This window comes from Cupressus sempervirens, chromosome 8 (assembly GCF_028749045.1).
Source record: "Cupressus sempervirens isolate cs-2001-9-10 chromosome 8, ASM2874904v1, whole genome shotgun sequence".
Lineage (NCBI taxonomy): Eukaryota > Viridiplantae > Streptophyta > Pinopsida > Cupressales > Cupressaceae > Cupressus > Cupressus sempervirens.
In genome coordinates, this window is record NC_143125.1 from 73,949,207 (window position 1) to 74,021,295 (window position 72,089).

Here is a 72,089-nt window from a genome sequence, read left to right on the forward strand (position 1 = left end):
ATGAGTGAATCTAGACTAAATGAATGGAGAATACCTTCAAGAAATGGCTATAAGTGAGCCAATCCTCAAAGGATTCTAAGATGTGAGATGGAAATTCAAAGAACCAAACTAGCAATGATAAGCTAATATGAGATGCAAGCATAGATGCAATAAATATAACGTCTACCAAAAGGGGTTAGTAACATGAAAAATCTCTAAAATCACTAGAAAGCTCTAACTCTAAACTAGCATGATAATAATGCAAAATGAGGAGATGAAAAATGCTTGAGACAAGGGCTCTATTTATAGGTTTGAGAGAGGCCTTGGGGAGATGGCATCTATGTGGCATCCACATAAGTGCCACAAGCGAGACACATGGATTAAAGGACAAAGCCATGCAAAAGTCAAAACCAGCCTTTATGATTGAGAGGCTCAAGGTTTACTCACACATGTGAGCAACCTTGGGGGAAGGAGTGGGGGACAAAGGTGTAAGAGGTGTAAATGAAGTGGAAGCTTTATTGGATCATGAGCTTCTCACACATGTGTGAGCAAACACTTAGGAGCTAAAAGGTGTTTAAGATAAATAAGTGGGATTAAGTAGTGGGTAGGCTTAAAAGGATGAGAGTAATGGGTGTAGACTAGGTTTTAGGATGGGATTAGGATTAAATTAAATAGGATTTAACTTAATCATAGGATGAAAGAATTTTAAAAAGTGGAGGAAATTAAATAAATGAAAATTTATTTAAAAGGAGATTTATGGATCACTATACATTAAATTAATTTAATACATTAGACGGGAAGTATTTAAATACATTCAGGAAATTAACCTATTTAATTAAATAAGTTTAAATGAATAAGTATAAGAATATGATAAATATAATTAATTAATAAATAATCAATTATAATGTCAAGGGAAATATTGATAAATTAATATAGTGTTTAGGACAATTTTAAGTGTCTACAAGAATCTAGTTGCAAGTTTTGAGTAGTGAGCTCCTACAATCCTTTGTAATTAGAGTATATCCTTCAATGAATTACCTTTATTGGAAATTATTTTTCCTAGTTTTGGTTTCCCAAGTTTTAAATCTCTTTGTTAATCTATTGTTAGTTATATTTATTACATTCTCATTGTTTCATATGGTGATAAGTAAGTTGGTGTGATTTTGGTTTATGTTGTTTCCTCTTGTCCCCCTCTCAACATCTAGAGTGTTTTCAAAAAGATTATAGAGAGGATGAATCCTAGTACTATAAAGTTAAAACCTAAAATAAGGAAAAGGAAGAGGACATGATGATGAATTATATGTATAGATGAAGAATTGTGATGCTTAGACAAGGGAGGAATGTCATATCAAGTAGGGAGGACACATAATAATGACATAAAGGGATGAACCTAGGAATATAATATATGAATATTTGGAAAAATGGAAAATCTAAAGATATGAAATGGGAATTTTCAAAATACAACATAGATTATGGACAAATGGGAAATTTTGATACATCAAATTTTTTGTGCAATAACTGAGAACAAAGGGGAATTCCAAGAAAGGTACCATTTAGTGTGTAAACTCGTTGATGTTTTTGTCTTATTAGTGAATAGTAAATTTTCTAGGTATTTGAATTATTCAAGTGTACCATAGACACCTAAAATAACCTATTGGGTATGGTGATAAGATGTCATAGCAATAAACACTAACTTATTCACTATAGTTTTTAAATTAATGATGACTACCTATAGTGAGGATTTTCCTAATATCCTATAGGTACATGCATGTACGTATGTGTGTATAAAATTTGAAGCACCCATTATAGTATCAAGAAATTCATATGGAATTCAACTTATAAAAATATGTAGTTGTTCAAAGGATATTTTATAACCTATAGCACAAAATTTCTAACCTTGAAAATCTACTATAGAAGCTATTTTTTGGTAAAATAAGTGCAATACAAGGTTATTTTTACCAATTTCTAACTATTGAGATCATGTAAGTATAAGGTGAAAGCATACTAGAAAAAAATGTAGTAGCCCACTAATCATTGTTGATGGTATAGAACATAGCAATATAAATATTGTTACCACAACTAAGCAATGACCTAAAAAATAAAATAAAGATAATACATACATATATTCATTTAGTACAAGAGCATTTTTTGCATTTTATGCTCGAAGTATGACTTCAAGGGGAAGTTTAAAGCATAAAATACAATCAGATTTTTGAAAAAAATATTGCACTTGGAAATACTTACATATAGAGACATGAAAGTAAAAATACTATTTCTCTTTCCATATTTGAAATTTACTTTTATTCTAATTTTCCATATCAATGGATTACAAAAAATATGCACCAAAGTAATACTAACAAATACTCAATGCATTAGTTCTTAACAAAATAAAACAATCATATTACATCATATTTAAAGCTACCCAAGGTACTAAGTGATATTAAATGATATCTTATAATTGGTCAATTATAATATTATAAATTACTCATTACACAATATAGAATGTCATATTAGAAACCGCTAGCCATCTTTTTCATGTCATTTACAAAGGTGTTCATGTTTGTATAAGAAGATCCTCCTTTCATTACAGCCTTGTGAGAAAACTCTTTTAGCCTCTTAATATTTTCTCGTAATTCCTTTCCTATAGAACCTTTCATTAAACTTACAACTATGCTCTTTACCTCTTCTTTTGTCACCAATTTAAATTCATCTACATCAACACCTTCATAGTCTAGACCAATTTTCCAAATCTCTTTTGCAAGTCGACAATCGAGAAATTGGTCATTAAAATAAGGCCATCCAATCATAGGAACTCCCATACTAATTGCCTCCAAAGTAGAGTTCCATCCATTATGTGTAAGGAATCCTCCAAGAGAAGGATGTGAAAGCACCTAAAACAATAAACATAACTTGATTAAAACATTCTAGAGTTAGAATATTTGGATGTTTTTTATGTGAAGAAACAAAAATAACCAAAAATAAACTATTTTTAATTTCTAAGACAAAAAATATGTTTTAAATGAACCATGGTGGTATTATGTGCCTTTTTCCTTGAATAGATACATAGTTTGAGAAACTTGGCCTATTAATTTAATAATAGCAGTTTTGGGACATGGGAACCATATTTAAGAATTACAAGATTCTTATTCAAATTATCATACCATAATTTTTTCTATATTTTTATGAATAAATCACAAAACACACCAAGAACCACAAATTTGTCAATCACTTTTTCATGGTGTCACTAGTTATTGTATATGTATCAATCAATTTGAGCCATAAATCATATGTTGGATTCTACTGATTTGAAGATTATAATGAGTTATCAAGTATTTCTTGAATCTTAAAATGCAATTCATTTTTTTTATGTATGAAATTTTTCTATATGGCTTAGTTTTATACTTAATATTTGATATTTTTGTGCTTTAGCTAGTCTCTCACCTATTCTTCCTTCAAAAGTTGATGATGGTCAAAACTACTATATTGGAGTAGTAGAGATAATCACTAAAGAAGCTAGATAAATAGAGGTCATGGGATATTAATCTTTATCCTAGAAAACTCTTGAGAATAATACTAAAACAATCTAGAAGCCTTGAGAAAGTTTAAATTTATGCTACAAATCTATACAAAACTACTACTAAAGTTAGAGAGGTTGATTTTGACTACGTACACTAATCTCATTTCTATAGTTTAAAACATAAATATGTATTTTTTAAAGTGGAATGGTACAGTCTCAAATAAGACAACATTCAAAGAAAATATCAAGTCATGAAAGGAAGACAAAGGGTTCAACAAAAACCATTAAAATGCTACTATACAAGTACAAAAAAAACACAAATAGAGCTACAAAAGAAAACATAGAACATACACTAACATATATATATATATATATATATATATATATATATATATATATATATATTGATGTAGATATAAATTGAACAATAGGTGAGATAAAGAAATGCAAAGGAGTTAATTATATCATTTCCAAATTGCATACTCAGAAGGAATATGTGTCAATATGCTCGAGTAGGTCCTAAGTGTCAAATGGGACAATGGTCCTTTTCCAAAATAAAATTGCAAATTGAAATTGAAAGAGGAAAGATGCAAAGTAGAAGGAAAAATAGAAAAATAGAGATTAAATTAGAACTAATAGATTAATGACTAACTACTATAAACTAGCAATGAGATGAATTGGTGTCTAGATTATTGTAATAACCTAGGATTTCAGTTTGGCCTGAAATTACAAGGAATACACTATTTTAAATGATTTTTTAGAAGGAACAAAATGACTCAAATGTTTTACTCCAAGTACTTTTAGATGCAACTTTCCCAATTTACCTAAAAATGTTTGGATAGTTCTATCGCTTATTCCTACATACATAGAAATAAGGAAAAGGTTGCATTAAAGGGGTTTTCCTTAGTCAACCCCTTATTTAGGAATAAACCTTTAAAATAAATAAAATTGTATAAAGGAAAGCATGTAAAAAGGTAAATTTTTGAATCACCTCACATAAATCCTCATGAAAAGATATAGAAATTTCTCATACCCATGAACTATTTGAATGTGATTAAATTAAGAAAAGAGGTTACCATCATAGTCTAAAATAGAATCAAGGATGTTGTCACAAATGAATGAATTCATGAATACCAATCCTACATCTTCAATTTAGAAATAATTTATATTTTCTTGCAATGAAGGTGAGATGAATTTAGATAAAAATAATGATCTTATTACTTGATTAAAAAGTCCTCTACTTGGCCATCATGGGAGAGACTAATGATTCATTGGAGAAGATTTCCTTGGAATTGACTTGTATGATTGAGATTAAAACTAGATCTTGGATACTTTGCTTCAAATGTTAAATTGTTTTTCTTGAATGCTTGATTTCTTCATCTCTTAAGAAATAAGTGAGGGGAACCATGTCATCTAATTTCCCACCAGAACCCCAACATAGGGCTCTCCAAATTTGAGACAAAAAGTAGGAATATAATGTCTCAAATTTTGTTGAAAAGATATTAATACAAGTATGATAAATGTGTTTCAATCATTGTTTTATCACTAATGTCAAACTTTCTAATTGCTAGTAAGACAATTTCTTATATGATTTAAGTATTATTACTTGTTTGATTGATGAAGAGGATTTGATCAAAATGATGTAACAATAGCACCTAGAGAAAAGGTTGATTTATGATATGAAAAAGGAGTACAAGAATCAACTAATAAAGTGATATCATAGTGCATTGATAATCTACTTATGGTTGCAAAGGTTGGTTACACTAAGCAATTTTAGAAGAACAAGTTAAGCTAAATTAGTCTACCAAGCTTGATCGAGTGGACAGTAGGTGCTAAGCGAAGTTAGTCCAAGCCGAGTAGAAAATTAGTTGGAGCCAAGAAAAGTCAATTTTAGTGTAAGCTGAATGAAATAGTTGATGCCAAATAAGTTTAGTTGATGCCAAGCACTAGTAAACTTTAGTTTTATTTGAGTGATTTTATAGTGGATGCCAAGCAATGCAGTATGTGCCAAGCATTAGAAGAAAGTTAATGTCGAGCACTAGTATTATTAGAAAGATCATGAATTTGATGGATCTGAGTTTTCAAAGTTGATTTCTTGGATTTTGTGAACCATGTGGAAGATAAGATTAATGAACTAGTGGCTCAAAATTCATGGTAAATTGTTTTTAGGCGAATTCAAAGAAGATTAAAGGAGAAGGCCAATGAAGCATGATTGAGAAAATATCTTAATTCTCTATTTATAGAGATGGCTAGTTAGAAGCAAAGGTTGTCATGCTCAAGAACTTAAAGAAGGCAAAGAGTGTAGGGTATTGCTTCATTCAATGACCTAAGAGAAGAGTTTGCATTGGACAGCAAAGAAAGAAGGCTTAAGAGTATGGATTCTTGAAGGGTGAACAAGCTATTAGAGCTGAAGTGTGTGGAAGCCAAGTAGAATGGAGTACTAAAACAAAGATCTATAATATGCAAATGGAGTTGTAAGTTCTTATCATATCAAGCATTATTGTTACTCTCTAATAATTGCATTAGTCTAGGGTAAATCCTTTGGATTAAGGTTGACCTAATAGTCATTTGTAAATCCTTTAAGCGAGTGACATTTCAAGTGAATGGTCTAAAGTCCTCTAGCAAGGCTCACTCCTAACAAGGTGATTGAAGTCCTTTAATAGGTTCACATTTAACAGTGTGTACTATAACCTTTAATAGCATTGGCCTTTCATAGGGCATCACTTCAGAAGAGTGAGAAAGAGTAGTGTGTTACTGGTGATTTTTTCCAAATTGGGTTTCCACATAAATCATTGTGTCAATGTGTTATTGAATCTATCATGTTTTAATGTTTACATTTATGAAAATTGATTTGATAGTAATCTACAAGTTTCAAGTGATTGCATAATCTTATGAATGCATATAAGATAAAAATGTTTTATAGATTCACTAAGTTATGAAAAGTTTTAATAGTACATATAAACCTTGGATAACTAATTCACCCCCCCTCTCAATTATTTTAAAGAATTCCAAAAATTGGTATCAGAGTCATCTACTTAAGAGGACTAGTTTGAAGGTACTAGAAGCACAAAGATCAAGATGTCAAAAAGAGAAGTACCAAAGATTAATAGAGATAACTTTCCTACATGAAAAAACCTGATGAAGCTACACCTTGGATGACTTGGAGATCATACATAATCTACCATTTCTATTGAGCATGCTAATCTTGTTGGAGTCTTAACTACTGAAGATTTGAAAAAGAAGAAAGAACACAACTAGGAAATGTTGGAGATTGTCTCTACCCTAAGCTATGTTGAGTTTGATGATATCAAAGGATGTGACAATGCAAATAAAATGTGATGCTCTACACACCATCTATGGAGGTGACAAGAATGTCCTAAGGGTCAAAGTTGAAAATCTTAGAGGTAAGTTTGATGATATGAGAATGCAAGAAGGTGAAAATATTGCTCTAGGATAAAAGATGTTGTTAATGCAATAAGAGGAGCTATTGATAAAATAGATGATGATATTGTACTAAGAAAAGTTTTGAGAACAATGTTGCCTGTCTATGCTATTAGAGTTTATGCAATACAAGAATTAAGATGTGTGCCAAGGAATGATCTAACTCTTGAAGGTTTGGTAGGTAAGCTCATTGATTTTGAGCTATCTAATTTTGATAATTACAAACCTAAAAATATTGAATCTAGTTCCAAAGATAAGTTGTCATTGAAGGAACCTAATGAGAAGCAAAAGAAGAAGAAGAAGAAGAAGAAGAAGAAGAAGAAGAAGAAGAAAAAGACAAAATATGTATCTAGTGACAATGATATAGATGAGGAAGATGTAGATTAACTTGAAGAACTGTTGGCAAGGAGATTTCACAAAGGTAAAGGCAAGTTTAAAGATAAACTGCCTATCATTTGTTTCATTTCCAATAAGGTTGGTCATATTGCTACTAGATGTCTAGAGAAGAAGAGCTATAGAGGTGGTGACAAGTACAAAAGTAGAAGAGATGAAGATGACAAAGATTACAAAGACAAAGGCAAAAAGTCTTGCTACATTGTTGAAGAGGAAACAAGAGATGAATCTGATGATCATGATGATGAAGTGGTGTATGTTGCAATGAAGGATGAATTTGATGAAGATGGGACAATTGCACTTGTGTCTTATGTGAACAAGAATGATAGATGGATCATTAATAGTGGGTCTTCACATCACATGACTAGAGATAAATGTAAGTTGATTACCTTGAATTGTTATGATGGAGATAGTGTAAGATTTGGTAATGATGCACCATGTTTGATAAAAGGAAAAGGTTTAATCAAGCTCATAGAAAATATTTTATGTGGCAATGCTTACTATGTTGAAGGGCTTAACTATAACTTGTTGAGTGTGTCACAACTGAATAATTCAAGATGTAAGGTTGAGTTTGAAAACAAGATTGCTAAGATATATGACACTAATGGAAAAGTGATTGGAAAGGGTGATCAAACTAGAAGTAATCTATTCTACCTTGATATAGAGGATGCTACTTGTTTAGTTGTAGAGTTTGATGATGTGTGGCTATGGCACAAAAGGTTATGTCATGTTAATTTTGATAACTTGGTTAGTATTGGTAACATGAGAAAAGTTAGAGATTTGCCTAAGTTGAAGAAGCCTGACAATATAATGTGCAAACAATGTCAGTTAGGCAAGATGACAAAGTCAAGTTTTAAAAGTAAAACTCATACCTCTAAAGGAATACTTGAGATTGTTCATACTGACATGTGTGGGCTAATTGAGTGCAAAGATATAAAGGAGATAAGTACATTATATTTCTTGTTGATGATTATTCTAGAATGATGACAATTACATTTCTAAAACATAAATATGATGCTTTCCAAATGTTTAAGTGGTACTTAGCAAGAGTTGAAAAGGAAATGGGTAAAATTCTAAAATGTTTGAGATCTGACAGAGGAGGAGAATTTACATCAAATGAGTCTGAGATGTTCTGTAATGACAAAAGAATCAAAAGATAGACATCTACTCCTAGAACCCCTCCACAAAATGGAATTGCTAAAAGGAGGAACAAGTCTATAATGAATTGTGCTAGGACACACATGATGGAGAAAAATGTTGCTTTAAAATACTGGAGAGAAGTTGTAAGTAAAGTTGTCTATACCTTGAATCATGTGCAAGTCAAGAAAGGTACTCATTCAACACCTTTTGAACTATGGTATGGATACTCACCCAATCTAAAATATTTTAATATATTTGGAAGCAAATGCTATATTCTCAAAGATTTCAGTAATGGTAAACTAGATGCAAAAAGTGAAGAAGGTATATTTCTAGGTTATTCCATAAGAAGTAAAGATTATAAGTGTTTAAATATTAATACTAAAGAAGTTGTGAAAAGTGAAAATGTGAAATTTGACGAATATATAGAAGTATATGAGGCTGAACCTATGAAGGAACCAAAAGAATACAAATCATTTTGTGATGTCCCCTTCTAGCTAGAGACATCACTTTAGCTGGTGATTAGCCTATCAAAGATCCTCGTAGGCTAATAAGATTGGACAGAGGGTCACCTTGGTGTGGAGATCCTCCAAGGACCAGAGCAAAGTACTCTTCTGGGTTGCCAGAGTTTGTTTATGATGAGTTTTCCTTTGAGTTTGGCTTGGTCAGGCTATTTTTAGTAGTTTTGGAGTTATAAAGATAGACCCCTGCTATTTTTAGAAAAGGGGTATGGTCATATGCAGTTCTATCATGTTAGCTCCCAGTCCAAACGACATTAAAAAATGTTGAGTAATAATGGAGATATTAATGTTTATTTAGTTAAAATTAACATTATTGGTGTTGAGCCTATATTGTTAAGTTATAATATATAACTTAAGTGAGGGTCATGATATCATAAAAGGGGCCATCGTTTCAATTAATTGTGGGTCCAAGCTTATGGAAAAATTAAAAGGGGTTTTCTAAGTTTTAATGTAATAACATTTTTTATGTTATTATTATATCTTTTATCCCACATTGAGCGTGGAGACTCATTCTGGAGTTGAGGAGTCCTTATAAACAAACCTTGTCTTCCTTCAAGAGGAGGTTATGAGAATTGCTTAAAAACTTTGCCTTGTGAAATTTCTTGAAGTTGTGGCAACAAGGGTTTCTACAAGTTTAAGAAGAATTCAGACTGTGGAGAACGTAGTATCTTTAGAGTTGATGCAATTTGAGGGTGTGAAATATCACTTGAATTTTGCCTGTGAGTTGACTTCATTCTGGAGTCAATATTGTGTTTCAGTAGGGAAAAAGTGGATGAATCTGTTTACAGGTTGGAAGGGGTTATAACAGCAGCTACAGTGCTATGAACAGTACAGTGCTACAGTGAATTAAAAATCAAAGATTTAATATTGCGGTTTTTGATAGGCGCTGCCCAAGGAGGAAGCAACCAGCAGCGTGGTTGCGTATCAAAGACAAAAATCAGGTTTTTTCAACTATTAATGATGATGTTTTTAATGTATGCTTCTAGCAATAAGTATTGTACAAACATTAGGAGCCATCTGAATAAATGAATTTGATTAGCATTATAATCAGATTTGAGTTATAATTTGAGGTAGATTAGTTTTCAATATTTGTATTTTCTTTTCATCAACTCAAAAACCCAAAAACAGCTTAAAACATTCATAAAACAAACCAAAACAATTATTACACCCAGGAAAACAAGCAGTGATCAGCGTAGAGCCTATTTGGGGTTCTTACACATTTGTATACTTTTATGAAGGTATGCCTGCTAAAGAAGATGCTACAAATCAAGTTACAAACCAACAAAAAGTTTCAGTGAATTCTAAGTCACATACTATGAATGTTGAGTTGCATTCAGGAACCAAGTTACATTCAGGTGCCAAGTTATAGAATGAAGTTGAGGCACATTTTGATTCTAAGATTAGTTTACATGAAAGAGATGTTGAACTACCTAACAGAGATGTACATAGTGATTCAACCAAGATTGTCTAAATATGTCAAAGGACATCATCCTACTGCATAAATTATTGGATATAAAGATGCTAGACCAATGACAAGGAACAAGTTGAGAAATGATACATGTTTGTTGAGCATGAAAGAACCCAAAATAGTGAAAGATGCCTTAAAAGATGTGAACTGGATTAAAGACATGGAAGAAGAGTTTGAAAATTTTGAGAAAAAAAAAACATGGACTCTAGTTCCTAGACCAAAAGATGAAAATTTGATTGGTACCAAGTGGCTATACAAAAACAAATTAGATGAAAATGGTGAAGTCACAAGGAACAAAGCAAGATTATTTTGTAAAGGATATGCACAAGAAGAAAGGATTTACTATGGAAAAATATGTGCCCTTGTTGCTAGATTGGAAGGAGACCCCTCTTTTAATTTAATTAAATATGGAAGAATTTAATTAAAAGAGAGGCTTTCTTTTAATTAAATGGGGACTTATTTTATTTAATTAAAATGAAGATTTTATTTTAATTAAATAAGACTTAAGATAAAATGATCAACCTTAGAAATGAAATAATCGAATTTGATCAAGAAAATTTATTTGAATTGATTTAATAAAATATTGAAAATCATTGATTCAAGAAATTGATAAATTAAATTATGGGGTCCATAGTCTAGGCGACCATTTTAGGGCCCCCATTATTCGATTTATCAATTTAAATCAATTTCCTTGATCAAATTTGATTATTTATTTTTCTAAGGTTGGTCATTTTATCTTAAGTCTTGTTTAATTAAAAGAAAATCTCCCTTTTAATTAAATAAAATAAGTCTTGGTTTAATTAAAAGAAAACCTCTCTTTTAATGAAATTCATCCACATTTAATTAATTAAGAGAAAAACCCCTCTTTTAATTTAATTAAATATTTCCTATTTAATTAAAAGAACTTGCTCCCTTTTAATTAAATAAATCCCACATGACAAAAGAAAATGAAATAAATAAAAATTAAATAAATTCCTTTGTCCTTCCCTCGTTTGATTCTCCCCCTCTTTTCTCATTGGTGGAATTTTGTCTCACATGGATGAAACTCTATTATCCCATATTGGTTGTGAGAAGCTTCCCTCTTCCAAATATTTTTTATCTTCCAAGTCTTATCATAATTCTTCTAAATATCATTCAGATTCTTCATCTTGTAAGTCTTATCACGATTCTTCCAAATATCGTTCAGATTCTTCATCTTCTAAGTCTTATCATGAATCTTATAAATATCATTCATATTCTTCATCTTCTAAGTCTTATCATGATTCTTCTAAATATCATTCACATTCTCCATCTTCTGTCTTTTCATGATTCTTCTAAATATCATTCACATTCTTTATATTCCAAGTCTTAACATGATTCTTCTAAATACCATTTGTCTAGGTCTTCACCTACCTCTTCTTCATGATATCATTCTTCTTCTACTTCTACCAAGAGTCTTATTCCTCTTATTGAGATATACCATAATGAACAACATGAAAAGTCTTGTGATATGCCTATCTATAATGCCTATAGTGACAATGATTATGATGATGATGACTATTATATTCCTACAAATCTTAAAAGTCCTCCTAGTCCTATGCTTGTGCTTAAAGGGGATGAGTCACAGATAGATATTGATGGTAATCCATATGACTCAAATATTGAAAACAACATTGATAAATTTTGTAAACAATACCTAAATGATAAATCTGCATTTTTTGAGGAAGAGAAAGCATTTTTTTCTTCTGAAATAAAACATCAATGCCATAAGAGTTCCTCTTGTAAGAACCCTCATGCTGAAAATAAAGATTACACTCTTAACCAAGAACATGTTAATGATGAACCATTGTCTTATGATGCTCCCCTTCTATCTTCTACTTCCTCCACTATCCATACATCCCCTAAAGATTCTTAGTCTCTCAAATCTTCTACCAATCCTTCATCCATCAAAGATCCTAATGATTTTCATGTGGTTCCCTATATTTATCCTCAAAGCTTACCTCTTAAAGAAACTCAAGCTAACCTTAACTTAGTTGCAAATACTTTTGATAATACTAAACCTAAAGAGCCTAAGCCTTCATGCACTATAATGCCTACTTCAGCTAGTCCTTCATCATCTATTCCAAAGTCTTCCATAAAATTTCAACATTCTTCCTTCTCTTTAGGAGTGGCTTCATGTCAAGAGGACTCTAAAAATGCTAAAGAAAAGAATATAAAGAAAGATCAAGATCAAGAACCATCCATGTCATCCAACTATTTTCATGATATCTCGAATTCATTTCATGGTCCTTTTGATCCTTCGTTCCCTTCCTCATTCATTCCACCATGTCTTAAGTCTTCTCCTAAGAAAGATTAAGCTACTACTTACACTATTAAGCTTATTGATAATCAAAATGACCTTAATACAATTGCACCTTCCAAAGATGATACTTCCATTAAGGTTATTAAAAATGTTGTTATTACTTCTAATGTTGAAGCTATTGAAAATCAAGAGCAAAACTCTACACTTATGCTATCCAAAGATCATTATCAAGATAAAAGTCTTCCAACTTCTTGTTCTTTGACTCCATGTTCCATTCCACTTTCTACTCTTCCTAAGTCTTCTCAAGCTTCAAGTACTCCTATCCAAAAAGTTTCTCATATTCAAGATTTTTATGATCCTATTGAAAATCCTAATGCTCACTCTAAAGATGTTGATATCCTTGATTGTCATATAGATGTTGATGAACTTATTGATTACCCTTTTGCATCTTCCACATCCATCCTTGGACCTTCCCCACCAATACTAAATGCTTCACATCTTCCTTCCATCTTGGGTCCTTATGTCCCTTCACTTTCCCCTCCCAACTCTCCTAATTCATAATCCATCTTGGGTCCTTACATCCCTCCCTCTCCTATCTTTCCTCACGATCAATGTAGATGTATATCTTTGAATCCTTTTCATCCACCCATTCACCTAAACCATTCATATCATCCTTCTTCTTCCACAAGTCCCAAGTCTTTTGGAAGTAACCTAAATGTTCAATACAAGAAAAAGAAGCAATTCAAGAATCCATATAAAAAAGAAGAACACGATGTCTCCTCTAATCAACATGGGCGCATAAAGTCAAAAGAGATATCTAAGAAAAAAATTATAAGACAAGTATGGATTCCAAAAGTCATCATTGAAGATATTATCTCTAAATCATCAAAAAGAAATGAAAAGAAGACTATGGCTATATGGATTTCAAAGTCCCTCTTGAGAGAGTCTAGTGTTGAAGAACAATTGAAGTTGACATTCAAGCTTCCAAAGAATTCCACTTCATCTTCTTCCAAAAGCATTTTTCCATTCCATGGACCTAAACCGCAATCTCTTCTATCCACTCACCATATTCCTTCATTCATGTTTTCTCCATCCTCTCACCACCCTTCAAGGTGTGTGTTGGCATTGATCTTTCCTTCATTTCCATCTTCCAATCTCACTCATTTTGCATAAAGCCATATCCTCCATTTTTGTCTTCCATCTTCCTTTCCCTATTAGCATCTTTGAGCATATCATTTCAACTGCTTTGCATGTCGTGGTTTAAACTTTCAAGGAGAAATATCTAAAAAACTTGACTTCTAAAAAATTCAAAAAATTTAAAAAAATTTGAAAATGTGCCTTGGTGAAAACCTACTAATCAGGCACCTTGGTAGAAAAAGTAAAGAGAAATATATTCATCCTATGGTGAAAACCACTCCCTTGTGGCACCTTGGATAAGTACCATGATGAAAACCTAACAATCAGACATCGTGCATAGTTCTTCTACATCTCTCATCCATTCTATGTTCTCTCTTTGATCTTGACAATGTTGACCTATACACAAACATTTGGCTATCTTGTGAGTTATCTTATGATGATCTTGTTTTCATTCTTTTCATGTTTAACCTGCATATCTATTTTCCTCCATTCATTATAAGTCTTTTTATCCTTTTACCATTTACCCCTTTGGTCTTGATCTAATAAAAGAAGAGTAAAATATGATGCTATGAAGCCTCTTGAAAAGTCTACTCCTTTGGATTGCATCTTTCCCACTTTTACTAATGCAGGAGCATCCAGAGGTATAAGGGCAATCCTATGTCACCCAAAAAAATGTACTTAGACTTAGTTTCTATTTCATGTGTTTTCATTTCTAGACACCCATTTGGGTTAAATAAAGGTTCCAACTCTCATAGTTCCACTATTAGTGTTCTGGATTAGAGTTTTTAAGTACCTTGGGATACGTGTAAATGCCAAAAAAATAGGAATATGTAATTGAGCTATAATTATGGTGAGTTGGAAGGTGTAAATTTGAGGGATGATTAAAATTGAAATTTAGAATATTCCAAAAAAAGAATCAGGTCAAAAGGCTGCATGGTTTGAAAGTTATCACATTTTTTTCAATTTTTAGAGACCTCTTAAGAATGCTTCAAAGTCAAGCTCGTGGCATTAAATGACCTCGTACAAGGCTTAAAAATGGGGGATGAGCAAAGCTTGTCCATAGGGCTATAGAGCGCTTTGAGAGCTTTCCAAAAATGTAAACGGTTCGTCGATCGAAGTTATGGTTCAAAAGTTATGCCTCCCAAAAGTTCGATTACCATTTCTAGATTCTTCTAATTTTGCGCCGACTTCTAATGCGACTTCTGGAGTCTTTTATTTGGTTGGTGGATGCCAACTAGAACTTTCTATAATGTATTCCTAATCCTTAACCCTTTGGGATCTATTTAAGAACATTTCTGGCATTGTAAAAGGTAGTTCAGAGTGGAGTTTGAGAGAAGGTACTAGGAGAAGAAATTATCTCCAGTTTCATGCTATTGTAAGCCCATAGGGCATGTTTTGGAGTCTATTTTCTCTGTACTAAGTTTACTAGCATATTTTCATAGTTAATAAAATTTTCCCTTTCTTGTTGTGTCCATTCTGTTATTTAGCTTAACCCCATCATTTACATTATGCTTTTGTGAATTATCTTATGATGGCCTTTCATTTCTTATCCAAATGTGTTTTACTTGACAATTTTTCCCTAGCTTGGGTATTGTTAAGAAGTTTTCCCTTGAGGATTTCTTCCCTTTATCCTCCTTCATTCTCTTGTCTTTCATTTCTTCCACCAGCTTGCTAATCACTCTTGTCTCCACCTTGCTAGACATTAGGACTACAAGATGTGATCTTGCTTGAGAGTTTGATGCCCGTTCTATCTAGGGGAATCTTTATACATATTTATTGATCCTAAAAAAAAAAAAAAAATTAAATCATATATTTCAAAAATTCAAAAAAAAATCATAAATTGTAAAAATTCTAAAAATTGGAAAATGTCCTAAAAAAATGATCATCATAGTAAAAGTGCTTTGATGTATCTCTAAAAAAATTAAATATTCCAAAAATACATTAAAAAAAAAAATTCAAAAATTCAAAAAGAAAAAGAAAAAGTGCCTTGGTGAAAACCTAGAAATAGGTGCTTTGGTAGCAAAAATACTATATGTGTATGTATGTATGTATGTATGTATGTATATATGTATACATATATATATACATATATACATACATACATATATACATACATACATATATATATACATACATATATATATATATATATATATATATATATACATATATATATAGTCCTAAGAAAAATTCAAGTGGTGAAAACTTGGAAATGGGCACTACTTGAGGCCTTTGCACCCCTATTTCTTACTGTGTGTCCTTGACACTTAGCCTTTCTCCATCATGCCTTGTCCTAGTTGCCTTGGTTTAGAATTGATCTTTGTCTAGGGGGCATAACTGTGTTAGCTTTGGTCTCTTGGCTGCATTAGTTTTTAGGACACCTCACAACCAATGTTTTTCAACACCATCCCAATTGTATTTTTCAATACGACCCTTAACATTGAGTGTTTTTCAACACTTATTAGTTTGGTCTTACCCAATTTTGTCATGCGATCTTACCTACGTGCAAAAATTTGATCCTTATCCTCAGAACTCAGTATCAGTTAACACACAAATTATTTTTTTAATGCTTGACTTATGTCATGACTTTTTCTTTGTCTATTGACTGCTATTGATTTTTGTTGAGTGTCCTTGTCTGATAAGTCTCTCTAGGATGCATAGCTAGAGGACTTGGGGCATGAGGCATGTTTTTATTTATTTTATTCTTGTGGGTGTGGTCTTGAAACTCTAGAGTGTCTCTTCTTGTCCCCTTGAAACACTTAGGAGATTTGAGGTATCATCCTTGACTACTTTTGCAAAACCATTCTTGTGGTCATCCTGGCATTTATGCCTTGATGCGAGCATGGTTTTGCTACATTAAATTGGGTAAGCTAACATTGAAGTCATCTTGACCTTTATATATTTGATGCTTATGTTAGAATCTTTCCACATTCTAATCTAATATAAATCACATTCATATTTTCATAGTTGTGCTTGTGACTAGAGATGATTGTTTGATTTTTTGATGTCCATTAATAATGGTTCAATGACAAAAATAAGTTCTTTTACATTCTTTAATGAATGATGAACACAAATTCCTATGTTAGAGTTGCTCTATTGCAAGTACACCATAGCATTTTCATGTAGCTTGCATTATTAGACTTCATGTTAGTTTGCATTTTTAGGCTACATTATGAGTTTGAGAGGGTTATCTCTTCATCTTTCTTGTGGACTTTTAATCAACTATGGTCATGTTTTGATCTTCATTTCCTTATCTTCTTTCATGATCTCAATTGAAATTTCTATCTTAAACAGTTGTTGATTTTGGGGCATTCTATTTCTTCTGAAAAATATTCTTTTATTCTTTATATTTCTTTCCATCTCTTCCAAACTTCTATCTTCCATTTGCTTTTACCCCACTTCTTTTCTTCTAATTCACCTTTGGGGCATAGTATTTCATGCTTGATGATCTACCTTGGTTCTGTGATTCTTATATCTTTCATCTTACATCAAGAACTTTATCTTTTGTCCAACTTGATCAAATTTATCAATTTTTTGTTTCTCCTCTATCTCATTTTGATTTTGATCACAAGGGGGCAGTACTTATCAAACTTCAATCCTTGATTCAATTTTATCAATTTTAGCCTTGACTTTTTTAAGTCAAAATTTATTTGTATTCTTTGTCCTGATGCGTTCCCAAATCAACCACACATCTGGGTTGTTTTGTGATCCCAAATCGATCTCACATTTCAATTTATTTCTTTGACTACATGTGTTCCCAAATCAATCACACATTAGTCAAAGAGGGAAAAATGTATGCACTCTAAAATGGTCGCCTAGACTATGGGCCCCCATTATTTGATTTATCAATTTATCAAATTTCTTGAATTAAATCAATTTAAATCAATTTCCTTGATCAAATTTGATTATTTATTTTTCTAAGGTTGATCATTTTATCCTAAGTCTTGCATAATTGAAAGAAAATACCCCTTTAATTAAATAAAATAAATCCCCATTTAATTAAAAGAAAACCTCTCTTTTAATTAAATTCATCCACATTTAATTCATTAAGAGAAAAACCCCTCTTAATTTAATTAAATATTTCCTATTTAATTAAAAGAACTTGCTCCCTTTTAATTAAATAAATCCCACATGAAAAAGGAAATGAAATAAATAAAAATTAAATAAATTCATTTTTACTTCTCTTGTTTAATTCTTCTCCTCTTTTCTCATTGGTGGAATTTTGTCTCACATTGATCAAACTCTATTATCCCATATTGGTTGTGAGAAGCTTCCCACTTCCACATTTTTCTTCATAAGGCAAAGCCCTCTCCTCATTTTTCACATCAATTATCATGCTATTGTTATGCTGCAAGTTTGGAGAGTGATTTTTGAAGGAGGAGTTTGAATACAAAAGCTTTTTATGGAGAACTTTTATCTTCTTATCTTCTTCTCTCATTCATCCATGGCTTCCATCATGAAGTTTCATCTTTGCATTTTCATATTACCTTAGATCCATATTTATTTTCATAGATTAATATTGCATTGTTATTTCCTTTCATAGATTAGATTTCCTTTCATGCATTGCTTTGCATTATCATCATTTAGATTAGTTTGCATCTTCATTTTTATGCATATTGGATCTTTGAATCTCTCATTTTATGGTGTACTTGCATAGGTACAAATTAGGTCAAACTGAGGGCCTCCATTACAAACCCTTGCACTCCATGAATAGAGAGCTATGAGCCGCCATTTGAGACCTCATTTTTGAGTAATCCTAGATATAATGATTCATAGAAGTGTGCTCACATTTTAGGCATACATGAGTAAGAACTCTACTTTCTTACTTTGCATACAAAGGTTTCAAATTTTATCAAATGGATGTTAAGTTGGTATATTAGAAGAAGAAGTTTATATAGAATAGTCTGGAGGATTTGTTGATGCCAGCAGTTCAAAAATATGGTATGTAGATTACACAAAACTTTATATGGTTTGAAGCAATCGCCAAGAGCATGGTATGAGAGACTTCATAATGTTGGTGTAAATAAGTATTTACTTATTACACTTTACTTAAGTTTACTTAGGTCAATGCATTATTGCATTATTTTATTATTTATTTGGTGAGACACTTAGGAGTTTGCATACTCTTATGAGTTGTCATGTTGACAACACTAGAGTAAGCAACTTTAATTCAACACATGGTATCTACAACACTAGAGTTTGCATAATTAACTAAGTTTTCATGTAGACAACACAATTATTCGCACTCCTATTTTGCAAAAAGAGGGGTAAAAATTTATTAAGACAGAAAGGAATACAACAAGGAGCTCAATCCTGAGCAACAAGATCATCAAATTCATGCACCATCTCAAAGGACAGTTGCCTCCTATCCCTAATATTCCAACCCGGATCATGACTAGAAGCCCATTTGGCTAAACAATTAGCAGTTCTATTCCATTCACGAGGAATATACGTGAACCTAATGAACTGAAAAGAGGAAGAGAAGAAAAGAATATGCTTAACAACAGTGGTCAGCTGCCAACTAACATCCTCAAGCTCTTGTGAAGAAAGCATGTTCAGTACCACCTGGGAATCAGACTCACAGATAATCTTACTCCATCCCTGCAAGCAACACTGTTCCACAGCATATAAAATAGCCCGAGCTTCCATGAGATTGTTAGTATAATCACACTTATGAACTGAGAAGAAAAATTTAACTTCCCCAGAACTACAACGAGCCACTCCGCCTATACTAGCTGGACCAGGATTCCCACGAGAAGAACCATCAGTGTTAATTTTTAGAACTCCATAGGGAGGAGAAGTCCAGTGCCCATCCCAGTTAACCCGACCCTTCCTCTGATGGTGAAGCTGCCTGGACATAGAAGGAAACCTATGAGTTGCAGCCCCATCCTGTAGATGAAAATTGAGGCGATTATAGATAGCAAGATCAATCGGATCCATACCCCCATCAAGCTCACACTTCACAAGAATAGTTTCCTGAAGAGAATGTGATATTTTCCACCAAAGATGCAAACCACCAAGCCGAACATCATGGAATATGCGACGATTCCTCTCCAACCAGATATGCCAAAGCATGAAAGATGGGCCAGCAATCCAAGCAGCATGGAGAGAAGAAGACTTGGAGGGAGCAGTACCCAAGCGGGCCCAGAACTCAAGCAAAGAGGAAGCATGCTGGCAAGAGCAACCCCAAGCGCTCCACCAAAGGTGCCATATCTGAGTAGAATAGGAGCAATGGAAGAACAGATGGGAGACAGACTCCTCGCCATTACCGCACAAAACACAATAAGAGGGGCCCTGAAATCCACGTTTACAAAGATTATCCTAGGTAAGACAACGGTTGTGAGCCACTAGCCACATGAAAAAATTGCACTTGGACCAAGAAACTTTATTCCAAAATTGCTTCCACCAAGGGACCTCAACATCCCCAAATAATTGTCTAGTTATCTCCTGATACCCAACAGAGACATGATATTTACCAGACAAGGTACCGCCCCAAGCCAAAACATCTGGACCAAGCAAAGAAGAACACTCTCTAGAGGCCAAAATTTGAGAAAGCTCCTGACGATCCATGTCTGTACCTCCAGGAGGCCAATCAGAAGAATGCTTCCATCTATAACCAACAACAGGTCCCAATTGATAAGGAGTCTTGTAATGAGCCACTTTATCCCATCCAGCAGCAAGAAAAGAGTCACAAAGAGGCTGAAGATGAGGGTATATGGATAAAATGGAAGGGAATCCATCCCAAGAGTCAGACCAAAACAAAGCCTGAGAACCTCCTTTACATATCCAGAACAAACCCCTCTTCACCAACATCGCACCTTCAAGAGGAAGTGTAGAAACAGAGCAAGGATCAGCACCATGAAAATATTTATGAGTGATAATACAAGCCCAAAGTTGATGTTGTCCAAAGCACCATCGCCAATAAAGTTTAGCAGCCAAAGCTTGACTACTCAATAGAGCAGATCGAAGACCAAGACCACCCTCCTTTTTACACCTACAAACAGTTGCCCAATTAACCAAGCTCCATTTAGTACTACGCAAATTACCACTCCAAAGGAATTGTCGAGAAAGAGCATCAAACTCCTTGAGAAAGTAAATAGGTGCAGTTTGAACCATGCTTCGATAAGTAGGAAGAGCTTGGATAACAGCTTGAAGAAGAGTAACCCGAGCAGCAGTAGAAAGCCATCTATGAGTCTAATGATTTACCTTATCCTGAAGCTTGGTAATCAAATTTTTCCAGAAGAGACATGGCTGCCTAGAAACAGCAATAGGAATGCCAAGATAAGTCAAAGGAAGTGATCCTATATGAAACCGTAGGATACCAACAATTCTGTACTAAATAGAATTAGGAGTGTTAAAAAAGTAAATGGAATATTTGTGCTCATTAAATTTCTGGCCTGAAGCTTCCAAATAAATGTCCAAAGCATGTCGAAAGGCTTCAGCTTCCTTGATCCTAGCAAGACCAACAAGAGCAGAATCATCAACAAATTGAAGATGGGAAATAGAAGGTAAGCCATTACCCCGCTGCCAGCCTTGAATAGAATTATGGCACACCTGATGCTTAATGAATCTGCCCAAGCCTTCAGCCATGATGATGAATAGATATGGGGAGAGAGGGTCACCCTAGTGGAGGCCTCTAGAAGCACCAAATAGTTGAGAAGGTTGACCATTAATAAGAACAGAAAAAGAGGCAGAAGTAACACAACTCATAATCCAACTCACCCAGTCAGAGCTAAATCCAAAAGAAAGAAGAATACTCCTTAGGAAGCTCCATTTAACTCTATCGTAGGCCTTAGCCATATCCAGCTTAACAAACATGGCTCTCTCCCTTGAAGTAGCCATAGAGTGAATAGCCTTAGTAGCAATAACCACCCCATCCAAAATTTGTCTGCCAGCAACAAAACCACCTTGTTCTTTTGAGATAATAATGGGAAGCCACCTTTTCAGTCTCTCAGCAATCAACTTAGTAATAACTTTGTAAACCACATTACATAAGGCAATTGGTCTAAAAAAATCCAATTGATTAGCACCCTCTCTCTTAGGAATAAGAGTCAAGAATGTAGAGTTCAAAGCTCGAAGCATCTTCTTGCTAGCATAGGATTCTTTAACCACCTCCAACAAATCATGATTAATGATGTCCCAAAATTCCTGAAAGAATTCAACTGGAAAGCCATCAGGACCAGGAGCCTTCCCCTTAGGCATGCCAAAGACCACCTCCTCCAGCTCTTCCAAAGAGATAGGATGCATGAGATAATCATTCATTTCCTGAGTGATAAGGGAAGGAATACATGACAAAATAAGATTTTTTTCATTATCAGCAGGAGGAGAGTCCTCAGAGAAGAGGGTAGAGAAGTACCAAATAGCCTCCTGAAACAAAGCTGGCAAGGAATTCAGTTGGATACCTTGAGAATTAACCAAAGAAGAGATAGTGCTTTGATTCCGGCGAGATTGCATTGTTTTATGGAAAAAGGCAGTGTTTCGATCACCTTCCTAGAGCCAATCAACTCTAGCCTTTTGCTTCCAAAAAATTTCCTCTCAAAGTTCCCATTCTTCTAGAGCTCTAGAAGCAAGGGATTCAGCCTTGCCAAGATCCTCTGAGAAACCTCGATCTCTAATCTCCCTTGTGATGACATCAAGATCTTCTTGAGCAAGCCTCTTCATAAAGTGAAGGTTCCCAAAGCATTCCCTATTCCATATCTTGAGCTACCTTTTAACATATTGAAGCCTTTTAGAAAATGAGAACATTGCAGTACCATATGCAGGTGCACCATCTTTCCACCAAAAAAAAACAAAATCATGAAGAGAGGAGTCACGAAGCCACATCAACTGGAACTTAAAAGGAGGATGCTTCAGAACATAAGCCCCTATAGTGGAAAATTTGATTGGCCAATGATCTAAACCCCTCCAATCAAGGATTTCTGAAGAGATAGTAAGGGTGCCACTAACTCAGAAGCAAGAAACAAGAAATCTATCCAGACGTTCTGAGATAGCAGCAACACCAGTCCTGTGATTATTCCAGGTATAGAGACCATTAGAAGGCTTAACATCAGAGAGATGCAAAAGAGAAATGTGTTGCCGAAGAAGAGCAGAAGAAGGCCCCAATCTAGCCAAACCACCATACTTCTCCTCCAAACTTAAAACTGAATTGAAGTCCCCTGCTAACACCCAAGGATGATAAGGATGACAATTTCTAACATATTGAATATGTTCCCAAAGTTCCTCCTTTCCCACAAGATCAATAGGTGCATACACATTAGTAACCATGATTACCTCTCCTGAGTCTAGAGCAGAAGCTACCATAGAGAGAGCTGAGCGAGAAGACATCCAGCCAAGAGGAGAAATTTTTTAAGGATCCCAAAATATAGCTAAACCACCCACACTGCCTATTGCCCCAACACACTGGAATTAGCCACGAGACCAAATACTAGAGGCATGTTGGACCATAGACTCCACAGAGAGCTTAGTCTCTTGGATACAAAAACATCAGGACTATGATCAACCACCAAGTTATGAATAGCCTTTTGTCTAGGGATGCTATTCAACCCCCTTACATTCCATGATAGAATAATCATCATTGGGTAGAATTGGGAAAATGAGAATCCAAAGGTTTCACTGAACCAGACTCAATCAATATATCTCCTATGAGTTTAATCTTCTCTTGGTCTGTTTTGCGCCCACTCCTTAGAGGGGGAGTAGAAGAAGCCCGCTTAAAGGGTCGGGGCAACAACCCCAAGGGGAGAGGAAAACCCTTGCCCTTACCTGATGGTAGCACATCCTTAACTAGGTCAGCTAAAACAACATCATTATCCTCCAACACTGCAGGAGTCACCAGAGCCTCTGTCACAGGAGCTATAGGGACCTCATAGTTCTGATATACTACAACTTGAGATGCCCCACAAGCATCATTAGGAATAGATCTCTCATCTGGGCAAACTGGATCAGAAGAGATAGGAGGAGGAATACCCTCCTCTAGAACCATACTATCCAGCACCTCAAAGCAGTTAAAACCTGAATCAGATAATCTTTTTTTCAAAGGCCTCTTTTGACCACGTCCCTTAGCTCGAGGGCGAACAGGGGTAAATCCATCCTTATCCTGCATTTGAGCCTTACCCTTACCTGTAGCATCTTGTGAATTCATCCCCTTGGTAGTATTAGCCATTTGAGATTGTCCTTTCCCTGTAGTATCTACCAAACCACTAGCATTGCCAGCTATAGAACCATCCACTCCTTTGAAACTTGAGTTACAGGGGCATTGACACTATAAATGACCATACTCATGAGAAATCCGGCAATGGAAAGGGAGGGATTCATAATCTAACTACTGTACCCAAGAAGAATCCCCCATACAAATTTCCAAAGAATCTGGTAATGGGTTATTCAAATTAATTTCAACAAAAATTCTAGCATAAGAAATAACCTTTTTATCGAGGGATTGATGTGTGATCGCAGCCGGCTTCCCCAACAAAGTAGCAATTTGTCGAAGGATGTCTTCATGCCAAAATTCCAAGGGAAGACGAGGCAAGCGAACCCAAACTGGCACTGTTGAAGGGAGATCCTCAGCAAAATTAAAACTTGAATGCCAAGGTTTGACAAATAACCCCACATGGTTGTAGAAATAAGGGCCTCCTTCAAAAAAACGATCCCGATCAGACATGCAAGAGAATACAACAAAAAAATAACTATTCCCTGCCAACATAATCTTCATATCGCCTTCCACCTGCCATGAGCGGTGGATCCATGCCTCAAGAGTGGATAGGGAAATCTGAATTCCAAGAAATTTGCATATCAAAGCATGCTTGGTCAAATAATCAATGTCCTCCATTACAGCCATTGGAGGAATAACCAGAATAGGGCGATCATGGCTACGCGGAAAACAACCATTAACTTTTTTCAGCTTGGAGCTCTCCCCTGAATAAAATGATTCAAATCGCATTGCATGCATAGTTGGAGAAGAACCATCTGTTCTAACCAACGGAGAAGAAATCCTAGGCCCTGCCATGCAAACAATAAAACCCCAATCCAAAATTGAATGCAGAAGATTTCCAAAAACACCGATGCAAATTATATCCAGTAGCTATCGATCCAAACATAACAGAAAAATAGTAAATATCAAACACCAAGAACAAGCTAGGGGAAAAACCCTAGCCCAGCCGGCAGCCAATGCTTCTCCACATTCTCAAACCTCACACACTCCTATTTTAGCACATGGTGTCTACAACATTATTTTGTGTGCTACACCTTTGTAGGCTTAACCTCTCATCATCACACTTACTCCCATGCTTAATGGAGGATAACTCACACCTAGTGGACATGTCCCTAGTTATATGACTTATCGTGATGTTGATTCTTAGGCATTCTAGAAGCATTCTAGAGGCCTTTATATATAGGCACTCCTAGTGTACTTTCACATTGAATCGAATACATATTGATATTTTGATCATACTCTTTTTGGTCTATTTTTGTGCTTGTGCTTGAGTTCCTTGATCTTAGGTGAATTTTACCAAAGGAAAATTCTTACATGGTATCAGAGCTTGGAGAATTTCTCTTCACATAGCCATTTGAGATCAGTATTGCTTCAACACCTTGACCTAGATCTAGAGTATCACAGAAATTGAGAGTGTCTAGAGCTAAAATAGACCTTGCCATTACATCCAAAATGTAGATTCGGTGAAAATTAGCTATGAATTTGCCTACCCTAGGCCAAAGTTGATTTTGAAACAATTTTTTTTTGCAAACTGGCACCTGAAGGTCTGATTTACAAGTTTGGTATGATTTTTATTTAGATCTACAATTTAATTTTTAGATCTGTTAAATTAATTTTCTCTATATTTTTGTTAGTATTTTTCTACAATTTTTTGAAGAATTAAAAAAAAAAAATTAGCTCGTTGGGGCTGTAGAGAAATTTTTTTTGTACAAGCACTAGGTAGTCAAACCCCAGCCCTACAAGGAATATTCTATCGACATATCCCTCTTTTATTATTCAATGGGCAACTTAATTATCTTATGAAGATTGGATTTGAAAGGACTAATGATAACAACAATCTATACTTGAAGACAGAGAAAGGAAAAGGGATTTTGTTATTTGAAATTTTTATTGATGATATCATATTTGGAGGCCAAGATACTTTATGTAAGGCTTTTGCAAATCAAATGAAGCAAGAATTTGAGATGTCTATGTTTGAAGAGATCAAGTTCTTTATGGGTTTGCAAGTACATCAAATGAAATATGGTATATACATCACTCAGTCAAAGTATGTTAAGGAGATACTGAAAACTTTTGGATCAGAGGATTCAAAGGCAATAAGTACACCTATGGTGATAGGATGTAAATTTTCAAAGAATGATGATTCAGCTAAGGTGAATCAAGCATTATACAGGTCTATGATTGGCAAATTACAATGTGTAGTACATAACAGAACTGATATTGCATTATTTGTAGGGATAGTTGCAAGATTCTTTGCTAATTCCAAGGAGAATCATTTGATGGCTATAAAGAGAATAATGAGATATTTGAAAGGAATAGAGGAATATAGTCTATACTATAAGAAAAATGAGAAATTTGAACTAAGAGCCTATACTGATGCTAAGTGGGCTGGAAATATTGATGACAGAAAGAGTACCAGTGGAGGAGCATTTTTCTTAGGCAAGAGGTTGGTTACATGGACTAGCAAGAAACAAAACTACATTTCTCAATCTATTGTTGAAGCTAAATGTATTGTTTTTGTAGTAAATTTTACAAACATTGTATAGATCAAACATCTACTCAAAGGTACGAAGGAAGAGGTCACTGAACTAGTGATACTTTATTGTGATAATACAAGTGTTATACATATATCAAAGAATCTTGTGATGAACATATAGACTAAGCACATTGGAATCAAACATCATTACTTGAGGGAATTAGTTCAAGATAAAGAGGTGAAAATGGAATATGTTAACACAAAAGAGAAAATTGCTAATATCTTCACAAAAGCATTATCCAAGGATGTTCATGAGTATCTAAGAGGTAAACTAAGGGTGATACACCTATCAAAGGCTATAAGAAACAAGAGGAGTGGTCTGCATCAAACAAGTTGATTAAGATTTTTTATATATTGATGTAGTGGATCCTACTTTAAGAGCTGCCCAAAGTAATCAAACAGTTGGATTTACAAATTAGTCACAAACAAGGTGATTAAGGGAGAAACTAAAACTATTCATATCTGCATATTTAAGATGATGGGTCTTTGGCATTGTTGTCAAAGAGGGAGATATACAAAGAAACTAAATAGAAACCTTAGAAATATTGAAGGGAGAAATCTTATAAGGGAGATAGAGATTATTATCGAAGAGGGATAAATCCTAACACACAGTATGTGGGATAAATTATGACTGCTGAAAGAGTAAGTGTATCTACTTATTACATCTACCTAGTAAGAGGGAGATAATGTAGAGGGAGATATAAGAAGTAATTCAAAGGGAGTCATAAGGATGAGTTGGTTGTCTGTTGATTAGAACATAACATAATTTTGTAACCTATTCAGAAGATGAAAGTTGCTAATAGAGGGAGAGATTTCAATACAGGGAATTATTTTCTTTTTGGTATTTTGTTGGTCTCACTATTTAAATCTAGTTAGTTTGGTTTGCCATCAATGCCAAAGAGGGAGATTCTTGAAAACAAATTGACACAAGTATGATAAATGTGTTTCAATCATTGTTTTGTCACTGATGCCAAACCTGCTATTTGTTGATAAGACATCTACTTATATGATTTAAGTATTATCACTTGTTTGATTGATGAAGAGGATTTGATCAAAATGATGTAAAAATAGAACCTAGAGGAAAGGTTGAGTTATGATATGAAAAAGGAGTACAAGAATCAGCTAAGATAATGATATCATAGTACATCGATAATTTACTTATGGTTGCAAAGGTTGGTTACACTGAGAAAGTTCAAAAGAACAAGTTAAATGAAGTTAGTCTACCAAGCTTGACCAAGTGGATAGTAGGTGTCGAGCAAAGTTATTGCAAGCTGAGCAAAAAATCAGTTGGAGCTAAGAAAAGTCGTTTTTAGTGTAAGTTGAGTGACACAATTGATGCAGAGTAAAGTTTAGTTGATGTTGAGCACCAGTAAACTTTAGTTCGTGCCAAGTGATTTTACAATGGATGCTAAATAATGTAGTATGTGTCGAGCATCATAAGCAAGTTAATGTTGAGTGTCAACATTATTAGAAAGATCATGAATTTGATGGATCTAAGTTGTCAAAGTTGATTTCTTAGATTATGTGAATGACATGGAAGATAAGATTAATGAGCTGGTGGCACAGAATTCATGGTAAACTGATTTTAGAAAAATTCAAAGAGGATTGAAGGAGAAGTTTTTAGAAGGGAATGAAATTAAATAAGGGGTAGATTCATTGAATCCTTCCTAATTTTTCCTAACTATAAATTAGACAATGAAGGATGAATGACAAAATATCTTAATTCTCTATTTATAGAGATGGCTAGTTAGAAACAAAGGTTGTCATGTGTGAGAACCCAAGGAAGAGAAAGAGTCTAGGGTATTGCTTCATTTAGTGACCTAAGAGAAGAGTCTGCATTGGCAAGCAAAGCAAGAAGGCTTAAGAGTATGGATGCTTGAAGGGTGAACAAGCTATTAGAGCTGAAGTGTGTGAAAGCAAGCAAAATGGAGGACTGAAACAAAGATCTATAATCTGCAAATGGAGTTATAAGTTGTTATCAGATCAAGCCTTACTATTACTCTCTAAAATTGTATCAATCTAGGGTAAATCCTTTGGATTAAGGTTGACCTAATAGTCATTTGTAAATCCTTTAATCAAGTGACATTCCAAGTGAATGGTCTGAAGTCCTCTAATAAGGCTCACTCCTAAAAGGGTGATTGAAATCCTTTAACAAGGTCACATTTAATAATGTGTATTGTAACCTTTAATAGGGTTGGCCTTTCATAGGGCACCACTTTAGAAGAGTGAGAAAGAGTAGCATGTTATTGGTGGTTTTTCCAAAATTGGGTTTCCACGTAAATCATTGTGTCAAGTTTATTATTGAATTTTTTATGTTTCATGTTTATATTTCTACAAATTGATTTGATAGTAACCTTCAAGTTTTAAGTGATTGCATAATCTTATGGATGCATGCATGATGAAATTGTTTTATGGGTTTACTAAGTTGTCAAAAAATTTAATAGTACATCTAAACCTTAGATAACTTATTCACCCCCCTTCTTAGTTATTCTAAAGAATTCCAACATAATGTATGTTGTTGTGTACATAATGTTTGAAATATTATGTACCTAAGGTTTTGAGCTAAAATTGGAACCAAGTGTTAGGATGGTGGAAATGACATGTGAAAAGAATGATTAAGTTTCTATGATTAGGAATAATAGACATCAAATCTTGACTTCAACAAAATGAGGCCTAATAGAGAATCCAATCAAGGGTGTTAATGTTTTAGGACAATACATGTATACCTCACTTTGGTGAGAGTGTGAGGAAAAATCATGTTCATAGTAAATTAGACCAATGTATAAGAACAATCTTTGTACAAGTCAAGAAGAAAAAGAAACATCGAGCTCCCAAGTGCCTTAAGTCCTTATTGCATCCAAAACCATGATGAAAGAGGCATCACTAGTGTCTATATGCATGTGTGTGCGCGTGCGCATGAATGTGTGTGTGTGTGTGTGTGTGTGTGTGTGTGTGTGTGTGTGAGAGAGAGAGAGAGAGAGAGAGAATATCCTAGTAAGGTATTACTTACTATGGATCATGCAAATAGAAGTACTACCACAAAATATTGCATCGATATTCTAGAAAGATGTGTTATGATAGTCAATCCATCAAGAAAAAGTGAATCAAACTTTAAGGAAATCATTGCCTCCATTAAGGGTGTCCTAAGAAGGAAAATCAATCCTTAGGAAAGTATTATCCCCAAAGGGATTTGAGAAAGGAATATTTGTCATAATAAAACTATTGTCTCCAAAGTGATCTAGGAAAGGAGGATATGTTCAATAGTTCATAAAGGCATGACAATGAAAATATGAACATAAGGAAGACATTGTCTCCTAATCCATCAACATGAGAGATTATATCAAATTTTTGTGTGTGCAAGTGTGCAATTGTAAAAAGAGGAGTGAAGTGTATGTCCCCATGTTGAAGTGATTGAAAATGTTTTAATGAGATGAACAACTTTAATGGAGAATAGATTCACACATAAGATGCATTTCCACTCTAAGTTGTCACCAAACAATGAAAACCCAAGAGAAATGAAACACATACCAAAACAAAGCATGATTTAGGAATCTGCCAAACTTTGGGTTAGTATGATCATATGATAACTCATGTATACTAGAATTACTTCAAAATGAAATTGTCACCATTTACCAAACTTATTAGAGATAAAAGAACAATGAGAGAGAAAAGTAAGATACATGAAGAAGAGACTTTTTAGGTTGGAATTATGGAGATCAAAGAGGATAGGTAACTACCATTTCACATCATCCCTAATAAGACAACATGAAAGCACATCTACATAAAATGGCACATGTATGACATAACATATAATGAGATATAGAAGAAATAAGATACATATAGATGTGTGTCACAACAAGCTAGTTCCTTTATCACCTTGCACCAATGGGTCAAGAAGGGTCATCTAAATAAATCTAAATAAAAAAATTGACAAGAAACACATCATGGGGTGAACTCATTACAATAGGAAAACACAAAGGATTCCACTTTGTAGTGTTTAAGGAAGATAAGACATAAAACATCAAGAATAGAACATGGAACAACAACCAATTCCAAAAAAGGACCATGCTACGAAGATGGGTCTTGTTTGTCAGTGGGACCTATAGATAATTATTTTGCAAATCTAGCTAGTAAATCATGATTAACATAAATAAGCTCATACATATCATTAGAATCGCTAGCATGAAAGAAATGAGTGTCTAATTATAAATGATAACCTTTTAGAATGATATGTTTAACCCTCACTTTAGTAGGTGTGTGTGTCCACCTCATGCTCACTGTAAAGTAGAAGAACAAAGAGAAAGAGATGAAGATGTAATCATGAGAAAAATAGAAAGAGATAAGGTATCTCTAAGTTTAAGGAAACAAACCCCCAAACGAAGGATCTTAACTTGTACATCCATATGTAGGACACATAAACAAAGACCAAAACCTTAATATTACTAAGGTTCCAAGTCAACTAGTTGAAGAGATGTCAGTGAATAAAACATCTCAACTGCTAGAATCACTCTTGAAAAGATATTGCAAAAGCACAAGTGGTCACATGAAAAGGGAAAGAACACCCATTAAAGATAAATAAAGACTCCTTGATCCAATCATATAGCAAAGTGCATTATGTTATGAAATCATGGAAAAGAGGAAAAGTCAACCATGGATGACATATGCTATGTATTTGTGCTCTAGTAGGTGATCCATGAGAGATAAGGACGAGAAACAAGAGGGGAGATGGTCTAGTAAATTGTTTCATGCTAGTTCCACCCATCGAATAGAATGTAAAGAGGAAGTTGATGGTCAAGTATATGCTAGTCAATTCATTAAAATCTATGTAAATGAGAGGTTGAACTCTCTAGCAAGTGGTGCTATGATCATTCAACCACTCCTAACAATAACCAAGGAAGCATTGTAACCAAGGAAATTCATAAAAATGTATGAAGGAAAGAGATTAGTCCCTAGAAAATAGATTTACGCTAGAGTAGTATAACTAACATACTTGAGATAATCAAGAAATTTGCATTAAGGAGATTGTATATGCCTGTAGTTGAGATGAAAAAATAGGACTGTTTTGAGACCTTAACTTGAAAAGAGTAACAAACATGAAGCATCTTTAACACCAAGGAGGTATATTTTAACCCCAATTATGGAATCTTAGCACTATCAAGTGTGAGCATATATTGTGATATTATTTTTTTGCCCCCATGGTGGATGAAGGTGTTTTAAAATCATCATTCTAAATAAAATAGAAGATGCTTGGTTGATTAAGTTATTGGTCAAGGTTGAGTAAAAACAAATTGTACTATGTTCATCAGGTGGGTTTCACAACCTTTCTGTTTTGACAACTAAAAGAAATTCGTACAAGCTCCCATAGTTGAATTTAACAAGTTTTTTGACAACTAAACGATAACACAAATTGCCATTAATAATAAAATACAATTTTAGTAAAAGCAAGGTTGAGAGATTTTCTTAACACCTATTACATAAAGTTACATAAGAAAAACAATTTGTCTTTGTGTGAAGCGAAGTATAGAGTAGCTAAAGAAGTAAGAAGGAAGTAGTTTGGATCTAAAATCTTTTGTTTGAAACTGAATTTTCAAAATGCTCTACGACCATATTGCATTGTGGTAATCAATGTGGAGTATAATGTTTCACTCTCCCTTGTATCATTTTTGTACTATTCTAGTCCAGTCTTAACTTTGAGAATCTTTAGAACTGAATGCTAATAAAAAGTCTTCCTAAAATTGATCATTCTAGCTTCTGGAAGAAAAGAAATAAAAAGAAACTAAAAAAAAAAAAACTTCATTTCTGAACTTTAGAATTCTCATTTATAAATATAAAACTATTAATCACAAATAGAAGTTTCCAGACTTTAGAATCTCTATGAATATTATTGATGTGAAGCAACACTACCTACTCTAAATTGGACAGTACAAATTAGATCAACAATTATATGTAGAAAACACCGTTTTGGAGTATGAATTATAATCTCGAAGCATACAGAAAATGATAGGAAATTAGGCTTACCTTTAATTGCTCGGTCCAACTGACAATCAAGGCTCTATCCTTGGTTCGATCCATGAAACCCTCTGGTAATTCCATTGGCTCACCATCTGCTATATCTGATCTCAGAACCCACAAGAACGGGCACCCACTATCCTCCAATCCAAGTGCCAGTTCATGCAATTGCCTTTCAGATTTCACAGCAATGCTACCAAAAGAAACATATAACACTGATTGTTTTGGTTGAGTGTCTAGCCATGGAAGGCACCTTTTATCCGCTTCCCAGATGCTGTACATGAAATTCCTACCCTCCAAGAAATTTGGAAGAGAAACGGGGCCCACTGCAAGAACAGGGCAGCCATTAAAGCTGAGACCCATTTGAGCTTCTTTACCTCCTTCCAACTCTTCGAAAGTATTGACTAGCACGTAGTCTGCTACTTTGTTAATGCGAGCCTCATGAAGAAAGATATTGAAAAGGTTATCAGAGAGATGATTTTGGCGGTAGAAGGAGACTATGTCCGTTGGCCTGATAGCTGGAATGTTTCCCGGAAGACATGTAATGATTTTCTCTTTAGATTTCAAGTCGTCCTCTGTAACAACAGAGCTCATCATTTGAGAATTGTTTATAGGAAACAAAACCAACAGAAATCACACAGAGAGTGGAACAAGCGAAAATAAGAATCAAAAGGGCGTAACAGAGCAACATAGAACATAATAATAATAAGTCCCCTTGAACTTTGAAGGCAAAATTTGGACTTAACGTCACAGAGATTACTCAAGGCCTTCTCATAAGAGAACCAAAAACACAATAGTGAAATGTATACAAAATGTGCAATAATTAGCCTAATTTCCCTGAACTCCCAAGAGGCGTTTGCAAGTCTTGACCACACTTTTCTTCTTCTTTAAAACGAACCCATCTGCATCCAAGTCAGAAGAGGGAGGAGACAATACAACCATTTCTTTCTATTTTTTCCAGGGAGCAATAGAATCAGATGAATTCACAAAATCCCTACTCTTTGCAGCCACTAATCTGTTTTCTGCCGTTATAACTGAATGTCCACTTCGCTGATTCATTAATGGAATAAATGAGATCTGTGGAATGGGTGTTGGATTCCTCATAATGGACAGATCTAGACCAACAATTTAATGTAAGATTGTAATGGATATCAGAGTACTTAAGAGGCTTCTCTGATTTGTTTGATTGGCAATGATTGGGGATGAATTAATGTAGAGTATGAAGCTTGTCCATTTTCTTAGCTATCTAGGTATTAATTCCAGTTACTTTCCCAAGGTAAGCTTGTCCGTTTCAGAAATTCAACCCTTGCTAAGGAAAAGAGCTGTCTAAAAGCCCATATATACGGCCAAAACTTCACATGGAAATTTATATTTATAGTCATCAATACATATACATATATTTTACAGGTTTTTGGCCTATATATTTTCATTTCCATTTTGCTCCATCTCTTGTTCATACGAGTTTCAGTAGTGAGTATATTAAAAGGCATGTACCATTTATTAAACTAGTTTCATGTAAAACGCCAATTACAGAAGATTACATGTTATAAAACTGAAAATCTTCACTACAAATATTTTTTTTAGAATTGAATTTCAGTTCCTATAATGAAAATTAAATCTTTTTAACCAAACAGGAGCTCCTTTACAACACTTTGATTCAATTAAACTCAACCCCATGAGCATATCCATTCTTCTCCTTCCCACTCTTCTACTTATTAAAGTTGATACATCTATTCTTTATGTTAAACTTGACTTCCAAGAAGGCCTTGCACAAACTCTCTGAAATTCGGATCAATCTTTGCCTTCACGGTGGGTTTTTATGTTACAAGCAAACGGAGCAACATAGAACAGGGGAAAAAACATGGAAGGAGAACATCCAGACTCACTCAACAATCTGTAGATCGGTTTTATATAGAGTTAAGAATGGTTCAAATTGCATATGCAAAATGAAATCATTCTTGATCATCCTTGCCCATCTTTTATCAGAAACAAGAAGGGAATTTGCAGGAGAAATACCTTTGACGGGAATATGACCTTCAGAAAGAAGCAACTCAGCGTTTGCCTGAATAATTGCTAGAGTAGTACAAGAAGTCCAGAAAACAACTCTGGGCACGCCGAGATTCTTAGCTACTTCTGCTGTGCAGGCCATAAAACTGTCGGAAACAATACAGGTGATTGGCGGGACAGACTTCTCTGCTGCAGTTAACAGACTTTCCAAAGCAGGGCCCAGTGATTGTAGTGCAGTAAAGTACTCATCCAGCTGGGCAGTTCGGCCGTGATCAGGCGGTAAGCCGTCTGGAAGGGAGAGAAAGCGAAATTTGGAGCCCCTTTCTTTGGCCCCGTGGTCACCTGCCGCTAAATCTGTAGCAGCTGCTTTTAGAAGGCGCTGATCTATCCATTCGGTGGTGACAAAGGTTACGAAGACTCCCCGCATGACCAGGAGCTCTGCAAAATTCATGAGCGGATTGACATGGCCCTGCCCAGGAAATGGCACCACTACTGCGTGCAATGATTCTCCAGACATTTTGAAGCAAACTTCTTTTCTCTCTTGCAGAATGAGGGAATTTGAGATGGATCTTTATTCAGTCAATTTAGAGTTAGAATGATAATGGGTCTTTGTTTACTAGAGCAATTGAAGAGTTTTAAATTAGTCTATCAATGATAAAATCTTACTTTCTTACATCATAAGGAATGATGTTGATGTTGCTAATGATCAAATCTTGTTGTTCTATATCATAAAGGATGACAGTAAACGTTCCTAATAAACTTAGCAGAATGGACACCCTTGAGTCCTTACTAGATAGTTATTGACCTATAATTGTGTTCCTAATATTGTGTAATATGACACAATACTTTTTATCTTTGATTGTAATATTTGATAGAACCTATTTTATACCTCATATATTACATTTTTATATAAAAGTACATCTTGTCAATAATATGTTTTCTTACAAAGGCATCACTTATATGGTTGAAGATGACACCTTGGTCCTCATGGATGCTTTATCCATATCTTTCATCTTTCAATAGCAACATGACATATGCACTATTTTTTATAGGAGGCATTTATAAATAAATAATATTTCTAATAGCACAATTTATATAAGATTGACAAGTTAACCTATATTTAATTAGATTCTAAGTCAATTTTGTCCTCAAGTGGGTTGACTAAAGTGTCACTATAATCCAAGTCTACCATATCTAGTTTCACTTCCTTGTTTAAGTTGGTCTAGACTTCTACTTTTAACATTTCTTGCTATCATACTCTCTTAAAAATAATATCAATCAAGATAAGTTCAGAACAATCATGTAATAAATATTCATCATCATTTTAGTTCTCTTTATTATTCTTCTTTTTTTGTATTTTTTTCTTCTATCATCTTCATTAAGGCCCCGTTTGGTTGCTGGCATAGGAATAGAAAATTAGAATAGAAAAATGGAATGGGAATAGAAATGAGGAATGAGAATAGAAATAGGCAATTCCAATCATGTTTGGTGCACTTGGAATTCGACTGGGAATATGTTAATCTATTGTTTGGTTGTACAAAAATATAATAGGAATAAGGTTAAGTTTTGTATTTTTAAAAATATTTTTCCTAAAAAAAAATTTAATTTATTATTATTTTAGTTAATTCATTTTCATTTTCATTTTTTTAAACAAATAGATGTAATTAAAAAAAATGTTATTAAAAAAATTGAAAAAAAAAAATTTAACAAACAAAATTCAAAAAGTAAAAGTAAAAAAAAAAATTGAAAAAAAAATAAAAAATATTTTTTAATGGAAAATTGGAATGGGAATGGAAATAGCCTATTCCAATAACAGATATTTTTTGGCATAGACATATGCTCATTTTAGGGACAAAATTGGAATATGTCTTCTTATTCCCAATTCCGATTGAGCTTACCAAACATCGAATATAAAACATATTCTAACTTCGTTTTCCTATTCCACTCATATTCCACCAACCAAACAGGGCCTAAAGATGGTGATCAAAATTTTGATTAGAAGAATTTGTTATAAGTATATTCTTATGAATATACATCTTTGTTTAATGATTAATAATTGATATGTATTGATAAATCATATATGAATCATTCTCTATATGTACATATTATGTATAAAAATAAATTTAGTGAGAAACTTTTAGTAAATATGTATTGTCATTATATTTAGTATATTTGTGTCTATATCTATTATGAAAAATAGTGTACAGTTTCAAGAGAATAGATTTATAAGATGGTGAGATGTTGGTTATATGGCATGATAGCAATTATCGTTATTTATTTTTAGAGAACTTTGCAAAATTAAATTTCAACAATAATATTTTTCTTTAAAAAAATATTAAAATGTGTAATTGTAAGGGACTAGAAATAGTGATAAATGCATTTTATTATTCATATATGTATTTATACCTCAGCACTAATATATCACTATGGTTGTGTGGGTGCTATAGAGCCCAACTATGAAATGGGCTAATATATAGTACATAAAAATATATTTAAATACTATATCTCCCACAATTGTACTAGAGCCTTTGTTATTTTCTATTAAATTAAAAGATTGTCGTAGCTACAAATTTTGTACTATAAAACTTATATTATGAATCTTTCACTAAACTGAATGTAATAGATTATAAAATTAAGATGGCTTTTATCATCATCAATGAATTCTATCACAAATTTAATGTTGGTTTATAAGTAGGAGTTTTTTAAGTCAAACTCATTGACTCATGCTTCATCAGTAATGATTCACTAAAATCCATCTATCATAAGAACAAATGGAACACTTATCACTAATTAGATCTAGGTGATGCTCACAAAGGTGAAGCACATGGACTTAATTCCTAGGAGATCACCCATCCCAGTACTACTCCAGCTTGAGTGCACTTAACTACATAGTTTTCTCCATACTGAACCCACTCTACATGCAACCCCATGTGCAAAACCTTCACCAAGTGTTGTACCTTGTGAACCATTTATCAAAAGGCCCCTTTAGCTTATCAATTGAAATGTTTAGCTAATGATCAAGGATGAGATGAGACAAGTGGATGAGTCCATGCTCTCAACCTTTTCATTTGGCCTCAAAATGTCCATAGCATAAATTGTTTTACATAAGTCTAATACTTTCCTAGTTTATATTGAATAATATATAGTTTCTAATCTTCTTTTTGTCTTGCAGGTTTCACTTGTTTCTGAGGGGCAAAGTGAGGGGGACTAGGCACACTACATTGAAAAGGGATGGTTGTGAGGTCTTTTTAAGAAATTAAATGTAGATTGACACTTTTATCTTGTGTGTACTAAAACAAATTATTACTTTCATTTTGTACATGGTCTTCCCACTAATGATGACTCCATGTGAATTTGGCACCGCAAACCCTCAAGCATTTATATTCACAGTGAGAGCCCTATTGTATGTATATTTATCATTTCTTTGTTATTTTCATTCTTTTTATTAAATTGTACAAAACCAATTACCATGATTGTTAACAATTATGCTCTTGACTCCTATAGGAAACACATGTTGTTATGGAGGGAGGGCATCAAAGTTTCATATTTTTGCTGATGCTTCAAGAGGAAATGTCACCACAAGCAAGTTTAGTGTGATTTTTTTATTATGTAATAAATTTAGTATGCTATCAGTAATTTAATGTTATATGATAACCATTAGATCGATGTCAAAAACTTGTACAAACATATATAGATCAGAGCTAGTGATGCTCAATCGTTGGTGAGGATATATACAAGAACTCCTAATCACCTAAAGAAGACATGGAGAGAGGTATGAATTTGTTGGAAATAAAATAGGAAAAGTAAACTTTGAGAGAGGGGGGCGGGGCGGGGGCGAATCAGCACTTTAAGACTTTAACCATAAAATCATTCACCTCGCATCCATCTCACAATTTGCATGTAAACTGAAATACAAAACTTAAACATATTCATCCATAGTATGAAAAAAAAAACATTCTAATGCAGGAGCACCCACAATAAATCACTATCAAAACTTGGATCCAAATATAAAACCTCGGATCCCAAAATTAAACCTCAGAAAGATTAATCAAATAGGCATCTAGACCAAATTGTATGACCTAGTTCCAAGATTGGCACTATTATAAGCCCTTAGTCAACTATGGTCAAAGATGGTCAAAGAGCCTAGAATCTTAAGATTTTGGATGATTTCATGTTTTATCATGTTTAGGACTTACTTGGGTCATTAGATTTAAGTTTTCATAACATTTTCTTATAAAGTGCAAAAAATGCAACATTGCTTGAAAAGTTGTCAAGCAACTTGTAAGCAACATTTTGCAAATCAAAGCAAAAAATTCCCCAACAACCATAACAAGTTTGAAATGTTGTTATGACTATTGAAAGGCCTATAATAAGCCCTTTCAGGTGGGTGATAGGCATAGATGATGTAATTTCAATTTTCAAATCAATAAAATACCCTATTTTCACTACAAACAACCTATATGGATTCATACAAATTCTTCTGAGGTTTAAAACCTATATTTTTGGATAGGTGGATGATGTAACTTTCCAATTCTTCTAGTTTGAATTCTCCATCTATTCCCTAACTCACGATATTCACATTTTTGTAAGTAGGTTTGGATTTCTTGCTAACCTAGGGTTTTGAAGCATTTTCAAGCATAGAGGGGGATTTCACCATGGGAATTTAATGGCCTCTAGGGAAATCCAGAACATACACCTTCTCTGTAAATGGAGGCCTAATTACCCTAGTTGCCTAAGCAAGAAAGTGAACAAAAGCCCATTTGTATGTTCCATATTTAACCTTGGTACCCTAGCATGTTTTGTAAGTCCCAAAAGGGTATCCAAAATGGAATTTTTTACCTGGGTTGTGTGGAGATATTTCCTTTAAATTTTAGTTTTCATCAAAAAGGGCTACTAGCCTTTTTGGATAGCTTAACAAAGCAACTATGTGGAAAAACTTATGTAGTTTGGTTTTAACCATTGTTTCATGTTATTGGTGACCTAAATAGGCTATTCCCATGTTTTTGAGTCCTCCTTGGTGATTTGAAGAAGTTTAAGGTTATTTTCACAAAATTGGTCAATTTGTGCATTGTGAGCAAATTGTGATAAGTTGTCTTGTTCATAAAGTTCCCTAGTGATTAGGGTTTTCCTCATTTGGATGTAGGGTTTTGATAACCTAGTATCATGTTTGTAGCATTTGTGATTCATGCTTGTATATTTGATCATCTTTACCAAGAGATTTGGTTGAAGGACTTTAGTGAAGAGGATTTTTGGAACAGCTAATCACCTTGTGATCAATCCCACTAGGCTTCATTGTTAGTGTAGGTTTTTATTTTTCCTTATGTTAGGGGGTATTTATTTTCCTACACATATTACTTAAGCTTGCTTAGGTTTAGTTTATGTGGTTACTATGAGGGCACATGGTGAAATACATAAGCCACATGTGTAACTCTTTACCACAAATGGGTAGTTGAGTTACACATCCTCTTTTGGCTTTTTGTGCCACCCCTCATAACCACTATTTTTGACCTTACCTAGGTAGGTTATGGGGTAGTTAGAGTTCTCACACTTTTTTTGACTTTATATGCCACATGTTTTGGCATTTACCAAGTAGGTACAACCTCCCACCTTTTATGGGATATGGGAGTTAACGCACCTCTTGGATGTATGTGCCCCATTTTTTCTATATATACAGTCCTCTCCTCTCACCTTCACTAAGGAAGTGATAGCTCGGTGAGAGTATTGAGAGTCTTCTCAAAATTCTCTTTCTTTGTCTCTATTTTTCTCTCTTTTCAGAAATCTCTTCATTCTTCTATTTTGATCTTTGATCATCTATTGAGTGGAGATGCATATGATCTACGACTGACATTAGATCCTGGCTCGGTTCTCGCTTCTTGCAGAATCTAACATGGTATCAGAGCATAGTTGTCTGGTATAGCTCATTATTTTTCTGATTTATTTGAGAAATTTGAGATTATTAGATAGCTAATATTTTTCTTAAAAACCAAGTATGCTCTTCTCTTGCATCCTTGAATGAACTGGAGAATCAGAACGGTTTAAAAGAAAATAAGCATCTGGTTAATCTGGTTTATATATGTGTTCTTGTGAGATCTGGGTGATTGCAGCATTGTGGTAATATTGGAGGCATCTTTAAGTGCTTCCAGAGTGTCCAGAAGGCTTGAGAAAGTTAAAAGATACTTTTAAAATCACCAAAATCAAAGATTGGAGGACACAGTAACAAATCAGAGTTATTTTTTTGAAATTTCTTACTGGAGCCGTTTTCAATTGTGATTCGAATTTCCAGCTTCTGCTCATTTTTAGCAAAAACGATTTCTGGGTTTTGTTCCCAGGGTCAAAAAACTATTTGGGTATCTGTCATTTTTTGCAATTAGTTGATCAATTTTGTGAAAATCATGTCCAAGTTGGGCATATGCCATTTTTGACGGGCAGATTCAGCAATGTTTCATAAAATTTGAATAACTTTTGCCTCGGGTATCGGCTTTTCACAAAAAAATACTTGACGAAAAGCTGGAAATGAGAACTTTCCATCCATATAAGTCTCATTAAAAAATTCAGTCATTTTTCATCAAATATTGCAGGTTGAATCTGCTATATTTTTTTCTTCAACATGCCATAACCTTCGTCTCAGATAATAAATAGGCATTGGAAAGGCATTGAAGATTAATACACAGATACAAGGTTATTTTCAAATTTTGTATCAGATTTAAATTGTACTAAAAATTGTAATCTTGGCCATTATAGGCCTAGAAAGCATAGTAAGATGGTAAAAGCCTTGTAATTGCACTAATTATAAAGTGCCAACATTGTAATATCTGGGGGGGGGGGTGATTTTTGAGACTAGTGGAAAGGGGGGGTGTCTCGTGTGTCTTGTTTCTCGCACTTTTCTCATTCCTTGCAATCTACTTTTCTGCACTCATGGATGCATCTACAGTTCCTGTTTTAACACCATATAATTATTTTGAATGGAAATCAAAGATGAAAATCTATCTCAAAAGACATGGATACCATAGGGTTATAATGGGACTTGAGTCAGAACCTCAAGATGCTACAGAAAAGATAAAATGGTTTAATAAATGTGATGAAGCCTTTGGTACTCTGTGTATGTCAGTCTCTCCTGACCTTTTTCACATTGAATCTGCCACTACACCAAATGAAGTGTGGACCAAATTGGAAACACTCTTTGGTAAGCAAGATCAGTTAAGAGGTCATCAATTGGAGAATGAACTCATAGGGTTAAGTCCTACCAATTTTGACACCATACAAGACTTCTTCACAAAGTTGAAATCCATTAGATTGCAGTTGAAACAATGTGGAATAGAAAAAGAGGAAAAACAATTGATCTTAAGCATTCTTTCTAAACTTGGTCCGAATTATTCAGTCTTTGTTTCTACCTTTTATGCTACAAAAAGTGCCCTAGGTTCAAACTATAAAATGCCTTCTCTAGATGAGTTTTCTGCAGAACTCACCAAGGAGCAAGATAAACTAGTTCACATGGGTACAATTAAACCCTCAAAGTCACATACCTTGGTTGCAAATCAAGGTACAAAAGAACAGAAAGGGTTTGGCAAACAGGCAAAGAAACAAAAGAACCAAGGAGAGAAGAAGAAAGATCAGAAGCCTGTTGTTCCAAATATAGATAATCAAACTTCTTCATCAAAAGGTGATCAACCTAAGAAGGAGAAGGTCAAGTGTTCTTATTGTAAAAGACTAGGACATGATGAGCACAAGTATTTAAAGAAGCAAATTGATCACCTGTCACATCTGCTTGAGAAAAACAACATCAAGGTGCTTGACTCTATCAAGCAGAGTTCATTAGAAGGGTCTTCAAAGGACACAGAAAAGAATAAGGGGAAAGGAAAGGGCAAAGCCCTAGTTGCAGTTGCTTCACAACGTAATACCTAGATAATTGACTCGGGTGCCTCACACCACATGGCTTCTTCATAGGAAAATTTTGCTTCCATAGAGCCATGTACTATGCCTGCCATACTAATGGGTGATGACACTCCTATTGAAGTGCATGGGAGAGGGTCTGTTGACTTGGGCAAAGGAACATTTCAGGATGTTCTTTGTGTTCCATCTTTGTCAACTAATCTCTTATCTATTTATCAGATCACTCACACTGGCTTTGGCAAGCGGGTTGAGTTCACACCAGATAATGTGGCAATCAGTGAATTGCATGATGGGTCTACAGTTGCCGTGGGAAAAGCAGATCATCAATCTAGATTGTATCAATTTTCTCACTTTGTTCCTGACTCTCCTTCGACAGTTTTACTCACTCATTCAGATGAGGTGAGTCATTTGTGGCATCAGCAGTTTGGTCACTTGAATTACCGCTATTTGTAGCAGCTCAGTCAATAGGACATGGTTGCAGGGTTGCCTTCAATTCGCTTTTCTAATGGAGTTTTCCAAGGATGCATTCTTGGTAAGCATCCAGAAGAGAAGTATGACAAAGGCAAAGCATGGAGGGCTACACAACTTCTAGAGTTGGTACATAGTGACTTGGCAGGCCCATTTCCCCATCCATCTTTTAGTAGGGCTAGATAGGTTTTGACATTCATTGATGATCTTTCTAGATATACTTGGGTATATTTTCTCAAACAGAAGTCTGAGGTCTTTGAGTCTTTTCAGGACTTCAAAGCTTTTGCAGAGAAACAATCTGGGAAGGCCATCAAGATTCTGCATACAGATAATGGGGGGGAATATGTCAACCATAGGTTTGAACATTTTTGTGCCTCTGAGGGCATTGATCTTCAGCACACAGTTCCCTATAGTCCATAGCAGAATGGTGTTGCAGAACGCAAGAACAGGTCTTTGAAAGAGATGGCCAATTGTATGATTCACTCCAAGTCTATGGCACCTCAATATTGGGCAGAGGCCATCAACTGTGTGTGTTACATTTAGAACCATATTCCTCATAAAGCTGTGAAGGGGGAAACTCCTTTTCAAGCCTGGACTAGTCGAAAACCCACAGTTAAGCACTTTCGAGTGTTTGGTTCTCCTGCATGGGCCCACATTCCAGCAGAGAAATGCAAGGCTATGGATCCGCAGAGCAAGCCTTGCATATTTGTTGGGTACCCAGATGGTGTCAAGGGCTATAGGCTTCTCCACCCTACAACTCATGAGCTGTTCATTGAGAGGAGTGTTCGTTTTGAGGAGGAATCTTCCAGTTCTTCTCCTATCACTTCTCCATCCACTATCACATTGGAGACATTGCAGCATGATGACAGTTCTTCAAAGAATCTTAATCTTCCTGATCTACATGAGGAGTCCTCTTCCTCTACTTCAAATGATGAGAGTGATGATGAGGATCTATCTTCTTCTTCAAGTCATCATTCAGAGGTTGATGATTCTCCTTCAGATTCTCCTACCACAAAGCCTCTTTGGGCTTGTCAGACTTTAAAGTCAGCAGGTGATTGGGTTGGTGATCCTTTAGATACAAGAAGAACAAGGTCACAATTTTAGCCAACTCCACATCTCTTTGTTGCTTCAGCTTCTGATCCACAAACTTTCTAGGAAGCTTTTGGTGTCCCTGAGTGGGATACAGCAATGCAGGAAGAGATCAATTCCTTAGAAAGGAATCATACATGGGATTTAGTCCCTCTTCCTAAGGGAAGAAAACTTGTTCGATGCAAGTGGATCTATCGAACAAAATTTGCAGCAGATGGGTCAGTTGACAAGCATAAGGCTCGCTTGGTCGCCAAAGGATTCTCTCAGGTGCCTGGGATTGACTACTCTGAGACTTTTGCACCAGTAGCCAAGATGAATTCCATCTGACTTATACTTGCTATAGCTACAGCCCAACATTGGGAAGTTCATCAAATGGATGTGAAGAGTGCTTTTCTTCATGGTGACCTTCAAGAGGAAATCTACATGGAGCAACCAAAGGGGTTCATCCAGGATCCTTCATTGGTTTGTCATCTTCGAAAGTCTCTCTATGGGCTCAAACAGGCTCCTCGAGCTTGGTATGCCAAAATGGACTCCTTTCTTCTGTCAGTTGGGTTCACTAGTTGCCATTCTGATCCAAATGTCTACTTTTTGCAGCAGGATGATACTCTAACATTTTTGGTTCTCTATGTCGATGACTTGTTAATCTCAGGGAGTCACTCATCCACCATCAAAGCAGTGAAAACTGCTCTTCATGATCATTTTTTGATGTCAGACTTGGGTCTTTTGCACTATTTTTTGGGGATTGAGATCACTCAGTATTCTTCAGGTATCTTCATGACACAATCCAAGTATGCACTTGATATGCTCTCTAGATTTCGCATGGCTGATTGTAAGCCTGCACCGACTCCATTTCTGTCAGGGGTCAAACTTGAGGCTAAGTGTTCTTCACCCTTGGTTGATGGCCCTTTATATCGACAACTTGTTGGGAGCCTCATCTATTTGACTCACACGAGGCCTGACATTTCATATGTCATGGGCATAGTCTCTTGATTTATGCAGGAGCCACATGAGTTGCATTGGAAAGAAGCTAAACAGATTCTCCACTATGTTCAGGGAACTCACAGTTATGGCATTCACTATGCAGCAGGCGTGGATTTTGACTTGGTGGGATACACAGATTCAGATTGGGCAGGTGATTCTTAGGATCGCAAATCCACTTCAGGGTATTGCTTTTCACTTGGTTCTGGTCCAGTTTGTTGGTCGAGCAAGAAGCAATCTGCAATTGCTCTATCATCTACAGAGGCTGAGTATCAAGGGGTAGTTAATGCCACCACTGAGGCCATCTGGCTTCAGAATATTCTCACTGAGTTTGGCATTTCATTCAGAAAGCCCACAGTCATCTTTTGTGATAATCAGAGTGTGATACAGATCTCAAAGAATCCAGTCCATCACTAGAGGACCAAACACATTGAGATACATATGCACTACATTCGGGATCTGATTCATGCAAACATCATTGATCTCAAGTACATCCCAACATCAGAGCAGATTGCAGACATCTTCACCAAACCCTTCACTGAGAGCAAGTTCCTTCATCTGCGAGCTTTGCTAGGGGTGCAACTAGTGTCTACTTCTGAAGGGGCTTCTTAGTCCGTCGTCTCACTCTCTCTACTCTGGGTGGGTGTTTTCTTTTCTCTCTTTTGGGGAGGATTTTTTCCCATAGGGTTTTCTCCTTTTCTCCGTTTGTGAGAGATTTTTTTTGTACATGGGTACCTTGCAAGGACTCATATCTTTTCACCCACCTAAGCTACACGTAAGCGGGGGTGTTAGTGTAGGTTTTTATTTTTCCTTATGTTAGGGGGTATTTATTTTCCTACACATATTATTTAAGCTTGCTTAGGTTTAGTTTATGTGGTTACTATGAGGGCACATGGTGAAATACATAAGCCACATGTGTAACTCTTTCCCACAAATGGGTAGTTGAGTTACACATCCTCTTTTGGCTTTTTGTGCCACCCCTCATAACCACTATTTTTGACCTTACCTAGGTAGGTTATGGGGTAGTTAGAGTTCTCACACTTTTTTTGACTTTATATGCCACATGTTTTGGCATTTACCAAGTAGGTACAACCTCCCACCTTTTATGGGATATGGGAGTTAATGCACCTCTTGGATGTATGTGCCCCATTTTTTCTATATATACAATCCTCTCCTCTCACCTTCACTAAGGAAGTGATAGCTCGGTGAGAGTATTGAGAGTCTTCTCAAAATTCTCTTTCTTTGTCTCTATTTTTCTCTCTTTTCAGAAATCTCTTCATTCTTCTATTTTGATCTTTGATCATCTATTGAGTGGAGATACATATGATCTATGACCGACATTAGATCCTGGCTCGATTCTTGCTTCTTGCAGAATTTAACATTCATTACATCAAGTGTTATCAAAGCCATGGCTCTTACTGAAGAAGAAGAAGAAAAGCCTACTAGGGTAACAAATACTAAAGTGGAAAAAATAGTAAGGAAGCAAAGAGAAACCAATGTTGCTCTTGCAAAGAGGTTGAAGGAAGTTGAAGGCAAATTGGACAAAAAAAGAGGCACATAGTCTAAAGAAGATCAAAATATAGAGGTTTAAGATCTTGATGAAGATGATGAAGTGCCTTGTGAACAAAGGCCTCTCTTGAATGCTCTCAAATCCATGGAGAAAAGAACCATGGAGGGGAAGTTGGAATTGCAAAATTTCAATGGAAAAATGAATGTTGATGTAGAATTGGATTGGATAGAAGCCCTAACTAGTTTCTTTGAGTATGAAGATATCCCAAAGAAGCATAGGGTAAAGATGGAAAAGTCCAAGTTGAAGGGAGTAACCCTAACTTGGTGGAACTTCATCCAGATATAGAGAGTGAAGAAAGGAAGAAACATGATTTCTTCTTGGGATAGAATGGTGGCACTAGTTAGGGAAACATATGTTCTTGAAGACTATGGTGTACAACTTCATAGGAGGAAAAAAAAGTCTGAAACAAAAGGATCTAGATGTTAGTTCCTTTATAGATGGGTTCCTCAAAGTGTGTATGAAGATTGACATGGTAGAGGATGAGGAAGAAAAACTAGAAAGGTAAATGAATGGCCTTAAGTTACCCGTCCAAGAAGAACTCAACCATCACATTGGTAGTTCTATGAACAAGTGCTATCAATAAGCACACAAGGTAGAAGAAAAATGGAAGAGAGGATAGGATCAAAATAAAGGCAAGGAGAATAATAAAAAATTCAAGCCCAAGAACAATTCTTGGAACAAGGGGCAAAATAGTGAAAACAAACCTACTGATCAAAATAACGATCAAGGAGGAAAAAGTTCTAAGGGGGACTATAGAGGAGGAAAGTCTTTCAAAGGTAGAGGAAGAGGCAATGGCCCTCTCACATGCTATAATTTTGAAAAAGTAGGACACCACAAAAGAAAATGCCGTAAAAAGAGAGACAATAATCAAGGGGAAAGAAGAGCACAAATTGTGGAGGAAGATCAATTTGATTGCAGAGAACTTGAACCTAAGGAAGGAGAATGTCTAATGATGAGGTAAGCCTTTTTAAAGATTCCTCACACCTAAGAGCCACCCCAAATAAATAATCTCTTCATGACAAAGATCAAGTGCCAAGGCAAGGTATGCAATTTATTGATTGATTCAGGTTCTACTGAAAATCTAGTTTCCTTTGAAAAGGTAGAAAAACTTAAACTATCTAAGAAACCCAACCCCTTTCCATATCATATCTCTTAGCTAACAAAGGGTCAACAAATCATAGTGAGAGAAAAAGCATGTGTAGAATTTTCTCTATCAGACTTCAAGGATAAGGTACTTTGTGACGTTGTATAAATAGATGCATCTCATATACTTCTAGGAAGAGCCTGACAATATGATGTTGAAGTCATCCACCATTGAAAGAAGAATACCTATTCTATAACTAGGAGCAGTCTAACCTTCACTATGAAGCCCATGCTTGATCCTAAAGCAAAACCGACTATTGTAACCATAGGGCAGAAAGAAATGATCAAAGCCTTGAAGGAACCTGATGCCCAAGGTTTTATGTTTGTCTCTAAGATAAAGGAAAACATAACTTCTAAGGACAAGGATCCTATCTCTAAAGAAATACAAGATTTTTTGCAAAAGTATAGCTAGGTTACTATTACTACCCTACCCACAAACCTCCCTCTAATTAGAGATACTAGTCAACAAATTGACTTGATACCCGTCTCTTCCCTACCTAACAAGGCACACTATAAAATGACACCAACTCAACATGCTAAAATTGCCAAGTAGGTGAATGATTTGTTGGAGAAAGGTCTAATACAAAGGAGTTTAAGTCCTTATGTTGTTCCATCTGTCCTTGCTCCTAAAGAGGATGAAAAATGGAGGCTGTGTACTGATAGCAGGGCTATGAACAAGATTACCATAAGGTATAGGTTCCCAATGCCCAACATTGAGGATCTATTAGATCAACTAGGAGGGGCTCTCTGTTTCACCAAGATAGAATTGAAGTCTGGCTACCATCAAATCAGAATAAAACCAAGTGATGAATGGAAGAGAACATTCAAAATTATTGAAGGTTTGTTTGAATGGTTAGTAATGCCCTTTGGGTTAAGCAATGACCCTAGCACTTTTATGAGGCTTATGAATGAGATATTCATATATTTTATTGGTAAATTTGTTGATATTTACCTTGATGACATACTAATATTCAGTCATAGCAAGGAGGAACATCTTGATCATGTGGAACAAGTACTAAGGAGGCTTCATCAACACAAGTTTCTGATCAACTTGGAAAAGTGCATGTTTATGAGGAAGGAACATGTGTTCCTAGGATTTATGATCTCACAAGGTACCCTCAAGATGGACCTTGAGAAGGTTGAAGCAATCATTAACTAGCCCCCACCAAAGAGCCAAGGTGATGTAAGAAGCTTCCATGGTCTTTCCATCTTCTATATAGAATTTATCAAAAACTTTAGTCATGTGTGTGCACCCATGCTTGACACCTTCAAAGGAGAAAAGAAGAATAAATTTGCTTCAACAAAGGAAGCCAATGATACATTTTAGTACTTGAAGAATAGAGTCTCTCAGTACCCAATCTTGGTTCTACCTAATTTCAATAAAATTTTTACTATGGAAACTGATGCAAGCAATTTGACCACAAGTGCAAGTCGAAGTCAGGAAGGTAAGGCAATAGCTTTCTTTTCTAAGAAACTAAATGATGCTAACAAAAAGTTTTCAACTTATGACTTGGAGCTTTATGACATGGTACAAGCCCTCAAAAAATGGAGGCACTATCTAATCCCAAAGGAGCTTGTAGTATACACTAGCAACCATGCATTAAGTTTCTTCAATTCTTAGGAAAAGCTATCTATCAGACATTTGAAATGGATGGAGCAGTTGCAAGCTTATACTTTCAACATCAAACATAAAAAAGATTTTGCAAACAAAGTTTCTAATGCCCTTAGTAGAAGGGTTGGTCTAGTTGAAGAAGTACAACTACAAAGTATGGGAATTGATTCCCTCAAGTACTTATATTCTAATGATCCCAAATTTGTAGAGATTTTTCAAGTTTGTAGAGAGATGGTTGGACGATACCATATTGATTTTTCTGAATATCTGATTCAGAATGGACTCTTATGAAAAGGAGCTCAGTTATGCATTTCCAAATGCTCAATGAGGAAAAATATCATTAGGGAGAAACATTGTGGTGGTCTAGGAGGACATTTTGGCATTGACAAGACAATAGACATGGTGAAAAGAAGCTATTATTGGCCAAAGATGAACAAAGAGATGAAGAAGTTCATTGAGACTTGTATCATCTATCATCAAGCCAAAGGTGTTTCATCAAATTAGGGGTTATATCAACCCTTATCAATGCCCACAAGACCTTGGGAACCAATCACAATGGATTTTGTCATGGGGCTACCTAGAACTAAGCAAGGCTTTGATAGTGCTTTTGAGGTAATGGATAGATTCAGTAAAATGGTCCATTTCATACCATGTAAAACCACAAATGATGTTTCTCATATTGCACATCTTTTCTTTAAGGAAGTAGTTAGGATCCATGGTTTACCACAAACTATTGTATCTAATAGGGATGTAAAATTTCAAGGCCATTTTTGGAGAACACTTTTGAAGAAACTTGGACTAACCTAACCTATTGTTCTGCCTATCATCCACAAACTAATGGGAAAACTAAGGTGGTAAATAGATCTTTAGGAAATTTCCTAAGATGCCTCACAAAGTAGTATGCTCAAAGTTGGGATATATTCTTGATCCAAGTAGAGTTTTCATTTAATGACTCCATGAATAGGTCAATAGGAAAGACTCTATTCCAAGTAGTGTATGGCCTTCAACCCAAGGGACCATTGGATGTGGTAGAAGTACCATTTGATTTCAAAATCAGTGCTCAAGGAGAAGAGTTAGCATAACTCATTACAAAGGTGCAACATGAGGTCAAGGAAGCATTATAGAGATTAATGGTAAAATACAAGGAACATATTGGTAAGAAAAGAAGGGAAATCCACTTCAAAGTTGGAGACAAGGTTTAGGTATATCTAAGAAAAAAGAGACTACTTAAAGGAAGATATTCCAAGCATTAAATGAAGAAAGTTGTAACATGCAATATACTCAAAAAGATGGGTGAAAATTCATATAAGATCTCTCATCCCCCTAGCTTGAAAATTTCTCTAGTCTTCAATGTTGCAGACCTCACCCCATACAAAGGCATAGCAGATTCAATAAGTGAACAAGGTGAGCAAGCATACATCCATAGTGAAGACTATGTAACTGATCTCCCTCAAAGAAAACTAGTGAAGTTAGAAGAAATTTTAGACACCAAGTTGCTAAAATAGACCAAAACCAAGAAGTACATGTAGTATTTAGTCAAATGGAAAGGGCTTCCCAATATTGATGCAACTTAAATGACAAAAGATTCGTCGAACAACATGGTACTTCTATGGAGCAATTGCCTTCAAGTAGGAACTTTAGTTTTCAAACACAAGAGGAGTATGGTGTAGGAGCACCCACAATAAATCACTATCAAAGCTTAGATCCAAATATAAAACCTCGTATCCCAAAATAAAACCTCAAAAATATTAATCAAATAGGCATCTGGACCAAATTGTATGACCTAGTTCCAAGATTGGCACTGTTATAAGCCCTTGGCCAACTATGGTCAAAGATGGTTGAAGGGACAAGAATTTTAGGATTTTGGATCAATTCATTTTTTTATCATTTTTAGGATCTATTTGGGTCATTATATTTGAGTTTTCATAGCATTTTCTTATAAAGCACAAAAAGTGCAAAAAATGCAAAATTGCTTGAAAAGTTGTCAAGCAACATTTTGCAAATCCAAGAAAAAACTTCCCCAATGGCCATAACAAGTTTGAAATTTTGTTATAACTATTGGAAGACCTATAATAATCCCTTTTATGTGGGTGATAGGTAGAGATGATGTAATTTCAATTTTCAAATCAATAAAATACCCTATTTTCACTGTAAATAGCCTATTATTTTGTGTTGTACGAATTCATATGAATTATTCCATGGTGTAAAACCTACTTTTTTGATATGTGTATGATGTAACTTTTCAATGCTTCTATTTTTAAGTCTCCATTGCTTCCCTAACTCAATATATTCACATTTTTGTAAGTAGGTCTAGATTTCTTCCTAACCTAGGGTTTTGAAGTGTTTTCAAGCATAGAGGGGGATTTCCCCATGGGAATTTAATGACCTCTAGTGAAATCCTAGTATTTGATATGTACTTTAAAATGAAAGAATTTTTAATCTTGTACTTATAGGGATCCTTGAGAAATTTGATGCCCTAGGCAAGCAAGTCCCATGTGCATGCTAGGAAAAGGATGCAACATCTTCCACAGATCCAACTAGATAAGGCATCAAGGCCTGAAATAAAGTTTGTAACTTGTCTAGGTTTTCCTAACATGTTCACATCATTTTCTCTAGGATTTAGTTCTACAGCATGTACTTTCTTTGGAAATGGAGGTGTAATTGTCTAGTTGCCTAAGCGAGAAAGTGAACAAAAGCCCATTTGTTTGTGTCATCAAACCTTGGTGCCTTAGCATGTTTTGTAAGTCCCAAAAGGGTGTCTAAAACTGAATTTTTTCCTTGGGTTGTGTGGAGATATTTCCTTTAAATTCTAATTTTCATCAACAAGGGGTACTAGTCTTTTTGGATGGCTTAGCAAAATAAGTATGTGGAAAAACTTACATAGTTTGGTTTTAACCATTGTTTCATGTTATTGGTGACCTAAATAGACTATTCCCATGTGTTAGAGTCTTCCTTGGTAATTTTAAGAAGTTTAAGGTTGTTTTCACAAATTTGGCCAATTTGTGCGTTGTGAGCAACTTGTGATTAGTTGTCTTGTTCATAGGGTTCACTAGTGATTAGGGTTTTCCTTGTTTGGGTGTAGGGTTATGATAACCTAGTATTATTCTTGTAGCACTTGTGATTTATGCCTACACATTTGATCATCTTTACCAAGAGATTTGGTTAAAGGAGTTTAGTGAAGAGGGTTTTTGGACCAGTTGATCACCTTGTGATCAATCCCACTGGGCTCCATTGCATCACATTCACACATATGACACCAAATATAATTACCCAAAAATCCTCCAATAGGAAGGTAAGACTGGGGTGGGGAAAAAGCCCAAAAATCTTCACTACTACAATTGTAAAGTGCATCCAATGAAGGTTACAATGTTTGATCATAAACTATGTCTACCCTGTGAAAGGTCTAATGTGTTAAAGGCTTGCAACATTGTTAGATCTTACCCTATTAAAGGATTTCAACACCATTTTATAAGTGTTCCTAATTAAAGGACTTAAAATTACAATGAAGTAAGCACCCTATTAAAGGATTTACAATAGCCTATTATGACTATTATGTTAAGAGATCTAATTGATTCACCTGTTAGAATGTCTCAACAATGATCTTGCAATTAGCACTCTATTACTAGATAACAAATCACCTCTTTGCACGTATCCTTGATCCTCTCTAATAAGATGTATCACTTCTATCCTCTAATTCTTTTCCTTAGTTCTCCTCTAACTAATTCTATAATTCATAACCTATTATCACAACTCCTTAGTCACCATGAATACTCTGTTTACACATAAAATCTTCTCTCTTCACTCATACAATGTTTTAGGGATTTCCTTCTTGAAGAGTACCTTGGTGACTTAGGGTTAGGTATGAATCAACGATTGTGATCCATCCATCTTGTTGCTTAATCCATCCTGTTAACTAATTGGTTGCATGTATTGCATAGGGATCCTAAATATAGATTCATTCTTATCATCTAGAATCGCAAAACAATCCTTAAGTTGGCTCAAAAAATGGTTTACATAGGACTTTGTACCATTACAAACAACTATGTCCAAAACTATTTCACTCAGCATTTGAAGTCTCTGATGCTTGACATCCACTATTTCTTCAATTTTGTAACTTAGGCTCTAAATGACTCAGCATTCATTTATCACTCAACATCTGAATCACTCAATATCAATTGTCTTCTCAACACTTGATTGACTCGGCAGTAACTATTTATCTAGCTTGACATACACTATATACCTTCCTCGGTACACACTATTTGACAACTTATGCTCGATGTGAACTAAGTTTTATCTTGTAATTGACTTAAGTGTGTTTTCACTCATATGTCAAAACCAATATTATATTAACAATCTCCCCTTGACATGAGTGGCAAAAATACTTGGTCATGCATAAATAACCTTAACTTATGAGTACAACTTAGATAATCTCTATCCTTTACTCAACATATGTACAAAATTTCAAATCTTCAAAATTTTGTGAAACTTGTGACTTTTTAATCATACCTCAAAATTTTGTAACTCCCCCTAAGTTGATTGTGCTTTTTTGAATCTAAAACCAATACTCCTATTGAGTAAATTAGTTGTACTGATGTTCTTTTTTTATGTACTAACTCCCCCTTTTCTTGATCTCCCACAATATTTATTCATTCACCACTTTGTTCTTTTTCAAAAATTCATTGTCCCCCTTTTTGATACTTATGTCATGGGTGGTACACCAATAGTGTGTTTGTCCAAAAATGATTTATGGACTTCCTATATAATCTTTAGTGTTGCATCTTAGTTATCACATGTCACCTCTAGAGATATGATTTGGATATCTAACTTAGTAGCAAGGTTGACTAGGCCTTCATGAGTAGAAAGATGGGTATCTTTCTTCATCAATTTTTCTACAAAGGCTAATTCCTTGTGCAACACCTCCATGTGAGGGGTAAACATAGACTAAATGCTGATTAGTGTAGCCCTAATGTTTTCTCTTGGGCCAAGTAAGGCTGCTAAATGACCTTGTGTTGGCATCATACTTCTAAAATGAGACTAACTTTGACAAGGAAATTGTTGTAGGATTTTACTAGTTGACTTCAAATCTCCCTTTCAATTGTCAATGTGTCTCTGCACTTCTTTTGTGAATAGTGTTGCATCAGAAAACTTGGTGTAAAGAGAGAAAATATTCTCCAACACCTTCTTTACATTATCAATTTTGGTTGCTAACTCAACTTGACTTAGTGTAATGGCACTGGATGTCTTTTAATTGACATTTACACAAAATTTATTCTCAAACCATTCTAGTAATTTTACATTTGTATCTAGGTTTTCATCATTAATTTTTTCCACAAAGTTTACCAACTGCTCAATAATTAGCTTGTCTTCATAAGGTGTATTAGGTTGAATGTATCAAGAAACATATCTTTTATGTCATGTAGTTCTTGTTTCTGCCTATGCTCCCTTCTGAGTAGTGCTTGGTGTTTCTTTCTAGCTAGAGCATCCTGCAATATTCTCATTTGATCTATGGTGATTAATGCAAGATCGAACTTTGGGAGTTCAATCACCTCATCTAAGTTGACATCACCATAAGATGTAACCTCATCAACCTTAGATGCACTAGGACTAGGCCTTGGTGACTACAATAGCACCGTAGCTTCTACACTAGGCCTATGAAGTGCTTGACTAGGAATAGGAGTAGTAGCATCTAGTAGGGTAACCAATGTTTGAATTTCTATTTGTTCCTCTAGCTTTATAGTCAAGACTAAATCTTCAGTCCTATACTTCTCCTTTTCTTTGATCTCTATTTCATCTTGTGCTTTTTTTGTAGGTGCATGACTAGCTTCCTAGCCTATTTGGGTTGGTATCGCGTCTTTTTCATCTATTGAAACTACTTGAACTGAAACATTTTTAACCAATGTGTTGACATGTGATGTCACCAACTCCTTCCTTTGGTATACTACAATACAATAGGAATTTTAGGTTGCACTCTTGTAGATTGAGGGGGGGCTTTGGATATTTCTTGGGTTTTCTCCCTTGTAGATGCCAATTCTGCCTTCTCAATCTCATCGACACTCACCAATACATGATGCCTGCATAGTTTTTCCTTGGTGGTGGAATCAATAAATATCTTCTTCATATCCTCCTCTATTAGTGGATTGATGTTCTAAGTGGTATTGTTAGAGACATCCTTGATCTTTACTATATATGGTTGTTGATCTACTTTTTCCACATGAGGGGGACTATCACTTAACATATATACCTCTAGTACATTCTAGTCTTGTTGTTGCTCTTCCTTAGCTATAACCTCTATGTTTGCTTATTTCTTAGTGCCTTCCTCATGTCCTTCCCTTGTAGATTCATCCTTTGTGATTTCAACTACCTCTTGTTCATCTTTGTCTTCACCCAATTCCATAGTTGTTTGTTTGCTTGTTTAATCTTTTCTCACCCCATATATCAATTACCACAGTTGGGTGGTTTGTGTGATAATCTCTTCAAAATTATTCTATAAATTGTTGAACTCCCTATATATTGGAGCAAATCTCCCCTTATACTTATTAATGGCCTTTTTCATTGTATACTTTTCCAAGTCTAGCATCACTCTTGCTAGAGTAGTCTCTCTAATTTGTCTTTCTATTGTGAGACTATATTACCACTTTTGCTCAACTCTGTCATATAGACTTTTGGGTAAAGAGTTGGAAATCTCAATTGGAGTGGTCTTATTTGTTGCCATCATGGAATACATAGTTTCTTCCACTTCATTCATTTTTACCTTCCCAAGTTTATCAAACTTAACATATGTGAACCCTGATAAATCAACATTGTTTTTTATCTTTTCACACAAGTTGTCCAAATTAGAAGAGGGACTATGACTTACCACTTTCAATTCATTTTTGTCATATGATTCGGTCTTCTCCTCATCTGATTTAGTTGGGGCTATATATTTCCTCCTTTACATCTGCTCAGGTTCATTGTAATGGGCACCCACCGGTTATAACTTTATGAAAGACTTTGCAAGGAAGCTCTGATACCACTGTAATGGACACCCCTGGATGTCCCATAAAACTAAACCAATTTGCTAAAATGAATTTTGTCAAACAATTTGCATGCAACCTCTTAAAACCGCTTATAACTCTGGAAATCAAACGTTTATTTGTTTGTTGTGTTTCGTGCATGAAATTGGTATCATACAACATAAACAAGAGAGAAACTACAACAATATGCAAAGTGGAAATGAACTGCTGCTAATAAAATGTTATTTTCAGAATTCATAAAACCAAATACATGGCAGATTTATAAACTCACTAATTACTTCAGCAATATTGTCATAATACTCCAGCCCATGCTTACGAACTTGCTGCTACAATACTTTGTCCTCCAATCATTCCACTACCTTCATAATACCATTCCCTCCAAGTGGCATAAGCGTCGGACAAGTAGTGAAGAAGATATGAGCAAAATATCAAATCTGCCTGTAGTCGAAAATGCAACTAAACTGCCTGATACTAAAGCCAATAAGAAAGAATTCCAAAGGCCAAACCCCAAGGGAATGACGTCTAGAATGTTACAAGAGAGGATAGACGTCCTCAAATGCCAAGAACAAAGCTGCAACTCACACACCAATTTCTTCTCATATTCAACCTGTCTAATGAAGCTACAAATGCTTCCTTTTATTCTATTCCCACGGGTCCGCTCAACTCATATGGGCAATGTGGGATAAAGATGTGTAATATAAAACATATATTAAAATACCCCTTATGTCTCCCTTGGGTACACATCACCATAAAATAAATATTAAAGTAACACTTTAATATTTTACAATTAAATTAGACATTACTTTAATAAAACTTCAGGCATTAAAATGTATTAGCAATCAGACTCCGAATAATGTGAGTGATAGCTCATCAGAAAGCTCTCACCGAGGAGTATCGAATCCAATCACCAAAATTGACCTGCACTGTGTCCTGCCGACTTACTAAATATAGTAAGTATGCCTAAAACTGAGTAAATCAACTTCGTTTTGGCCCAAACTGGAAATGACTAGGCCAAAACACTCCAAGATCCCATTAAACCCTTCGTTAGCCCTCGGGACCATGTAGAACAAGGCTAATGCACACACACTTGGTCAACTACTAAAAGAACGTGAAGGCCAAAAGATGGGATCATTACAAATCCGCCCTCCTTGAAATTGCTTGTCCTCAAGCAATTAAGTAACATAATGGACTCCAACCTCCACCTGGATCCCAATATGTGATATCCATATGGAAGTTAAACCAACTACAAACCCGCATCATCAGGACCAACCCCTGTAGCCTAGCATTCAAAACTTGTGCTGATGAAGTCAGAATGTCACCATAAGGCAACTCCATGGAAGATCTATGAAATGTCTTCTTCCCTTTATCCATCCACATAATATATATTGGACTGGAATGCATATTATCACCATCATGCATTGAAAAAGATGTAGTTGTAGGTGAACCATATGTACTCATGCTAACTGTATCAAAAATAGGTGTTGCCGCATCGAAATATATGGACATAGGAACAACATTAACTGCTACAACAGAAAACTGAACTGAATTTGTAGTTGATGAAAACTCATAATCATTAACATGTGTGGCTTTATTAGAAAATATATCAACCACTACATTTATACCATTAAACTCCTCATTGGATGCTTCAACTGACATAGAAGTGGCCGCTGATATGATAGTCTCCTCGCATTCTCCTAATTCCACTATTGCTACGTCATCATCCCCTGACAAGGCTTCATATGTGGTCTCCTGACTTCGCATGCATGTCTCTACTGACTCTGCCGAAATGCCCACATCACCAACATCATAGCTGGCTGGCTCTATACGTGTCTCGATCCCACCTGAGAAATCGACTACCTTCTGCTCTGGAGCAACATACAAATCATCAATGTTGATGCCCATCTGTCTAGCCATAAGCTGCAACATCATATCCATTCGCCTATTCTGCTCCTGTTGCATATGTTGCCCCTTCTCTAATGTACCCAATAATTGTCTGAACATCACATCTTGATCTGGACTAATATGCATCTTTATCTAGCTATCAATATGATCTCCACAGGATGGCAGGACTTATAGCTCTGATACCACTGTAATGGGCACCCACCGGTTATAACTTTATGAAAGACTTTGCAAGGAAGCTCTGATACCATTGTAATGGACACCCTTGGATGTCCCATAAAACTAAACCAATTTGCTGAAATAAATTTTGTCAAACAGTTTGCATGCAACCTCTTAAAACCCCTTATAACTCTGGAAATCAAACGTTTATTTGTTTGTTGTGTTTCGTGCATGGAATTGGTATCATACAACATAAACAAGAGAGAAACTACAACAATATGCAAAGTGGAAATGAACTGCTGCTAATAAAATGTTATTTTCAGAATTCATAAAACCAAATACATGGCAGATTTATCAACTCACTAATTACTTCAGCAATATTGTCATAATACTCCAGCCCATGCTTACGAACTTGCTGCTACAATACTTTGTCCTCCAATCAGTCCACTACCTTCATAATACCATTCCCTCCAAGCGGCATAAGCGTCAGACAAGTAGTGAAGAAGATATGAGCAAAATATCAAATCTGCCTGTAGCCGGAAATGCAACTAAACTGCCTGATACTAAAGCCAATAAGAAAGAATTCCAAAGGCCAAACCCCAAGGGAATGATGTCTAGAATGTTACAAGAGAGGATAGACGTCCTCAAATGCCAAGAACAAAGCTGCAACTCACACACCAATTTCTTCTCATATTCAACCTGTCTAATGAAGCTACAAATGCTTCCTTTTATTCTATTCCCACGGGTCCGCTCAACTCATATGGGCAATGTGGGATAAAGATGTGTAATATAAAACATATATTAAAATACCCCTTATGTCTCCCTTGGGTACACATCACCATAAAATAAATATTAAAGTAACACTTTAATATTTTACAATTAAATTAGACGTTACTTTAATAAAACTTCAGGCATTAAAATGTATTAGCAATCAGACTCTGAATAATGCGAGTGATAGCTCATCGGAAAGCTCTCACCGAGGAGTATCGAATCCAATCACCAAAATTGACCTGCACTGTGTCCTGCCGACTTACTAAATATAGTAAGTATGCCTAAAACTGAGTAAATCAACTTCGTTTTGGCCCAAACTGGAAATGACTAGGCCAAAACACTCCAAGATCCCATTAAACCCTTTGTTAGCCCTCGGGACCACGTAGAACAAGGCTAACGCACACACACACTTGGTCAACTACTAAAAGAACGTGAAGGCCAAAAGATGGGATCATTACATTCATCTTCTTTGGTAGTTGTACTAGCTCTCGTTCCTTTAGGCATCTCAACTTCTTGAGTCTTCTTAGTAATAGATCTTGTGCTAGCCCTAGTGACAATAATTGCTAGATTTTTTTGTGACAGTTTCACAACTTTCTTGGGTTTGCTTGCTACTAGCTTCCTAGCTTTTCTCTTCTTCTTTTCTGTAGCAATAGGTGCTTCATTGGCTTCTTCTCCCTCTACACCTTCATCAAATTTTGGTTCTTCTTCTCCTTGGTCCTCACCTTGAGATTGGGTAATAGCAAGTGGTTCTTGGCTAGGTGTATCATCTTTATTATCCTCTTCTTCTTCATCTCCTTTATCCTCTTCACCAAATTGTTCCTTGAGCCTTTTCACAATTTTGTTCTTCTTCCTCATCACAATTTTTTTTTTTGAATCCATTGTGACTTTAGACTTGGCTACATCATAGTTTCCAAATGTAGTACCCTTCTTATCTACTTCATCTACCAGTAAAGTAGTGATGGTTGCATATACCTCATCCACATTTATTTCATAAGGCAATGGCCTGAGCCATCTAACCCTTGGAACAACTTGAACATAAGTGAAATGAACATCAACTAGAAAATAAACATCATTGTAATGTTTCTCTACTAGTGGTACTAGTATTCTCAATCTCCACTTCATTGACTTCTTAAAGTCTTTAAAATAGCTGGTCATTACAGATTCAAAATTATCTCCAATTTGTTCTGTATACTCTCTAATCTACACTGCAATAGACCTATTGGTCTTCTAAGGAACTTTTCCAAATGGAGGAAATCTGTTATGCATATAGAAAAATATGCAAACAATTGTTGAACCAAATTTGCATTGTATACTCTTTGTCTTCTTATGGCTCCCAAGTTTTCTGATAACTAATGGAGTTGTAACTTGGCAAGGTCATAAGAATGGTCCTTCTTTACTATCTTATAGCCTAAATGCACAGCTATAAATGGTACACTGTTCAATCTACTAGATTGAAATAATTTATGTGTAGTTACTCTTATTGCAAATGCAATTAAGAGATCAGTGATTATATCTATGGTCATTCCTCTCTTGTTCCATATTGCCCTTGTATTCTTCTCAATTGCCCCTTTTGCAACACTCCTCCTAGTCTTTGGTCTATCTAGGATATGATACCCTATTACTCTCTACACAATCCTCTTTGTGATTTTGATAGGGTTGTCTTCTAATCAGACAAAGTTGTCATGTATCCTGCTTAGAACTATCTTAATCCATTCTGTCTTAAATGTGTTTGGAAAATCTAGGGCATAGGTTAACCCTTTTCTCTCTACAACTTTATTTTCCTCTTTCAACACTTTGTTTTCACACAATTTTCCATACAAGTTTCTAATTTCCATGTCTCCTATACTCCCTACCTTACAAGTGTAGAAACACTTTACATCTTATATCGTTAAAACTTGTGGTGGTATCATAGATAATGCACCTAATGGGTCTCCTTTGTATGCAATATCATAAATTTCCTAAAAATGTGGTTATGTTATTTCATTACTAGTCAACTATACATTTAAAACTTTTTCCCTTAACCATGGTAGTAGAAGAGCTAGATGCCATTACAACTATCTAGGGTTTGCATAAATTCAAATAATGTAGCTCAACACACGATAAATACCTTAAAAAATCTGATGATCGGTGGTGAGTAGTAGTTGAATCTAGTTTGTAAATGCTTGAATCATTTTCTTTAATCCTCCTTAAGCTCTTTGTGCTCTCTTCAATCTTGTATGATTGCAAATAAGTCAAAAATTGACCATATAGCCCTTGAAACTTCATAATAAATACTCAGTGCTTACACAGTTGTAAGCTCATCTCCAACAGTAATTTCAACTCACTCAGCTTCCATGAAAATTCTACCACACTGATGGAAACCAAGTGTGCCTAACCAAAACTATCACCTTCAATAGCTTGACATCAACTAAAGTTTCACTCAGTAGCAATAGTGAACTTTTCATGCTCGACAGCAACATGAAAACTAATTAAACTTCTAGATTCCTTCTAGGTTCTAACCAATACTTTGCATCTAATTTCATGCACATATGATCTTTTTAGAACTTGAATCCTTGGAACTAATGTAAAGTATATCATTGGAATATATGTCCCACACATACTTCTTGATTGCCTAGTTGGGGGTGTTGTGATCACCTAATCCATTGGATGAAGTGATCCCATTTGAACTTGATGTACTATAATCTTCCTTTTTCGTCCATGTCTTGTTCATCTTCAGTTTGAATTCTTCAGCATCAACCTTTCCTTTTCCTTTATTTAATTTATTGCTAGGTGCCTTTGGCCTTGTTGGACAATGTCTACTTATGTGACTAGTCTTTAAGCAACTAAAACATGTAGTATGACTTAACCATCTACTATAATCACTTCTAAAATGTGTTCTAATGCAATTCTTAGGAATATTTACAGATTCTTGACAATAGTGACACCTATACCCTTTATTGTAATTCCAATTATAAGTTTTTCTAGTATGGTTTACCTTTGACTACTTGTTTGATGACCATTTGGCCTTGGATTTGCACTCATATGCTTTATGTCCATACTTCTGACAATTATAGCAATATCCCTCAAATATTTGTGTGTTCATGGCCTTGCTTTTGTATTCATGTGCTTGATGTCCTTGCTTTTGTAACCCATGTACTTCTTCTTAGTACTCTTATTTGCAGTCTTTCTCTTGCAAACATTAGTTGTATGACCTAGCTTTTCACAATTAGGACAAGTAGGCTTGGAGTTCTTACCTTTTTAAATTTTTATTTACTACTTTTAGATGATTCTCCTTCCTAAGTGTTAGTGTACCCTAATCCAGTAGTATCATCATCAGATCTAGGAGATTTCATTAGCTTCTCAAAGTATTTGATGGCTTCACTTGGTTTGTTGAAACTTTCAACAAATTATTTTTCTCTTCTTAGATGATTACTTAGTTGTTCATTCTATAATTTCAGGGTTTTGATCCCAATGTTTTTTCCATTTAATTCATGATTTCAATCATCACTTGATTCATTGTCTCTAGTTACATGTCGGGAATCCTTTGTACTTCTAATGTCTTCTTTTCGAATCTATTAGTCAATATCCTTTTGTCATCTTCAATCATGACTTTGTCTTCTTCAACTTTCTTTCTTAGTTCAATTGCCTCACACAACAATATAGCTTGTGCTTCTTGTTCTCTTTTAAGATCGCTGACCTCTTCAGTTAGAATATCATACTTTTCCATCAAATCAACAACTATTGCATCAAATTCTCTAGATATTCCTTCTATAAATAGTCTAGTAGTGTCAATCTATTTGTAATGTGTGTCATTCTCTTCAATATCTATCTCTTTCCTTCTCTTTAGTGAGCATTTTAAATCATCTCTTTCTTCATTCCAATGATGTAGAGGAAGTTTTATTTCAATCTTCTAATTGTCAATAGTCTTTCCCAACTTGTAGACTTCCATTTTCAAGATCTTTCCTCAAAGTTGCAAAGCTTTCCTTCCCAGAGAACAAAGTTCTCTAATACCAATTGTTGGAATTACAATAGGAAAATTAAACTTTGAGGAGGAGGGTGAGGGGTGAAGAAACACTTAAAAAATTTAACCACAAAAATTATTCACCTCACATCCATCTCACAATTTGCATGTAAACTAAAATACCAAGCTGAAACATATTCATCCATAGTATGAAAACAAATAAACATTCACATATATGACACAAGATATGATTACCTAGAAACCCTCTAATGAGAAGGTATAATTGGGGTGGGGATAACACCCACAAATATTCACTACTATAGTTGTAAAGTGTGTCGAATGAAGGTTATAATGTTTGATCATAAACTATGATCTACCCTGTGAAAAGTATGCCCTGTTAAAGGCTTACAAGATTGATAGATTGTACCCTTTTAAAGGATTTCAACACCTTGTTAGAAGTGTGCCAGGATTAAAGGACTTAAACTTACAATGAAGTAAGCACCCTGTTAAAGGATTTACAATATCCTATTAGGACTACTCTGTTAGGATATTTGACTGATTCACCTATTAGAATGTCTGAGCAATGATCCTATGATTAGCACTCTTCTACTAGATAATAGATTGCCTCTCTGCATGTATCCTTGATCCTCTTTGATTAGATGTATCACTTCTGTCCTCTAATTCCTTTTTGCTATTCTCCTCTAATTGATTTACAATTCATAACCTATGATAACAACTCCTTAGTCACCATGAATTCTTTATTTGCACATGCAAACTTCTCTCTTCACTAATACAATGTTTTAGGGTTTGCCTTAAGAAGACCTAGGTGACTTAGGGTTAGGTATGAATCAATGATTGTGATTCATCCATCTTATGACTTAAACCATCCCTTTAATTGATTGGTTGTATGTATTGCATAGGGATCCTCAATATAGATTTGTCCTTATCATCTAGAATTGCAAAATAATCTTTAAGTTAGCCCAAATAATGGTTTACATAGGATTTCGTGCCATTACAAACAACTATGTCCAAATTTTTTTTACTCGGCACCTTAAGCCTTTGATGCTCAATATCCACTATATCTTCAATGTTGTAACTCCTCCTCTGAATGACTCGGCATCCATTGATCACTTAGCATCTGAATCACTTGACATCAACTGTCTACTTGGCACTTGAGTGACTCAACACTAACTATTTATCTTGCTTGGCATACACTATTTATCTTACTTGGCATATACTATTTATCTCGCTTGTCATACACTATCTGACAACTTATGCTCAACACAAACTAAGTTTTGTCTTATAATTGACTTAAGTGTATTGTCACTCATACGCCAAAAGGAATATGAGATTAACAACATGATAGCTTCTAATTGATATTTTTCATTAAATTTAATTGTTCAATATGTATTTAAGTAATTAGTCTAACTTGTATAACTTAACTAGTATAATTAGGGGTATGGCTTTTTCATGTAGAAGTTATCAGACCCAAAGAGCACATGAAAGTGGCTTTATTTTGATGATCCACCAACATCATATAATTTTATATAGTTTTTTTGAGATGCCTCATGGCACTTTTTTAGATGGCATACATGTCGTGTTGTATCTAGAAACTTTGATATTGCAGACATATTTTGATGGCATGTATCACATTTTGTTGTTTTGTTTAAGATAGCATATGCATCATAGTTGTATATGGATGTACTTTTTATAGAAAAATGGATATATATGACATATGTATAACCTTTTTTTTTTAATATTATCAATTGTTTCTATTTGTTGTGCATGCACATATTATTCATGTTTATGTTATATTTTCTCAAATTTAACTTAAACTTCAATAATTGATTATATGTTTAGTATTTTCATTTAAGTTATTCTAATTTTTCCATTGTACATGAGAAGCATTGAATTTGGAAATCTACTAGGGTGGTCACTTGGATGAATTCGACCAAATAAAGACCATAATAACCCAAAAGGTCTCAAATCAATGTAACTTGGGTCATTAGTGCATAATAAATATAAATGGAGTTATGAAAGGTCTATGTATGCAATGTTTTGATTAAGTAAAAATAGGTTTTAAGGACCTAAAACCTTATTACGAGAGGATAGTCTCAAAAAAGATAGATCATTTAGGAACAAAAAAAAAATAGACCTCCAAAAAGAAACACAACAGGTCATAGACAGAACTGCTAAAAAAAAAAACAAAGAAACAACACTAGGAAAGCAAAAGGATAGCACAAAAGATAGAAAAGAACCAACTACGTGGCCTTAATCAATTCTAGAGCCTAATCAGCTAGCATCTACATGTTTTCTGCTATAGCCTTCACCTCATCCTTCTTGGCTATATCATCAGTCTTTTTAGAATGGGCCCTAGCGTGTTTGTTGGGACCATGGCTATCAATCACCGGAGGAGAGTCTTAGCCTTTATCCATGTCTAGTTTCTTCAACAGGGTAGACACATTGTCAGCCATTTGCTTAATTAACTTCTCAAGGTTGCACATCTTGGCTTCCATCATAGTTACCTTCTCTTGATTTGCATTGAAGTCTCTGTCAATAGCCTTGTTCTTAGCCTCCAATTGCAGAATCTTCTACATAAGATTTTTAACATCCTTAGCACTGCCAACCACTTCCATGAACCTTTCGATATGTATGCAATGTTGGCATGGTGAGGCAAGTGACTTTATAATTATTTGCACGTGATGCCTAAGATAATGATTCCTAATAGAGATAAGTTGTTCACTTCCAAGTTTTGGACCTCGCTTATGACCAATTTGGGTACTAAGGTCTATTTTGGCACTATTTATCATCCTAGAATAGATACCCAAACAAAAGGAGTTAATCAAATTACAAAGATATGCTTTAGATGTATTACATGGATCAACTCCTAAGTGAGATGAATACTTAACTCTATTTTAGTTTTCATATAACAAATCATACCATTCTTCCATTCAAATGGTGTCATTCAAAGAATTGTTTGGTAGAAAGTACAAAACACTTATAGGATGGGATCATTTAGAAAATCATGTAGTTATTGGCCCAAAGTTATTTGGGAATATAAAAATCAAGATAAAATTATAAGGGAGATGTTAAAGAAAGCTTCATATCATCAAAAGAGTTATCTAAATGCCAAGGAGACTTCAAGGGAATTCGTAGTGGGTGACAAGGTGTTTCTTTGGGTTAGATCGTATAAAATTTCTATAGCATTTGGTAAGCATACCAAACTAGTTCCATGATTCATCAAACCATTTGAGATACTTGAGAATATTTGTCACATGGAATACATAATAGCTCTTCCACCATCATTCTCTCACACATTCATAATATATTCCATCTATCATTGCTTGAGAAATATGTTGTTGAACCCAAGCATGTAATTGATTGGAAGATACTATAAGTAGAAGAGGCAAGAGATATCCACCTCAAAATTCTCATAATTATAGACATGCACAATCTATAGATATGGTACTAAATCATCCAATATGTTAACATCCTTTGGACTCAATTTGGGTAATATGGAACCACCTGGGAAGATGAAAGTATAATTAAAGTAGAATATCCTCACTTATTTACTTAAATTGATCTGGCTCAATCCTAAGAGGGGGAGTATGTCATATCCCCTATATACCCTATTAAATTTTGTTTCTAACCCCTAGCCCCATGGTAATTTGGACTATAGATGAATTTCATGCTTAGCTATGTTAGATGAACCTATAAGTGTGTGTGTGTGTGTGTGTGTGGTGTTGGTTGGGACAACAAGTGAGAATTACTACCATACTTAACAAACTTACAACCGAATTTCCATAAACATTAAGAAGCAACTGATGTAACTTTCATGGAACCCATCTTACTTCTTATATGCACCTTTATGAGTTATTCTAGGATGACATAAATAGACAAACTAGTTGCAACATACAAATCTCTTAGTAGAGCCTTGTTCAACCTTTACCACATGTTTCTCATAGATGATATCAAGTACAGGAGCCAGGTTATGTTTTTGGAAGGATTCTTACTATTATATAGTTAGGAGAGTAAAATTAGTAAATCTTGTGCTTAATAGTATATGTTTGACTCCATCCTATTCCATCTCCCTCTATATGGTGGTTGAAGTAACTTAGAAGTAAATAATCATGTTACTTATAATTTTTATGACGTAAGTTATGATCTTATTCCCTAGGTAGAGGTCAACCCTATAAAGGTCACACATGCATAAAACTCCAATAGTGCTACCAAGACTTGTGCTAGCTTGACTTTAGCATAAAGACCACATGTAAGAAGCTTAGTCATTCTCACTTTTAGAATCCACTCAAAAGATAAAATGCAGCCACTTGAGTATTGGATATTCATATATATTACCTTAGGTAAGAGGTAGATTGAAGAACAATGAAATAAGATTTAAAATCATCTCTGCCTCGTCCAACCACAAAAGAAAATGGAAACAATAAAACATAGAGGAACTCATAGGATTAGATACAACTTGTGTGGAAAATTATGCAACTTGGGATAACCACTATTGTAGTTAATGTAGGTCATCTATGACATCCTCTATGTAATGAGAATGATAGCTTCTATTTAGCATACGAGGATGGGAAGCCAAGGGTGTCAATAATAGCCTTGTTCCTTGGCACAACTAACACCTCTTCTCATTTTATTCATAATAAAAAGACTTAACAAAGATTAGGTGAATAAACCTTCTTTCAAGTTACCATGGGAAATAGTTGAGGAATTTTTCCTAACATTCTTGGTTTGGTGTTTACGCTACTAGCTTGTGATGGGTAGGTTAAAACTCTCTACTTCCCAATTAGGAATCTCTTTTCATTTTTAGTATTAATCCAAGTATAGGCATTGGCTTTATGACCAAAAATAGAGTTAGGATCCTATGAGGGCATAGACAGGGGAAGGTATACCTCTAGCACATAGACTAGTCGCCTCTATTTGAGGTGATCACTAAATACTAAATCCTATGACCTGCTTAAGATAAACTTATCTTCTTGAGATTGGTAGTAGCCAAGGAGCATGATATGTCAGTAGACCATCAAATGTACCACCTAGATAACATAGAGATATTGTTGGTTACGTGTAAGTGAGGTAAATGCATATTGATCTAGGGAATTGGGTAGATTCTCTAGGAGCATATGGGCCAAGGGGCCATTTGTGTGTTGATAATTAATCTCCTTATTGCTTAATCATATGATGGACTATAGGGAAAGGAGAATTACTAGTGGGGATAGTTGGATATCATCTAAACAAACTCATAGTATGGCAAGACATGACTTAAATTTAATTTTAGTAGATAAAACCTTAATGGGAATGCTAACTAGAAGTTATAGATAAAAGTGATAGAAAAAATCAATCTCTCTCATTCTGGGCCACAAAATCCACTCAAAGGGGTGGATAGGGACTAGATCCACTAAGGATCTAAGGATCTTGCACTCAAGCACCCTAAAACTAGTTACAAACAAGAGCTTTGCATGCCCTCATATAATTTTCATGGTAAGCTTTTTGGTAGGGCTAGTTGTTTATTTTCAATCATATTAGTTTTGATAATTTAATTGATTGCTGCCCTCAAATTATGATACATAAGTTCTTGTAGATCAAGTTGTAATGGAAAAAGAATAAGAAGTATACTTTGCTTCTCTTTGGGATGATCACAATAGTGGGGACTTTAACCTTGGTTATAGGCACTATAGACAAGAACCCCCACCATTTCACTAAAGAGCCAAACCATTTAAAATATATTTATGATTATACTCATTAATTCAATAAATAGTAGAATAGATTCTATGAATAATCATGTATGTTAATACTTAATATTATAATTTATGATTGCATGTATAATTGTGATACTATTTGTAATTATTACTATATTTAATTCTTCAACAATAAGACTTGTATAGAGTATGCAAGAGCTTACAACCCAACAATATCTCTCATCTAGGAGGTCTTGAGTTTTAGTCTAGTAGAACTTACCACATAGTAATAATTATTTTGAAAAAATAAATAAATAATAAGTAGTCTAGACTTCCACCCATTACCTATAATAAAACATCAATACTTTTATTAAGAATTATTATCATAAAATAATGATTAAACAATATTGTACATAAATAGAGAACTTGTTTGTGTTCCATAAATAAACTATTATTATTACAATATTTATTAGCTATACTATAGATGTTCCAAAATTAAATTTTATCAATAATATTTGTTAGAAGATTTAGTAACTTACTTTATTTTCAGTCTTCTTTAACACTACTATTCCTTTTTCTACTTCAACATTATCAATTTTTTTAAAAAAAACAAGAATAATAAAATTCTAACTTTATTAGAATTAAATTAAATTTTATCAATAATATTTGTTAGAAGATTTAGTGTATTATTTTATTTCTAGTCTTCTTTGAATTGCTATTCCTTGTACTTCAACATTATTCAATTTTTATTTTTTAATATTTTAATTCTAATATTATTAAGAACAAAAGTTCTACTACACCTCTTCTTTAAATTTAAATTTTATTTTAAAAAAAAAAAATCATTTAAAATAAAAAAGACAACAAATATTGCAAAACTATAATTTAATTTCATAGACTAACCCCCTTAGGCAGGGGTTCCATGGGAGGGGCTTGGGTATTATTTTTGTGGAGCGGGTGGCTCCATGGTAATTATTTAGAGGGGCTAAAGCTTTAATTGGAATCTCTTCCTACAAAATAGGAGCCCCGGACTTCTAGCCTTCTCAATTTGAATGGGTGAAAATGGGATGAGGCTGGATTTAGCCCCACCAGCTGAGGGAAGATTTATGCCATTTGTCAACAACCTACTCTTCATTTTCCCACCAAAAGAAAATAATCCCACTAAACAAATTTACAAAGAAATATAATCTTTTATTTTCAAAATTCACGAAACAATCACTTTAGGAACTAAAAAGGATTCAAATATAAATCCATAGGACCGCTTCCCTTTTTCAATACGCCTAAAAAATCTCCGGGACAGGTACACATAGGACCCTAGCCTTATCATCTCATAGGTATCTAAACATCTTTATCCGAGAACAGACAAACAATATCACAGAGAGTGATTCATCGGTCATTGCAGACCAAATCTTGGCGTTTCTTGCAGATCTTATCTTGCGGACGTCTCCTCCAAAAATTTCAAAGATGCTCAATTTAAATAACAATTTTTGAAAAATGAGCTTCCTGCTGGGGACGTTTTGTTCGTTGTGCTTAAAATGATTGGTCAATCTCTGTAACATTTTACAAATTCATATATACATTTTACCATAATGTACACCCACGTTCCAGCAGATGTTCTAAAGTAATTTTGTAGATTATTCAATGATATATTGGCATCTCATTCTGTAAAGACGAACGCTTTTTCAATACAACCAAGAAAAACAACTTTGATTTGAAGTATTTGGTATTCGAGAATTGAAGTAAAAGATCGCTTACAACCTGGTCAACTAAAGGACAGCTGAGAAATTCTTTTCTATTCAGCTAAGAATCTAAAATATGGTGGCTAATATCTCTTTCAACCCCCACTTCTGCAAGTCTTTAATGCATCTTGGCCGTCAATCAACCATTCAATCAATTTTCTTTTTCTCGTTTAGATTTGTATCATCTTAAAGACGGACTACAAAATGCCATTCTAAAAATGATGTAAAACAAAATTCACACTTAACATAATCAGATTTCCACAATCCACACTGATGAGATTAGGAAATCTTGTTAAGACTGATGAGTGCATGCTAATCAGAAGTCAATGGTTTGAATCCTGTTTCTAGAGTCTCCTGATGAATACTAAATAGAGTCGGTAAAAGAAGGTTTATAATGGATACTTACCAAGATTGGAAATTTGATTGACTGTGATGATAAGAGCTGAAAAGTTTGATCAATATTTTACTTTAAAAACGAAAAAAAACAGTTATTATACTGTAACTCGATGTTCAAATCTCATACGGAACGGAAAGAATTAAAAATGTAACACAAATTTCTGAGTTCTTTCAACCCGACTTGTTGGGCTAACTGAACTGGTGTTAGATAAGAGTGGCCAAAGGGGATTCATCAAGGATCAGATAAACATACGGGCTTACAATTATTTGGGTATATTATGCTCTTGATGTTTTAGTGCTCTGGTTTGAAAACAGAGGCCTCAAAATGAATGTTTTGCACGCAGTAATCGTGTCATTTCCCGCACAAGGCCATCTGAATCCACTGATGAATCTTGCTGAGCTGCTGGCCATGCGAGGATTCTTCATAACTTTTGTAACCACTGAATGGATGGATCAGCGGCTTTTGAAAGCATCTTCCAAAGATGCAGCTGCACGTGACCGTGAGATTCAACAAAGGGGCTTCAAATTTCGGTTTTTGACTGTCCCCGACGGCTTACCGCCTGATCATGGCCGAACTGCCCAACTTGGGGACCTTTTCTTTGCTCTGCAAAAATTGGGCCCTGCTTTGGAAATTCTGTTAACTGCAGCAAATGAATCTGAAGTTGTACCCCCAATCACTTGCATTATTTCGGATAGCTTTTTTTCTTGCACGGCGGAGGTGTGTAAAAATCTCGGGGTGCCGAGAGTTGTGTTCTGGACTACTTGTACTGCATATGCCGTCATTCAGAGTAACGCTAATTTCCTCTTTTCTCAAGGCTATATTCCTGTTAAAGGTATTTCCTTTATGATCACGTCTTAATCATACCAGGCTATAGATTTCCACAATTCAAGAGATTGTCACTGTTATATTGAATTTGATTGTTATAAATCTCTCATGTCTTGTCTAATTTAATATTGTTTTCTCATGTAGGGCAGGTGTAAAAAGATATTAAGTTAATGTAACGAGATTTTTTAATGTATTATAGTTTTCAGAGTGTTACAGTATTTTCTGAATTTGATTGTGTGAAGTGTTTTTTTATCAATGTCTTCAATGACATTCTCTGAA

General features: G+C 34.8%; 3 protein-coding genes across 3 annotated transcripts in view; 2 read left to right on the plus strand and 1 right to left on the minus strand.

Moving 5' to 3' along the window:
• Window positions 1–2,414: 2,414 nt before the first annotated feature.
• Window positions 2,415–35,199, minus strand: LOC149541696 (7-deoxyloganetin glucosyltransferase-like). Its single transcript, XM_089796105.1, has 3 exons — window positions 34,640–35,199; window positions 32,633–33,198; window positions 2,415–2,870 (listed from the first exon to the last, which is right to left on the minus strand). The coding sequence occupies exons 1-3, from the start codon at window positions 35,145–35,147 to the stop codon at window positions 2,490–2,492; spliced, it is 1,455 nt and encodes a 484-aa protein (XP_089652231.1). The 5' UTR covers window positions 35,148–35,199; the 3' UTR covers window positions 2,415–2,489.
• A 6,448-nt stretch (window positions 35,200–41,647) lies between these two features.
• On the plus strand, window positions 41,648–42,973 carry LOC149541697 (uncharacterized). Its single transcript, XM_089795652.1, has 2 exons — window positions 41,648–42,521; window positions 42,645–42,973. Exons 1-2 carry the CDS (start codon window positions 41,648–41,650, stop codon window positions 42,971–42,973), a joined length of 1,203 nt encoding a protein of 400 aa, XP_089651778.1.
• Window positions 42,974–71,157: 28,184 nt separating this feature from the next.
• The window catches only part of LOC149541698 (7-deoxyloganetin glucosyltransferase-like), a 17,854-nt gene continuing 16,922 nt past the window's right edge, over window positions 71,158–72,089 (plus strand). The window contains exon 1 of the mRNA XM_089796106.1: window positions 71,158–71,817. Within this exon, the coding sequence (XP_089652232.1) occupies window positions 71,310–71,817 (508 nt within the window). The 5' untranslated portion in view covers window positions 71,158–71,309. The remainder of the gene's footprint in view (window positions 71,818–72,089) is intronic.

Bases quoted from the DNA above. Each gene is read 5' to 3' on its own strand.
- LOC149541696 (XM_089796105.1), bottom strand. From the start codon at position 35,147: ATGTCTGGAGAATCATTGCACGCAGTAGTGGTGCCATTTCCTGGGCAG. The intron at 33,199-34,639 runs GTATTTCTCCTG...CTGTTGTTACAG, and splicing joins AGGTCATATTCCCGTCAAAG to AGGACGACTTGAAATCTAAA. The intron at 2,871-32,632 runs GTAAGCCTAATT...TTATTGTTTTAG, and splicing joins GTTGGACCGAGCAATTAAAG to GTGCTTTCACATCCTTCTCT.
- LOC149541697 (XM_089795652.1), top strand. From the start codon at position 41,648: ATGGGACTTGAGTCAGAACCTCAAGATGCTACAGAAAAGATAAAATGG. The intron at 42,522-42,644 runs GTAATACCTAGA...CTCCTATTGAAG, and splicing joins AGTTGCAGTTGCTTCACAAC to TGCATGGGAGAGGGTCTGTT.